Here is a 72,089-nt window from a genome sequence, read left to right as displayed (position 1 = left end):
CTCTGACTGTGTAAGAGTCTAAGAAGACTGAGGGAGTTATTTTGTTCAGGAGGCTCTCGATTTTTCCTTCGTCCTAGGGCCTGGCGCTTTTTGCGCCTCGCTCTGGGATGGCCCTGGAGCCACCGTGCCGAATTTCGGGCCCCTGGGACGTTTCTGAAAAAATCCCACCTGCAATTTATTTGAATGGGTTCGGCCTAGCGGGTTCGTGGACACGCTTCCGAAAGGGACGATTGAGCTGAATTCGAAACCTTCGGCTCGAGGGGACCTCCTCGACCGGTCGGAAAAGTCCTGTGACCGTACGGCCTTTTTTAGGGGTCAAAAGGTCAAAAAAGGGAGCGCGCGTCCACCAAACCTGTACGCGTTTAAATTGGAAGTGGGACGTCCCCCGTTCTGAGACGATGGGTGGTAGGGACCCGAGATTTGAGATTCTGGCATCTCGGGGGCCCCTCGCTCAGGCCCCCGAAGCAAGAAACCATCGGACCGCGGGAAAAAAAACGTGTCGTCCTAGGGCTCCGCGCTTTCGGCGCCTAGCTCGGGGGGCCCCCGAGAGCCACCGTGCCGAGTTTCGTGATCCTGGGACGTTTCTAAAAAAATCCCACCTGCAATTTATTTGAATGGGTTCGGCCTAGCGGGTTCGTGGACACGCTTCCGAAAGGGACGATTGAGCTGAATTCGAAACCTTCGGCTCGAGGGGACCTCCTCGACCGGTCGGAAAAGTCCTGTGACCGTACGGCCTTTTTTAGGGGTCAAAAGGTCAAAAAAGGGAGCGCGCGTCCACCTGCCATTTATTTGAATGGGTTCGGCCTAGCGGGTTCGTGGACGTCTCCCGTTCGGAGACGCTGGGTCGTAGGGCCACGAGATTTGAGATTTGCGCATCTCTGGGGCCCCTCGATCGCACCCCCGAAGCACGAAGCCCTAGGACCTCGGGGAAAAAAATACCCCTTTGACACTTTGAAATCTCTCGAAAGGCTCTGACGGTTTAAGAGTCTAAGAGGACTGAGGGAGATATTTTGTGCAGGAGGCTCTCGATTTTTCCTTCGTCCTAGGGCCTGGCGCTTTTGGCGCCTCGCTCTGGGATGGACCTGGAGCCACCGTGCCGAATTTCGGGCCCCTGGGACGTTTCTGAAAAAATCCCACCTGCAATTTATTTGAATGGGTTCGGCCTAGCGGGTTCGTGGACACGCTTTCGAAAGGGCCGATCGAGCTGAAATCGAAACCTTTGGCTCGAGGGGACCCCCTCAGCCAGTAGCCAAAGTCCTGCGACCGTACGGCCTTCTTTAGGGGTCAAAAGGTCAAAAAAGGGAGCGCGCGTCCACCAAACCTGTACGCGTTTAAATGGGAAGTGGGACGTCCCCCGTTCTGAGACGATGGGCGGTAGGAACTCGAGATTTGAGATTCTGGCATCTCGGGGGCCCCTCGCTCAGGCCCCCAAAGCACGAAACCATCGGACCTCGGGAAAAAAAGCGCGTCGTCCTAGGGCCCCGCGCTTTCGGCGCCTCGCTCGGGGGGCCCCCGAGAGCCGCCGTGCCGAGTTTCGTGCTCCTGGGACGTTTCTGACAAAATCCCACCTGCAATTTATTTGAATGGGTTCGGCCTAGCGGGTTCGTGGACGTCCCCCGTTTGGAGACGCTGGATCGTGGGGCAACGAGATTCGAGATTCTCGCATCTCTGGGGCCCCTCACTGGCGCCCCCAAAGCACAAAGCCCTAGGACCTTGTGTTTTTATCAGCAATACTGGGATGTTTATATACATGACGAAATGTCCATTTCCAATTTATTCAGCGGGCCCTTCATAATGCTCCCGTGGACATTCATTTCTATGCAAATTCTACAGTATTATGAGATAAAACTTACATAAATGTATTCCACTGAGTGTGCTGAGTACAGTAGATTTGTTTTTATCAACAATATTGGTGATGTTTATGTACATGACAAAATGTCCATTTCCAATTTATTCAGCCCACGTCAAATAAATTGGAAATGGACATGCACCATATGTGGTGAAATTACCGAAAATCCACAATTTGAAATCCACAATTTTGTTCATTTGTATGCAAATTCTACAGTATTATGAGATAAAACTTACATAAATGGATTCCACTGAGTGTGCTGAGTACAGTAGATGTGTTTTTATCAACAATATTGGTGATGTTTATGTACATGACGAAATGTCCATTTCCAATTTATTCAGGCCCGTCAAATAAATTGGAAATGGACATGCACCATATGTGGTGAAATACTCGAAAACTCAACGTGAAATCCCCAATTTTGTTCATTTGTATGCAAATTCTACAGTATTATGACATGAAACTCACATAAACGGATTCCAATGAGTGTACTGAGTACAGTAGATGTGTTTTTATCAACAATATTGGTGATGTTTATGTACCTGACGAAATGTCCATTTCCAATTTATTCAGCGGGCCCTTCATAATGCTCCCGTGGACATTCATTTTTATGCAAATTCTACAGTATTTTGAGACAAAACTTACATAAATGGATTCCACTGAGTGTGCTGAGTACAGTAGAGGTGTTTTCATCAACAAAATTGCACATACTTATTAAAAAATACACTTTATTGAAGTGTCCACGGAAGCAGTATGTCAGGCCCGTCAAATAAGTTGAGCGTGGACAAAAAAATTGGGTGTCCGTATCTCCGGCCCCCGGGGGGGGTAGGGACTTGGGGCAGGTGGCATCGGAAAGAGGTCCACGTGGTCTAATAATACCCTGAGATTGGTGGAGTTTGCCCCCGTTTTGGGTGAGTTACAGCCGGTCAAATTTTGGTACTTTTTGTCTTTGGGGATCCGTATCTCAGGCCCCCGGGGGCCTATCGACTCGGGAGTGGTGGCGTCAAACATGGCCCCTCGAGGGCTACAAACGAGCCGAGTTTCAAGTCTCTGGGACATGTCCTTCCGTTTGACCCCCTTAACTCTGGGGGGCCGTATCTCCGGCCCCCGGGGGCCAATCGACTCCGGACAAGTGGCGTTCGGTAGGCCTAGAGACGGTTCAACTTTGACCCAAATTTCTTTAAGATTGCCCCCGTTTTGGGTGAGTTATGGCCGGTCAAAATTTGGGACTTTGCACATAAGGAAACGTCCATTTCCAATTTATTCAGCGGGCCCTCCATAATGCTCCCGTGGACATTAATTTCTATGCAAATTCTACAGTATTTTGAGATAAAACTTACATAAATGGATTCCACTGAGTGTGCTGAGTACAGTAGATGTGTTTTTATCAACAATATTGGTGATGTTTATGTACATGACGAAATGTCCATTTCCAATTTATTCAGGCCCGTCAAATAAATTGGAAATGGACATGCACCATATGTGGTGAAATACTCGAAAACTCAACGTGAAATCCCCAATTTTGTTCATTTGTATGCAAATTCTACAGTATTATGACATGAAACTCACATAAACGGATTCCAATGAGTGTACTGAGTACAGAAGATGTGTTTTTATCAACAATATTGGTGATGCTTATGTACCTGACGAAATGTCCATTTCCAATTTATTCAGCCCCGTCAAATAAATTGGAAATGGACATGCACCATATGTGGTGAAATTACCGAAAATCCACAATTTGAAATCCACAATTTTGTTCATTTTATGCAAATTCTACAGTATTATGAGATAAAACTTACATAAATGGATTCCACTGAGTGTGCTGAGTACAGTAGATGTGTTTTTCTCAACAATATTGGTGATGTTTATGTCCATGACAAAATGTCCATTTCCAATTTATTCAGCCCCGTCAAATAAGTTGTGGGTGGACATGCACCATATGTGGTGAAATACATTCATTTTTATGCAAATTCTACAGTATTATGACATGAAACTGACAGAATTGGCTTCCACTGAGTGTGCTGAGTAGAGTAGAGGTGTTTTCATCAACAATATTGCACGTAGTTATTAAAAAAAAACACACTTTATTGAATTGTCCACAGGGGGAATTTGGGGGTCCCTATCTCCGGCCCCCGGAGGGCTAGGGTCTCGGGGTGGGTGTCGTCGGATAGGGGCCGCGGAGGTCTAGGATCGACCCGAGTTTGGTGCGGTTCGGCATCTATTCGGCCGAGTTATAGCCGGTCAAAGCGTGGGGACTGGGGGTCCCTATCTCCGGCCCCCGGAGGGCTAGGGTCTCGGGGTGGGTGTCGTCGGATAGGGGCCGCGGAGGTCTAGGATCGACCCGAGTTTGGTGCGGTTCGGCGTCTATTCGGTCGAGTTATAGCAGGTCAAAGCATGGGGCCTGGGGGGTCCCTATCTCCGGCCCCCGGAGGGCTAGGGTCTCGCGGTGGGTGTCGTCGGATAGGGGCCGCGGAGGTCTAGGATCGACCCGAGTTTGGTGCGGTTCGGCGTCTACCGGGCCGAGTTATAGCCGGTCAAAGCGTGGGGACTGGGGGTCCCTATCTCCGGCCCCCGGAGGGCTAGGGTCTCGCAGTGGGTGTCGTCGGATAGGGGCCGCGGAGCTCTACGATCGACCTGAGTTTGGTGCGGTTCGGCGTCTATTCGGCCGAGTTATAGCCGGTCAAAGTGTGGGGCCTGGGGGGTCCCTATCTCCGGCCTCCGGGGGGATAGGGTCTCGTGGTGGGTGTCGTCGGATAGGGGCCGTGGAGCTCTACAATCGACCCGAGTTTGGTGCGGATCGGCCCCGGAATTCGCGAGTTATAGCCGTTTGAAAAAAAACGTCCCAAAAAGACGGGTTCAGAACCGGACTGCCCATCCGACGTTCCTCCGGGGACCGGGGCGGCACCCCGTCAGGCAGGGAATGGCGAGCCTCGGGCGGATCGGCCGGCCGCCTCGAGGAGGGTGGAAGTCAGGCACTGGAATCGTTCATCGACTTAGTCATTTTTTCAGGGTTCAGAAGCGTTTAACCCATCCGCCTTTCCTCCGAGGCAGGGCGCAGCTCCCCGTCAGGCCGGGAAAGGTGAGCCCCGGGCGGATCGGCCGGCCGCCTCGGGGAGGGTGGAAGTCAGGCACTGGCATCATTCATCGACTTAGTAATTTTTTCGGGTTTCAGAGCCGTTCAGCCCATCCGCTAGGGCTAGGGGCTCAAGATGGGTGTCGTCGGATAGGGGCGATGGAGGTCTAGGATCGACCCGAGTTTGGTGCGGTTCGGCGTCTATTCGGCCAAGTTATAGCCGGTCAAAGTGTGGGGCCTGGGTGGTCCCTATCTCCGGCCCCCGGAGGGCTAGGGTCTCGCAGTGGGTGTCGTCGGATAGGGGCCGCGGAGCTCTACGATCGACCTGAGTTTGGTGCGGTTCGGCGTCTATTCGGCCGAGTTATAGCCGGTCAAAGTGTGGGGCCTGGGGGGACCCTCCGGCCTCCGGGGGGCTAGGGTCTCGGGGTGGGTTTCGTCGCATAGGGGCCGTGGAGCTCTACAATCAACCCGAGTTTGGTGCGGATCGGCCCCGGAATTCGCGAGTTATAGCCGTTTGAAAAAAAAAACGTCCCAAAAAGACGGGTTCAGAACCGGACTGCCCATCCGACGTTCCTCCGGGGACCGGGGCGGCACCCCGTCAGGCAGGGAATGGCGAGCCTCGGGCGGATCGGCCGGCCGCCTCGAGGAGGGTGGAAGTCAGGCACTGGAATCGTTCATCGACTTAGTCATTTTTTCAGGGTTCAGAAGCGTTTAACCCATCCGCCTTTCCTCCGGGGCAGGGCGCAGCTCCCCGTCAGGCCGGGAAAGGTGAGCCCTGGGCGGATCGGCCGGCCGCCTCGGGGAGGGTGGAAGTCAGGCACTGGCATCATTCATCGACTTAGTAATTTTTTCGGGTTTCAGAGCCGTTCAGCCCATCCGCTAGGGCTAGGGGCTCAAGATTTGGTGTCGTCGGATAGGGGCGATGGAGGTCTAGGATCGACCCGAGTTTGGTGCGGTTCGGCGGTGATTCGGCCGAGTGACAGCCGGTCAAATTGTGGGGTTTGGGGGGGCCCTATCTCCAGGCCCCGGGGGAGTAGGGACTCATGGCCTGCGTCGTCGGAGAGGGCCCAGCGAGGGCTATCGATCGAGTCCGGTCTAATTTTGGGACTGAGTCCGGTCTGATTTTGGGACTTTTTAAAATAAAGAAACGTCCATTTCCAATTTAATCAGCGGGCCCTTCATAGTGCTCCCGTGGACATTCATTTTTATGAAAATTCTACAGTATTATGACATGAAACTCACATAATTGGCTTCCACTGAGTGTTCTGAGTACAGTAGAGGTGTTTTTATCCACAATAGTGGGATGTATATTTACATGACAAAATGTCCATTTCCAATTTATTCAGCCCCGTCGAATAAGTTGAGTGTGGACATGCACCATATGTGGTGAAATACTCGAAAACTCAACGTGAAATTCTCAACGTTGTTGATTTTTAAGCAAAATTGTGCAGTATTATGACATGAAACTCACATAAATGGATTCCAAGGGGTATGCCAAGTACAGTAAAGATGTTTTTATCAACAATATTGGGATTTTAATGTAAATGACGAAATGTCCATTTCCAATTTATTTAGCGGGCCTTTCATAATGCTCCCGTGGACATTCATTTTTATGCAAATTCTACAGTATTATGAGATGAAACTGACAGAATTGGCTTCCACTGAGTGTGCTGAGTACAGTAGAGGTGTTTTCATCAACAATATTGCACATAATTATTAAAAAAATACACTTTATTGAAGTGTCCACGGGAGCAGTATGAAGGGCCTGTCAAATAAGTTGCCGGTGGACATAAAGTTTGGGGGTCCGTATCTCGGGCCCCCGATGGAGCAGCGACTCGTGGCCGGTATGGTCGGTTAGGTCTCCCTTGGGTCTAACGGGGCCCCGAGTTTGGTGTGGTTTGGCCTCAATTCGTCCGAGTTGTGGCCGGTCAAATTTTTAGAGTTTGGGGTTTTGGGGGCTCTATCTCCGGCCCCCGGGGGGGTAGGGACTCGTGGCCTGCGTCGGTGGAGAGGGCCCGACGAGGGCTATCGATCGAATCCGGTCTAATTTTGGGACTTTTTAAAATAAAGAAATGTCCATTTCCAATTTATTCAGCGGGTCCTTCATAGTGCTCCCGTGGACATTCATTTTTATGCAAATTCTACAGTATTATGACATAAAACTCACATAATTGGCTTCCACTGAGTGTTCTGAGTACAGTAGAGGTGTTTTTATCCACAATAGTGGGATGTAAATTTACATGACAAAATGTCCATTTCCAATTTATTCAGCCCCGTCGAATAAGTTGAGGGTGGACATGCACCATATGTGGTGAAATACTCGAAAACTCAATGTGAAATTCACAATGTTGTTGATTTGTAAGCAAAATTGTGCAGTATTATGACATGAAACTCACATAAATGGATTCCAAGGGCTATGCCAAGTACAGTAAAGGTGTTTTTATCAACAATATTGGGATTTTAATGTAAATGACAAAATGTCCATTTCCAATTTATTTAGCGGGCCTTTCATAATGCCCCCGTGGACATTCATTTTTATGCAAATTCTACAGTATTATGAAATGAAACTGAGAGAATTGCCTTCTACTGAGTGTGCTAAGTACAGTAGAGGTGTTTTCATCAACAATATTGCACATAATTATTAAAAAAATACACTTTATAGAAGTGTCCACGGGAGCTGTATGAAGGGCCAGTCAAATAAGTTGCCGGTGGACATAAAGTTTGGAGGTCCGTATCTCGGGCCCCCGGTGGAGCAGCGACTCGTGGCCAGTGTCGTCGGTTAGGTCTCCCTCGGGTCTAACGGGGCCCCGAGTTTGGTGCGGTTCGGCCTCGATTCGGCCAAGTGGTAGCCGGTCAAAGTTTTATAGTTTGGGGCATTGGGGGGATCTATCTCCGGGCCCCGGGGGAGTAGGGACTCGTGGCCTACGTCGTCGGAGAGGGCCCGTTGAGGGCTATCGATCGAGCCCGGTTGGGAGCCTCTAGGCCTCTTCGTTCGATTTGGCCCCCGAAACTACGGGGGTCCATATCTCGGGCCCCCGGTGGAGCAGCGACTCGGGGCGGGTGTCGTCGGTTAGGGCTCCCTCGGGTCTAACCAGACCCCGAGTTTGGGGCAGATCGGCATCTATTCGGCCGAGTTATAGCCGGTCAAAGTTTGGGGATTGGGGGGACCCTATCTCCGGCCCCCGAAGGGGTAGGGCCTCGGGGTGGGTGTCGTCGGATAGGGGCCATGGATGTCTAGAATCGACCCAAGTTTGGTGCGGTTCGGCGGCGATTCGGCCGAGTGACAGCCGGTCAAAGTGTGGGGTTTGGGGGGTCCTATCTCCGGGCCCCGGGGAAGAGGGGACTCGTGTGGCCTGCTTTGTCGTAGAGGGCCCGGCGAGGGCTATCGATCGAGTCCGGTCTGATTTTGGGACTTTTTAAAATAAAGAAACGTCCATTTCCAATTTATTCAGCGGGCCCTTCATAGTGCTTCCGTGGACATTCATTTTTATGCAAATTCTACAGTATTTTGAGATAAAACTTACATAAATGGATTCCACTGAGTGTGCTGAGTACAGTAGAGGTGTTTTTATCAACAATATTGGTTACGTTTATGTACATGACAAAATGTCCATTTCCAATTTATTCAGCCCCGTCAAATAAGTTGTGGGTGGACATGCACCATATGTGGTGAAATACTCGAAAACTCAACATGAAATCCCCAATTTTGTTCATTTGTATGCAAATTCTACAGTATTATGACATGAAACTCACATAAACGGATTCCAATGAGTGTACTGAGTACAGTAGATGTGTTTTTATCCACAATATTGGGATGTATATTGACATGACAAAATGTCCATTTCCAACTTATTCAGCCCCGTCAAATAAATTGGAAATGGACATGCACCATATGTGGTGAAATTACCGAAAATCCACAATTTGAAATCCACAATTTTGTAAATTTGTATGCAAATTCTACAGTATTATGATATAAAACTTACATAAATGGATTCCACTGAGTGTGCTGAGTACAGTAGAGGTGTTTTTATCAACAATATTGGTGACGTTTATGTACATGACAAAATGTCCATTTCCAATTTATTCAGCGGGCCCTTCATAATGCTCCCGTGGACATTCATTTTTATGCAAATTCTACAGTATTTTGAGACAAAACTTACATAAATGGATTCCACTGAGTGTGCTGAGTACAGTAGAGGTGTTTTCATCAACAATATTGCACATACTTATTAAAAAATACACTTTATTGAAGTGTCCACGGAAGCAGTATGTCAGGCCCGTCAAATAAGTTGAGCGTGGACATAAAATTTGGGGGTCCTAATCTCCGGCCCCCGGGAGGGTAGGGACTTGGGGCAGGTGGTATTGGAAAGAGGTCCACGTGGTCTAATAATACCCTGAGTTTGGTGGAGTTTGCCCCCGTTTTGGGTGAGTTACAGCCGGTCAAATTTTGGTACTTTTTGTCTTTGGGGATCCGTATCTCAGGCCCCCGGGGGCCTATCGACTCGGGAGTGGTGGCGTCAAACATGGCCCCTCGAGGGCTACAAACGAGCCGAGTTTCAAGTCTCTGGGACATGTCCTTCCGTTTGACCCCCTTAACTCTGGGGGGCCGTATCTCCGGCCCCCGGGGGCCTATCGACTCGGGACAAGTGGCGTTCGGTAGGCCTAGGGACGGTTCAACTTTGACCCAAATTTCTTTAAGATTGCCCCCGTTTTGGGTGAGTTATGGCCGGTCAAATTTTGGGACTTTTCACATGACGAAACGTCCATTTCCAATTTATTCAGCGGGCCCTCCATAGTGCTTCCGTGGACATTCATTTTTATGCAAATTCTACAGTATTATGACATAAAACTCACATAATTGGCTTCCACTGAGTGTTCTGAGTACAGTAGAGGTGTTTTTATCCACAATGGTGGGATGTAAATTTACATGACAAAATGTCCATTTCCAATTTATTCAGCCCCGTCAAATAAGTTGAGGGTGGACATGCACCATATGTGGTGAAATACTCGAAAACTCAACGTGAAATTCACAATGTTGTTGATTTGTAAGCAAAATTGTACAGTATTATGATATGAAACTCACATAAATGGATTCCAATGAGTATGCTGAGTAGAGTAGAGGTGTTTTTATCAACAATATTGGGATTTTCATGTACATGATGAAATGTCCATTTCCAATTTATTCAGGCCCATCAAATAAGTTGCGGGTGGACATGCACCGTATGTGGTGAAATACTCGAAAACTCAACATGAAATCCTCATATAATACATTAGAAGTGGACAAATGTCCCAATTGCAATGTATGCAATGGGATTGGCTGTTTAATACATTGGAAATGGACAAATATCCCACTTGCAATGTATGCAATGGGATTGGCTGTTTAATACATTGGAAATGGACACAGGTCCCACTTGCAATGTATTCAATGGGATTGGCTGTTTAATACATTGGAAATGGACACAGGTCCCACTTGCAATGTATTCAATGGGATTGGCTGTTTAATACATTGGAAATGGACACAGGTCGCACTTGCAATGTATTCAATGTGATTGGCTGTTTAATACATTGGAAATGGACATACATCCCACTTGCAATGTATTCAATGGGATTGGCTGTTTAATACATTGGAAATGGACACATGTCACACTTGCAATGTATTCAATGGGATTGGCTGTTTAATACATTGAAAATGGACACAGGTCCCACTTGCAATGTATTCAATGGGATTGGCTGTTTAATACATTGGAAATGGACACATGTCCCATTTGCAATGTATTCAATGGGATTGGCTGTTTAATACATTGGAAATGGACACACATCCCACTTGCAATGTATTCAATGGAATAGGCTATTGATTACATTGGAAATGGACACACGTCCCACTTGCAATGTATTAAATGGGAATGGCTGTTTAATACATTGGAAATGGACAGATATCCCACTTGCAATGTATTCAATGGGATTGGCTGTTTAATACATTGGAAATGGACACAGGACCCACTTGCAATGTATTCAATGGGAATGTCTGTTTAATACATTGGAAATGGACATACATCCCACTTGCAATGTATTCAATGGGAATGGCTGTTTAATACATTGGAAATGGACACACGTCCCACTTGCAATGTATTCAATGGGAATGGCTGTTTAATACATTGGAAATGGACACACATCCCACTTGCAATGTATTCAATGGGATTGGCTGTTTAATACATTGGAAATGGACATACATCCCACTTGCAATGTATTAAATGGGATTGGCTGTTTAATACATTGGAAATGGACACTCATCCCACTTGCAATGTATTCAATGGGAATGTCTGTTTAATACATTGGATATGGACACACATCCCACTTGCAATGTAATCAATTGAATTGGCCTATTTATTACATTGGAAATGGACACAGATCCCACTTGTAATGTATGCAATGGGATGGGCTGTTTAATACATTGGAAATGGACACACATCCCACTTGCAATGTATTCAATGTGATTGGCTGTTTAATACATTGGAAATGGACATACATCCCACTTGCAATGTATTCAATGGGATTGGCTGTTTAATACATTGGAAATGGACACATGTCACACTTGCAATGTATTCAATGGGATTGGCTGTTTAATACATTGAAAATGGACACAGGTCCCACTTGCAATGTATTCAATGGGATTGGCTGTTTAATACATTGGAAATGGACACATGTCCCATTTGCAATGTATTCAATGGGATTGGCTGTTTAATACATTGGAAATGGACACACATCCCACTTGCAATGTATTCAATGGAATAGGCTATTGATTACATTGGAAATGGACACACGTCCCACTTGCAATGTATTAAATGGGAATGGCTGTTTAATACATTGGAAATGGACAGATATCCCACTTGCAATGTATTCAATGGGATTGGCTGTTTAATACATTGGAAATGGACACATGTCCCACTTGCAATGTATTCAATGGGATTGGCTGTTTAATACATTGGAAATGGACACAGGTCCCACTTGCAATGTATTCAATGGGAATGTCTGTTTAATACATTGGAAATGGACATACATCCCACTTGCAATGTATTCAATGGGAATGGCTGTTTAATACATTGGAAATGGACACACGTCCCACTTGCAATGTATTCAATGGGAATGGCTGTTTAATACATTGGAAATGGACACACATCCCACTTGCAATGTATTCAATGGGATTGGCTGTTTAATACATTGGAAATGGACATACATCCCACTTGCAATGTATTAAATGGGATTGGCTGTTTAATACATTGGAAATGGACACTCATCCCACTTGCAATGTATTCAATGGGAATGTCTGTTTAATACATTGGATATGGACACACATCCCACTTGCAATGTAATCAATTGAATTGGCCTATTTATTACATTGGAAATGGACACAGATCCCACTTGTAATGTATGCAATGGGATGGGCTGTTTAATACATTGGAAATGGACACACATCCCACTTGCAATGTATTCAATGGGATTGGCTGTTTAATACATTGGAAATGGACACACATCCCACTTGCAATGTATTCAATGGAATTGGCTATTTCTTACATTGGAAATGGACTCAAATCCCACTTGCAATGTATTCAATGGAATTAGCTATTTATTACATTGTAAATGGACACACATCCCACTTGCAATGTATTCTATGGGACTCTGTAGTAGGTTAAAGGGATGAGTGTCCACTAATATATTAAGGGTCAAGATTTAATTCCATCACTACAATGGGCAAATGGACAAATAGTGGGTCTGTGGGCCTGGGGGGCTGTGGAAATGTGCAGGGGAGTTGTTCCGGAGTGTTTCGGGGTCTTTCCGTGACTGTAATGGGCAAATGGACCAATAGTGGGTTCGTGGGACCGGGGGGTTGTGGCAATGTGGAGGGGGAGTTGTTCCGGAGTGTTGCGGGGTCTTTCCGTGACTGTAATGGGCAAATGGACAAATAGTAGGTTCGTGGGACCGGGGGGCTGTGGCAATGTGGAGGGGGATTTGTTCCGGAGTGTTCCGGGGTCTTTCCGTGACCATAATGGGCAAATGGACAAATAGTGGGTTCGTGGGACCGGGGGGCTGTGGCAATGTGGAGGGGGAGTTGTTCCGAAGTGTTCCGGGGTCTTTCCGTGACTGTAATGGGCAAATGGACAAATAGTGGGTTCGTGGGACCTTAGGGGCGGGGCTCGTGGCTGGGGAGGGGGTCCCGGGGAGTTCCACGGACGTTCCGTAACAATAATGGGCAAATGGACAAATAGTGGGTTCGTGGGACCTTGGGGGCGGGGCTCGTGACCGGGGAGGGGGTCCAGGGGGGTTCCGCGGACGTTCCGTAACAATAATGGGCAAATGGACAAATAGTGGGTTCGTGGGACCTTAGGGGCGGGGCCTGTGGCCGGGGAGGGGGTCCCGGGGGGTTCCGCGGACGTTCCGTAACAATAATGGGCAAATGGACAAATAGTGGGTTCGTGGGACCTTGGGGGCGGGGCTCGTGACCGGGGAGGGGGTCCAGGGGGGTTCCGCGGACGTTCCGTAACAATAATGGGCAAATGGACAAATAGTGGGTTCGTGGGACCTTAGGGGCGGGGCTCGTGGCCGGGGAGGGGGTCCCGGGGGGTTCCGCGGACATTCCGTAACAATAATGGGCAAATGGACAAATAGTGGGTTCGTGGGACCTTGGGGGCGGGGCTCGTGACCGGGGAGGGGGTCCCGGGGGGTTCCGCGGACGTTCCGTAACAATAATGGGCAAATGGACAAATAGTGGGTTCGTGGGACCTTGGGGGCGGGGCTCGTGACCGGGGAGGGGGTCCCGGGGGGATCCGCGGACGTTCCGTAACAATAATGGGCAAATGGACAAATAATGGGTTCGTGGGACCTTGGGGGCGGGGCTCCTGACCGGGGAGGGGGTCCCGGGGGGATCCGCGGACGTTCCGTAACAATAATGGCCAAATGGACAAATAGTGGGTTCGTGGGACGGGGGTCCTCCCATCAAACCGGTAGGGCTGTGGACAAATAGAGGGTCGCTGGGACGAAGACCCCCACCGGAGTCATTCACTCAAATGAAAAATGGACAAATAGTAGGTTCGTGGGACCTTGGGGGCGGGGCTCGTGGCCGGGGAGGGGGTCCCGAGGGGTTCCGCAGACGTTCCGTAACAATAATGGGCAAATGGACAAATAGTGGGTTCGTGGGACGGGGGTCCTCCCATCAAACCAGTAGGGCTGTGGACAAATAGAGGGTCGCTGGGATGAAGACCCCCACCGGAGTCATTCACTCAAATGAGAAATGGACAAATAGTAGGTTCGTGGACCTTGGGGGCGGGGCTTGCGCCCGAGAAGGGGGTCCCGGGCGGTCCCGCGGCCGTTCCGCAGAAATAATGGGCAAATGGACAAATAGTGGGTTCGTGGGACCAAAAAAGTGTCCACCACCCCTTTGTTTTAATGGCCATGTAATAAACCTAAAGTGGGATCGGTGGTGCTCCACTCTGTGGCGAAAGACAGAACTGCAATTTTAGGCCCAAAACTTTGGGGGGCCCCCGCGCGGCCCCTAAGGGGGCCAGCCCCCCCCCAGACCTTCCCGTGCTGCCCCGCCGGCCGACCCGGTCAGATTGACACCAGCGGCGCCCCCCTCAAAAATTTTGGGGGGTCGGCGCGCAGGGTCCACAAACCCATGACCACGAACCGTCAAACATGCTCCGAAATGGACGCCTTCCAAAAAAATGTACTTCATAGAGTAATAACCCCTCTGAGTTTCCCCCACTGGAACTCGTCTTATAGCTCTTTTCTCTAGAAGGGAGGATATTTCCGCTTCTAACACCCGAGCTGAATCTCCATTTGCTGCAGACGCTATAACCCCTGGTTACAGTTGTAAGGACCCACGGGTGCGGAGAACACTCTCTCCATGCCTCCTGATGAAGAGCCAGAGGGTTCAGATGAACCGATTCCATAGATGGAGCGCTGGTGCCATCTAGTGGACAGAGAGAAAAACGGCCAGGATCTGTGTGGCTCAGAGACCCGAATTATCTCTTGGTTCTTTGATATTATCATGTTTTTGTCTCCCTGCGCCCTCGGCATTGAGCCTGGATGCGACAGGGGTGTTTTTATTGACTGTGAACCCAGGGGCTGAAGTGCTTTGTGACAATACACTTGAAAACTTGTGCTTGAACTCCGCACACCACATTTGTTTGATGGTTGCGTTCTCCGCACTTGAACATGTGGAATTGCTGTCAGCAATCCACGGAACTTTGTGTGTTGAGGGGAAACTGAACTGGCCTGAACACAACTTAAAACCGTTTCTCCGTCCAAAATCCACATCCTCCGCTTCTTCGCGGGTGGGAGAACAGACGTGGTGGACTCGGGAGAGGACATCGCAGAAAACCCTAGGTGCTGCCCGTCCCTCCCCTGCAGAGCCTGTGTCCTAGGTGTCCCTCTTCTTTTTGCTGGAAGGGTTAACGGACCTGGACTTTGCGGCTGCTGCCGTGAATGACTGCTTTCCCCACGGTTTAGCATTCGGAACAGCAGGGGGGCGGGCTGGCTGCTCTGTGCTCTGGGGATTTGCAGTTCTGGAGGCATTCAAAAACCTCCTGTTCTGTGTCGGAGGAACAGGCCGAGGGGGAACAGGAGGACGGGAAGCTCTTTTACGAGGCAGACAGATGTCGAACGCCTCACCCTCCTTCTTCTGGAGGTCGCACCTCTGTCTCATCGCCGCGACGGCCGGGCCGAACAGCCCATTCGAGTCTACAGGAGCGTCAAGAAAATCCAGTTTTTCCCTGTCACCAATACTCGACAGATTTAACCACAGCAACCTCTCGCCAGTGACAGCGAGAGCCATGGAACGGCCGCTGCTTTGCACCGCACCACGTGAGGTGCGCAGATTGAGATCTGTAATGTTGCAGATCTCCTCCCAGACCGCCGGGTTTGGATTACCGGCATCGAGCTGCGTGCCCAGCTCCTCCAATAATTCAGCTTGGTAGGCCATCAACAAGGACATGACATTCAATGCCCTCACCGCTAACGCAGAAGACTTATAAATCTTTTGGTACATGGAAGCGGTAAAGCGTCCCATTTTCCCAGGGAGGGAGGGGCTGGCCGATGAGAGAGTGGTCCGCCTGTTCGGATGCAGGTGGTGGTCCACTGACTGCTCGACCATGGGAGGGTTAGAGAGCCCAAGCCCCTCCATTTCACTCACATCAAGAGACGAGTAGCCCTTGACGGGCACGCGATGAGAAAAAGGTTTATCCCATGAGCGCTTCATCTCTGCTATGCACGCCGGCAAAGTGGGGAGCAGTTGTTTTGCCGTGGGAAGGCGGGACGGGAGCCTTTTCCCGTCATAGATATCACGTTTAACTCCCGGATCCCCAGGAGTTACGGGCCAAGGGATGTCAAGCTTAGCTGCTGCATGCTTACAGACCTCAACTAAGTCGCAATCCCCCACCGTCGATGCCATATCGCCACTTTGCACACTCACTGGCCTGGATGTTTGGGCTGCCGACAGGATAGCATCATCCTCCTCATCATCCGGCTCGTCTCGGAGGAGGCGAGCTAGCATCTCCTCATCCTCCTCTTCATCTCCCTCAACCTCATCGCCGCCCGCCAGCAGCTGCTGGTCGAAAAGCGGTGCAAACTCCGGAGACTCCGAATCCATTATATCTCCCCACGAAGAAAGATCACGCGGGGGAGAAGGTTGGGCCCCCTTAACGGAATGAGGGACAGCGGAGAGAACCGGATCGTCTTTGGAAGATGCCGCCACTCGAAGCCTTCTTTCTAGAATCCTGGCCGGCATTACCCGACAGTGCGGGCAACTTTCCGCATCCGCCAGCGCAGCCTGAGCATGCTTTACGCCCATGCATGGGATACACATCGGATGCGGATCCCTGCCCGAGATCATAAATCCACATGCTGCCGGACATGAGTGCGAAGGGGCCTCCTATCCCTTCTCCGCAGCGACTTTGGACACCGACATGGTGAGTCAAAATCTCCTAAACTCAGCTCGCCTTAACGCGTTAGCTAGGATAGGAAACACCACTAATAACAGTAATGCAAAGAGCTCAGTGGCGAGCCGAAAATCCGCAACAGATTTTCTAACCAGGCAAATAAAAACTCAGTAACGAGCAGAGAATCCGTAACAGATTTATTTGACTACACTGCGTTCGGCAACGTCGACCTTGACGGCACGTTTAGGAACTGAAGCAGCGCAGCCTAGGTGCTGATGGAAAGTCCTCACGGGGAAGAGAACAAGAATGCCGTTTTTGGGGATCACAGCTGTATATATAGGGAGAGGGGTGGGCTCCTTGTATGAGCTGTGATTGGTCTATCCTCCGGACAGACGTGGTGTAATTGGTGCTTCCATAGTCTATCACGCCTGGGGGCGTTTCCCATAGTGAGATACCAAGCGATTGTTTGAAAGAGAACAGTGGAAAAGTGCACTTTAGATTACAAAAAGGGGAAAAAAGGACATGAACAGGCATCCAATTTGATCCCATAAAAATCCCATAGAAACCATCCGACAGAATATTTATGTCTTGTCAAAAAATCCTACAGGATTCCAATAAGAATTTTGTATAGGATTCTTATTGGAATTTCTATCATATTTTGGAACCATTTCTATAGGAATATTCTTATAAGACATAAATATTCTGTAGGATCAGTCCTAAAGGATTTTTTATGGGATCTAATTGGATGCTTGTTCATGTCTTTATGGAAACTTTTTTATCTGAAGGTGCACTTTTCCACTGTTCTTGTTTTGCTAACAAAAAGTACTTTCAGTTTACTGTTGACATTACCCTGATGTAGACGTTGTTCATTGTATGTTGCTTATCAAAGAATCCTAAAGGATTCTGATAAGAAACTTGTACTGGATTTTTATTGGAATAGGAATTGCCTTATATGATTTTCTTATGGGAAAAGACCTAAATATTCTGTAGGATAATTTCTGCAGGATTTAATGGGATCCTGTTTTCTAAAAAAAAAAAACAAACAAAAAAAAAAAACTTACACTATTCCTGTCACAGGGAGTCAGACTGAGACGTGCGGATCCATTCGCAGCATTTATTTGAAGACGTGGTCAAGCAGACAGGGTCAAACACCAGCAAACAATAACAACGAGGATAATCCAGAGAGTAGTCAAACACAGGCAGAAGGTCAGGGCTGGCAGCAAGAATCAAACACGGGAGGGAGTCCAGGAATCAAAACACAGGGAAAACAAACTCGGGAAGAAACGCTCGGAAATACAGACCATACGGAACAATAAGACTTCGCCGAGTGGCTGTGTGTGTGAGAAGCTTAAATGCAGTCAGTGTGATGAGGTGCAGCTGTGAGCGGTAATCAGTAAAGTGAGAGCAGGTGAATGCAGTGATTAGTGCAGTGGCTTGTGGGGATGAAGTCCATGAAGTGTGGTGCAAGAGTTCATGATGACAGGATAGACCAGATACGTGACAGAGCCCCTCCCCAAGGAGCAGCTTCCAGACGCTCTAACCACCTAATACAACCTGGAGGGTGGTGGAGCGGAGGCAGAACAGGGGGAGGGATGGAGGGCCAGGTCCATGTAGGGTTACTGGAACCACGAACTGCGGCGGAGCCGACGGAGGGAGAAGCCATGGCGGAGGAAGGGTTGGCTCCTGCATGGGGCCGACCGACGGAGGTGGAGCCGGTGGAGCCCGAGGCGGAACCGGAGAGTCGATGGTCCTGGGCGACACAGAGGATCCGGAGGGCCAAGGCGGAACCCAAGGCTCTGGCGACCCCGGCGGAGATGGAGGTCCGGAGGTACGCAGCGGAGCCGGAGTGACAGAGGATCGAGGCTGTGCCCACGGGAGGGAGGAGGTCCACAGAGCCGGCAGGACGGAGTGACGAGGCGCAGCCGGAGGAGTAGAGTCCAGAGGCGAAGGTGGGGCGACGACTGACCGGGGCGGAGCCGGAGAGACGATGGAGCCCGGAGGAGCTGGTGGGCCGACGGCCGACAACGGAGACGAGGGAGCACAGAGCCGGGGTGGAGCCGCAGGGTCGGAGGGCCGAGGTGGAGTCCAGGGGCCAGTTGCATAAAAGGTTTAGACAGACTTAAAAGTTAGTCATTCATTTTTTTTCTTTAAGACTGGTCAAATTTGTGAAAATTTGGTTACATAAAAACTTAGATTAGTCTAAATTGGATCCAAAATATAAGACTGATTACCCCTTAGTTATCTGCTAGCTGGTCAAACGAGTTCTTAAGACACTGTCTTAACATAGAGACTAAGTTTATGCAACTGGCCCCAGGACTCTGAGACTGGAGGTGATGGTGAGGGATCCTTCAGTCTGGACATCGATGGAGACTGGCAATCCCACTGCGAGTCCTCTGCACCGAAGGTGGGATGTGGGTGAGCAGAGGGACTGTCAGGAGACAGAGGTGGCGGGACTGGAGCAGCAGGGAGGGCGGGTGGGAACCCACACAGTCCATACATGGCCTCCGTGGCCAGAACCGGGCAGACAGGAATCTCAGGACGACTGGATGGAACCAGCGGAGGCTCTGGAAGACTGGGCTGAACCAGCGGAGGCTCTGGAAGGCTGGGCGGAACCAGCGGAGGCTCTGGAAGGCTGGGCGGAACCAGCGGAGGCTCTGGAAGGCCGGGCAGAACCAGCGGAGGCTCTGGAAGGCCGGGCGGGACCAGCGGAGACTCTGGAAGGCCGGGCGGGACCAGCGGAGACTCTGGAAGGCCGGGCGGGACCAGCGGAGGCTCTGGAAGGCCGGGCGGGACCAGCGGAGGCTCTGGAAGGCCGGGCGGAACCAGCGGAGGCTCTGGAAGGCTGGGCGGAACCAGCGGAGGCTCTGGAAGGCTGGGCTGAACCAGCGGAGGCTCTGAAAGGCTGGTTGGGAGACCAGCTGCTCGAGCCGACAGCAGCGGTGGGTCCTCCACGCTAGACATTAATCTTTGATAAGTCTTGGGTGCAAATTTGGGCGTGGCGGCAGCCACCTTGGGTGCAGATTCTGGCGTGGCGGCAGCCATCTTGGGTGCAGACTCCGGAAGGGCAGCCATGTTGTGAACAGGCTCTGGAAGGGCAGACATCTTGTGCTGTGGCTCCTCTAAAACACCCACAGTTAACGGTGAGCCACATAGCAACAGCGCATACTGCATACAGTCCTGTAGCGAGCAGTTAAATTCCCCTCCAGGCAGCATTGATTTGGCAGGTTAATTAAGTCCATAACGAAATAGGCCCCTAAGCCACGCTTCATCGTAAAATGGTAGTTCCTTGGACAACTCACAAAACTGGTGAACATATTCATCAATGGGTAGATCTCCCTGTCGCAGATTAAGTAGCTGGTTGACTGGGTCCATGTTTGCGCTGGTGGTGGGATAAGGCTGCTGGATCCTGGTGCGGCGAAGTCTTCTGTCACAGGGAGAGTCAGAGACGTTCGGATCCATTTGCAGCATTTATTCAAACAAACACAAAGGGTCAAGCAGAAATCGTGGTCAAAAAACAGGCAGAAAGGTCGGGGCTGGCAGCGAGAATCAAAACACGGGGAGTAGTCCAGGAATCAAACACAGGGAAAACAAACACGGAAAGAAACGCTCGGAAATACAGACCATACGGAACAATAAGACTTCGCCCAGTGGCTGTGTGTGTGAGAAGCTTAAATGCAGTCAGTGTGATGAGGTGCAGCTGTGAGTGGTAATCAGTAAAGTGAGAGCAGGTGAATGCAGTGATTAGTGCAGTGGCTTGTGGGGAATGAAGTCCATGAAGTGTGGTGCAAGAGTTCATGATGACAGGATAGACCAGATACGTGACAATTCCTATCAAAATCCTATAGGAATGGTTCCAAAATATGATAGAAATTCTAACTGGAATCCTGTAGAGGATTCCTATTGGAATGTACATTGAGGTGACTTAAAGTAAACTGCAAGACACTAAACTATTAGTTAGTGTTATAAAAAATAAAAAAGTGTACAGTTAAAATCTTCAAAATTCTTGAAAGATGCTTTAAAATAAAACCCATTAAAATCCTGTAGAAATTATGCAACAGGATTATTATGTCTTGTATAAGAAAATCCTATAAGACAATTCCTAATGGAATCCTTTAGGAACGGTTCCAAAATATGACAAATTCTAACTGGAATCCTGTAGAGAATTCCTATTGGAATCCTATAGGATTTTTTTTGACAAGGGTTACTATAGTATTACTACAATATAACCGTAGTAAAACCATGGTATCAGAACCATGTTTTAAAAAAAAAAAAAAAAAAAAAAAACGCACCAAAAAACCATGGTTACTACAGTCTGTCACGTGTTGGCCAGGTTCCTCACTCACTTAATCATCAATAATCACGCACACCTGTCCTCAATCAACACCATCACTACAAAAGCAATCCAGTCACTCCACTCTGGGTCCGGGCTCGTCTCGACTACACGGACTCAAACGGATGCTCTGCTTCAAGCGGACACCTCTCTCGTCTACGACTACCTTCTTCAAAGTCTTCGGTAAAAAGTCACTTACCTGTTTCTACTCACCTGTCTTGATCTTCTTCCGAGTCTTCTGTGCAGATCCTCTTATCCAGTTCCAAGCGAACAAAGCGTGGGTGTGTGCCATAAGCTCCTCAGTACATCGCCACACCAGCGTGATCATCACGGCTCGCCATCCAGTCCTCCTGCAAGGAAAATATATCAGTCATCTGTATCCAATCTACGTATCCAATCCATCTGCCTGTGAACCTCTTACTCACCTGATCCACCATCCTGCTCACCATCGCACTGCTGTTTATAAATAAACATACATCACGTAACTTACCTTGTTGTCCGTTTGCTTCCCTGACACAGTCATGGTTAACTACATTTTTGCGGACAAGAGGGCACTGCAATCCCCGGCCCTCGGGCACACGGGAAGACAGTAGGGGCCTCTGCCTGGTAGCCAGCCAGCGCATGAGGCACTCCTCGGCCCTCAGGCAGACGAGGAGTCTTAGTCCTTGGTCTAGGAAAGTCCGGAACCAGAGGGACCGAAATACACTCGGTCTGGTAGCATCCTGCGCCAGAACACGAGGAGAATTAAGCCATTGTCTAGCATTCCGCGGACAAGAGGGCTGTATGGTTCTCGGCCCTTAGGCACACGAGAACGGTAGACCTCTGCCTGGTTCGCCAGCCAGTGCAAGAGGCACCCCTCGGCCCTCGGGCACACGAGGAGTCTTAGTCCTTTGTCTGGGGATTCAGCCAGGACAAGAGGGACTGAAAGCTCGGTCTGGTAACAGCATCAGAGCGCGAGAGTAAGAGCCTTTGTCTAGTTTTCCACGGACAAAAGGCTGAGGATGCAGATCTCTTTTGTGGCGAAAGTGACTTCTCTTCTTTCCGCAGAAAGAATGCGCCTTGAGAAGTCTCCTCCTGGCTAGGGAGGTGGCTGACCCTCTAGACCTGGTTCTAGGTTGAGAGCACAGCGGAGCCTGGAGCGGCTCTGAGGTCAAGTTCATAGTACCTGACGAAAGTCAGTGGCGAGGACCAATCCGCAGCATTGCAGATGTCCTGGATGGGGACACCTGCCGTCAGAGCTCTCGAGGCAGACAGACCTCGAGTGGAGTGAGCCTTGAGTCCCATAGGAGAAGGGAGACCAGAGGACTCGTAAGCAGTAGATATGGCATCGATGATCCATCTACTAATAGTGGGCTTTGAAGCCGGGCTCCCCCTCTTTGGGGGGCCGTAACAGACGAACAGTTGTTCTGTTCTACGCCACATGGCAGCTCTGTGGACGTAGGCGTCTAAAGCTCTGACTGGGCACATGCAGTTTATTGGCTGTGGCACTAGGGAGGGGACCTTTGGGACGTACCCGACTCTAGGGTAAAGAAAGGCCTTGGCCATCCCTGGGGCAAACTCTAAATGAGAAGGGGCCACCGAAAGGGCCTGCAGATCCCCAACTCTCTTTAGAGAGGTGAGTGCTAGCAGAAGCGCTGTCTTGATAGTGAGTATGCGATCTGTAGACTCCTCTATGGGCTCGAATGGAGGCTTGCATAGAGCTTCTAATACCACAGCCAGGTCCCACATGGGAACCCTGGGTGTCACTCGAGGCCTCAACCTGAGCGCACCGCGGAGGAAACGAATGACCAAGGGATCTCGGCCCACTGAGAGACCACCTAGAGGGGCGTGGTAGGCACTTATAGCCGCCATGTAAACCTTCAGGGTGGAGTGAGCTAGCCCTGCGGAAAGGCGAGATTGTAGGAACTCCAGAACTGTACCAACCAGGCAGTTAACTGGGTCTAAGTGGTGCTCGTGGCACCATCTCGCAAACAAGTTCCACTTAAGGCCATAAAGTTTCCTCGTAGAGGGAGCTCTGGATTGGAGAAGGGTCTCAACAACCTCGGTTGGGAGACCCGCTCCTATGAGTTGTGCCCCCTCAGGGGCCACACCCATAACCTCCACTTCTCTGGGTGGGGGTGGCAAATTGCGCCCCCGGCCTGAGATAGGAGGTCCCTCCTGACGGGAATCTCCCATGGAGAGCCGTCGAGGAGAGATATCAGGTCCGAGAACCACACTCGGGCCGGCCAGTACGGGGCTACTAATAACAGCCGTACTTGAAACCGACGGACCCGTTCCAGAACTCCCGGGAGCAGAGCGATCGGGGGAAAGGCGTACAGACGAAGCCTCGGCCACGTCTGTACCATGGCATCCAGCCCCAGTGGAGCTGGAGGAACTAGAGAGTACCAGAGGGGACATTGCGATGTCTCTCGAGTCGCAAAAAGGTCCACCTGTGCCTGGCCAAACACTCTCCAGATCTGCTTCACCACCTCTGGGTGAAGCATCCATTCCCCGGGCCTCGGCCCCTGCCTCGACAGGACGTCTGCTCCCACATTCAGATGTCCAGGAATATGGACTGCTCTCAGGGAGAGGAGTTTTCCTTGTGACCAGAGGAGGATCCGGTACGCCAGCTTGAATAAGGGGCGTGAGCGGACACCTCCTTGATGGTTTATATAATAAACTACCGCAGTGCTGTCTGTACGGACCAGCACGTGACGGTTCCTTAGGTCTGGAAGAAAACTCCTCAGGGCCTGGAACACAGCCAGCATCTCTAGGCGATTTATGTGCCATGAGAGGTGGTGAGTGCTCCACAGGCCTTGGGCTGAGCGGCCACTCATGACCGCTCCCCATCCGGTAAGGGACGCATCTGTCGCTAGCGTGACGCGGCGGCAAGGTGCCCCCAGAACCGGACCCTGAGAGAGAAACCAGGGTTTCTTCCACATGGCCAAGGCACGTAGGCAGCGCCGCGTGACCTTGATCTTGCGGAATGGGTTTCCCCTCGGGGAGAACCCCCTGGTTTTGAGCCACCACTGCAGTGGTCTCATATGCAGCAGTCCAAAAGGTATCACGTTGGAAGCGGCTGCCATAAGACCTAACAGTACTTGGAACTGTTTGACAGTGAGTGACTGGCCTAGCTTGACCGCATTTACTGCAGTAAGTATGGAATCGATCCGAGCAGGAGACAGTTGTGCCTGCATCGTGGATGATTCCCACACCACGCCCAGATAAGTGGTCCTCTGTAATGGAGAGAGCACACTCTTCTTGGCGTTGAGTCTCAACCCCAACTTTTGCATGTGAGCGAGAACAACACCTCGATGTTGAACCGCAAACTGCTCTGAACTGGCTAGGATAAGCCAGTCGTCTATGTAGTTGAGAATGCGGAGCCAGCGCAGCATCCACACACTTCGTGAAAGTTCGGGGTGAGAGAGCTAGGCCGAAAGGAAGTACTCTGTATTGGTACGCTTTGCCCCTGAAAGCGAACCTGAGAAACTTCCTGTGTTGAAGAAGGATGGAGACGTGAAAGTAAGCGTCTTTTAGATCTATCGTGACAAACCAGTCCTCGGACCTGATTTGTGACACGACCTGCTTGACTGTGAGCATTCTGAACTTCAGTTTTCTGACTGAGCGGTTTAGAAGCCTGAGATCTAAGATGGGCCGAAGCCCCCCATCCTTCTTCGGAACAATGAAGTACCGGCTGTAGAACCCGGATTCCCTGTCTTGAGGAGGGACCACCTCGATGGCCTCCTTCCTCAGAAGAGTTTCTACTTCCTGTTCCATTACCAGACCCTGCTCGGGGCTTACTAAAGTTGGAAATACCCCGCTGAAAGGTGGCGGCTTGGTGCCGAACTGAATAGCATAACCTTTCTCTACAGTACGCAGGACCCACATTGAAACATTTGGCAGTAGTTTCCACGCTGCCAGAAAGTTTACTAAGGGAACCAGCCTCTCGAGACTGGTGTCTGGATTTATCTGAGGAACTAATTCGGAAGCCTGTAACAGTGAACTGGCAGGGAGTTCCTGAACTAGCTCCTCTGAAGACCCCCGCGAGGGCTGCGAACTCTCCAGGGCCGCTACGTTTCCGGGCGGCGCTAGAGAATGAAGTTCGCGGGAGGCTGCCGCGCCCTGTAACACTGGTAGGGTTAGCTGACCAATCTCCTGAGGGCCCCGAGGGGGTTTGAAACCCGCACCTAAGGGTACGGTGCAAACCCGCTTGAGAGGGGCTGCCCTCAACGGCCCTGAGCCACAACCGTCAGGGCCGTTTAGCCGAGGACCTCTTCGATTGAAGGACGACCCTCAGGTCGGGCTTCTTCTCAGAGGCCCTCGACTTAGAGCGTCGCCGTCCCCGCCCTCTAGGCTTGGCCGGAGGAGTACGGGTGGCGACACTCTGTTTTTGCGCCTCACGGTACGAGGAGCTCGTACACGGCTGGGGCTGCTCCCGTCCAGCAGCCCCAGAGGAGTAAATCCGGCGAGGGAGGAAGGTCCTGAACGCCGCGGCCTGCTTGCGAGCCTACTAACAACTGTGTCGACCGAGGCACCAAAGAGGCCAGATGGTTGCAGGGGGGCGTCCAGGAGTGTGACCCTGTCCTTCTCTTTTACTTCGGACAGGGTCAGCCAGAGATGCCTCTCCGCGGCCACCAGGGCTGCCATAGACCGTCCCACAGCGTGGGCGGTCTCCTTGGTGGCGCGGAGAGCGAGATCTGCAGTACGTTGCATCTCTGACACGTTCACTTCCTCACCATCGCTCAACTCCTTCAGCAGGTCGGCTTGGTACGCTTGAAGGATTGCCATTGTGTGAAGGCTTGTACCAGCCTGACCTGCCGCCATGTACGCCTTGCCCATCAAGCCTGATGTTACTTTGAGCGGCTTGGTGGGCAAGGGCGGAGCCTTCAGGGACGACGCCGAGCCGGGTGAGAGATAGCCCGCAAGCGTCTGCTCAACCCGTGGCATCGTCCTGTAACCGCACTCCTCCGCGCCCACCACATTTCCATAATTCTCAGCGGGGTTAAACAGGCGGAAGGAGTACGGCTTCTCCCACGATCTGGAAAGCTCTTTATGCAGATCGGGGAAGAAGGGAAGACTCCGCTTAGGGGGTGCTGACTTTGTCCGCAGGAAGCGATCATCTAATGCGCTTCGCTGCGGCTCATAAGATCTTAACTCTTCCGCGGGCCAAGAGATGTTGAGCTTGGCCACTGCGTTAGTCAGCTCCTCCAGTAGCTCCTCGTAGTGAGGCGAACGAGGTGGCGGTTGTGGCTCATCTTCCAGACCCCCGAAGTCAACCTCCTCGGAGGAAGACAGCAGGAGCTCTGGGAGCGTTCCATGACGCGGCTCGAGTTCCCGGAAGGGAACATAGTTTAAATATGGTTATTGTAGTAAAACCATGGTTTACTTTGTAGTTACTTTGGTTTTACAACAAAAAACATAGTTTTAATATGGTTATTGTAGTAAAACCATGGTTTATTTTGTAGTTACTATGGTTTTACAACAAAAAACATAGTTCAAATATGGTTATTGTAGTAAAACCATGGTTTATTTTGTAGTTACTATGGTTTTACAACAAAAAACATAGTTTAACTATGGTTACTATAGTAAAACCATGGTTTATTTTATAGTTACTATGGTTTTACTATAAAAAAACTATAGTTAAACCATGGTTCATTTGTAGTTACTATGGTTTTACTTCAAAAACCATAGTTAAACCATGGTTACTACAAAAAAAACATGGTTAATTTTCGTAAGGGTAGAATGTTCCGATAGATCAGAGATAAATAATAATATAAATACTGTTCAGTTTTTTGCACAGACTGATTTATGTCTTAAAGGGATAGTTCACCCAGAAATGAAAATGTGATGTTTATCAGCTTACCCCCAGGGCATCCAAGATGTAGGTGACTTTGTTTGCAGTCTGTCAGCCATATAATGGCAGTGGATGGGCACCAAACCTTTAAAAGTAAAAAAAAAAAAAAGGCAGATATTTGCCATTTTTTTTATATATCGGCATCAGCTGATTTCCGTGTTTAGTAGCGCCGATATAAAGTCAGGCACATCTGCGGGCTGCCCCGTGTTATTGGTGCGGTGGAGCGCTACTGTGAAGGATCCCAAGCCAAAGCTTTTGTAAGATTCAATAACAGTTCTGAGAGATAAAGGTAAGGCTTAAATTCTAATATTTCAAAGTCCCATGGCCATATATGTACTATATATTACTAGTAAACTATGAAGTGTTGCTTTCACTTAGTGAAAGGAAATCATAGGACCGTTGGGAACTGGCATAATGCCACTGCTGGTTAAAGGTTTGCTTACTTGCAGTTAAGTTTAAAGACTGACGATCAGCAGCTTGTTTGCTAACATATTAGCCTCAGTGTTATAAGTTCTGTTTTATTTTTCCTGTATCCGAGTCGGAGAATTTCACTGTGTGCGTGGCGTCACAAACAATGCAGCGTTACTCCGTCCCGCTCGGAGACAGTGATGCACAGATGGTGGTTATATCCGCGGGTCTGGTAATAAAAAAGTGCATTCTAATTACTTGTGGGTGGGTCGCGCGTGGATGAGATAAATCAATAATGATGTAAACATTAACTACATTTTCTAAAATCTGAACCTAAGTTATGTGGTCAGGACCGTGGCGCGAGCTTCCTTTTAAATATATTTTGATGATTGCACCTGATGCGACCGTCCTCTCCGTCACCTCAGATACTGCGAGTTTATACATATATGGTCACGTTCAGATGTCAGTAAACGTAATTTTTTTTTCAGCACGGATTTGGCTTAAAAGCACATGTGGTTAAGCCCATAAGTGTGCAGCGAGCTGTTAAAATGAACCATCCATTCATCATATTATCATGCAAAACTAAGAATTAGAATAATTGTAATTGGAAGATCGCGTGCGGTTTGCTAAATCAGAGAAAAATATAAGTCCAGGTGGGTGGCAGGTAGATTACACTATTGCCTGATTTTGCTTTATTTCGTCGTCAAAAGTAAGATTTTGCTCTCTTTTGTCGTCAAAATTATTCTGAAACAAGTAACAACTGAACCGCTGTGCATCTATATTTAAACAGTGGTATTTCGTTTATGAATGAACGTGCATTTTTAAACGAATCTAGTGAAATGATTCAATTTCCCATTCATAAAGAGAGTCATTTGCTTTATTCAGGAATGAGTCAGCTGTTCGAACGAATCAAATGAATGATATGATTCAGTAATTAAATCAGTGTATTGCCGCCATCTGCTGGCAGGTCCTCACAGTTATTATAAATCATTTAAAATTTCTGTATTCAAAAATTTATATTTAAAACATTAAAGTTTAACATTAATCTAAGCTCTTAAACTTTTATGTAAATGATTGACAGTTTTTATATTATCTGTTTTATATATGTAATACTTGGTCAGTTTGATTTGTTAACTTTTGGTTAAATCTTTTATAATAATACTGTGCAGTGCACAAAATCAAGATGGTTCATTGTGTTCATTGTTCATGATGTTAAGTTTAGAAATTATGTGCATGCACTTATTATTAGTGTGACATTTTAGCGTGCAAATAAAGGGGAGAACTTCAAGATATTGGCCCTAAAAATCGGCAGCACATATCGGCCATCGGCTGACCCTGACCTCTATATCGGTCGATCTCTACTTGTGATGATAGATTGATGTCCTATGACACGAAACAATCGTTTTTTTATGAGAAAATGAACCGTATTTATTAGGGGTGTAAATCGGAGCCTTCAAGACGATTCGATACGATAACGATTTCTTAAGCCAACGATTCGATTATTTTCGATACTTCAGAATTCCCTGTGATACGATGCGATTCGATCCGATTCAATACTAGATATTTTTACATGATATCTATTAAGTTTCAAATAAATCAACAAAAATAGTAAATAATTTGCCTTTTATTGAGGATACAGAAACAGTATTCTATTCACATAATGTGTATGCTACACTAAAGCAGTTGTGCTCAATGCACTGCAAATAGAACAGCAAATATAAGTTACTGCATCTACAAAGTGCAATCAGATAAATTGTAATAAAAAAAAAACAAAAAAAAAAACAAAAGACTAATGCTTACAGTGCAGGTCTACTATGGCCAATTAGCCTATTCACTGTTTTAAAAAGTTTCATTTATACAAAATTGGTTACATTTTGAAAATACAATTTGCATTTTATTAAGAGGTAATGGTCACACATCCTTTGCAGTAGATGAACTGCAAATAGAATACTACTCCACAAAATTAGTTCAAAATCATCGCTCTTGAAAGTCAGACAACAACGTGAGGTGTGTGAACATGAACAACATCATAGATGGACTGTGAAACGAAAGTAACGCGTGTGAAGTAGAAGACAATAATGAGGTTAGCGCCACCCGCAGCTTAGGAGTAGGTAGTACGCTTACGTCGGAGCCATAGACAGTAAAAGAAAGGTCGGAACGGATTCTAAAAATAGACAAGTGAACAAACAGGCGGCAAAATAAACACATTAATTGATACTCTTGCGGACGAATCGATGCATTGAATCGTCGGCTGCATAATCGATGCATCGATACGAATCGATTAATATTTACACCCCTAGTATTTATATAATTTTTTACCTCTGATACACAGCCACATCCAACTGTCCTGAGCACAAGCTCATCATCCGGCTCGTTACATGTGTACGCACTCTGGCGTAGTATACACAAATGCCGGAACGATCTGTCGTGTGTGTACGACACGAGAGATTGTGGGTATAGCGGCTATTCAAAATGGTAATTACTTGTGCTTATCCTGATTGTTCAAACCGATTTAAAGCTAAAAATTACCTTTGTTTGCGCAAACTCATCCGTGACCGATTTCCCCTTACGGCGTTTGCGTATACTACGCCAGAGCACGTACACAATGTAACGAGCCAGATGCTGAGCTCGCGCTAAGGACAGATGGACATTGCTGTGTATCAAAGGTAAAAAAATATATAAATACTGTTCAGTTTCTCGCAAAAAAAAACGATCGTTTCATGTCTTAGGACATCAATGTATGGCCACAAGCCGCAGCGTGTAATTTTAGATTTGTCTGTGCATGTTTTTTTGTTTGTTTGTTTGTTTGTTTGTTTTTTTGTTTTACTTTTAAAGGTGCCCATCCACTGTTATTATATGGCTGACAGACTGCAATGGTTTGAGTTAAACTTTGAGTTCTACTGAAGAAACAAAGTGACCTACATCTTGGATGCCCTGTGGGTAAGCAGATAAACATCAAATTTTAATTTTTGATGAACTATCCCTTTAAGATCTCCATGTATCGTCATGAGCTGTAGGGTTATTTAATTTGGTTTTGTCTGTGTATGTTTTTTTACTCGTAAAGATTTGGTAACCACTGACTGACCTTAAAAGAGCATCTCTTCAAAGTTATATACCTACTTGTTCAAAATGTAAAAGTTAAAGTTAATACATTTTCAACCTGTATTTGATCTAGTATTTACTGAAAGCTTCGAACATTTGAACAGGAAATAAATTGGAAACAATTAGAAGCAGCAGCAACTATACATTTGTGCTTACAATGCAGACAGTCACTCGTGCATTCTAGACATCCTCTGTACTCCTCCGTCCCAAGTTTTAGAGATCTCCATCAGCTTCTTGCCAATCAGTGATCACATTACAAATAGCACTTTTGTGTTTGACTGAATTAGGGTAATGCTTAAAATGAAAATGAAAATTATTTTGTCAGAAAGATGACATAAAATAAGGAAACTGCCCTCACCAACAGAAAGGAAAACAAAAGAGTAAAAAAACAAGCTGTACAGATTCTATTCCAATAGACAGCTTTTCTAGAATGTGTGTAGTAAATGTTAAAAAAATGTTACTTACATGTTAAAACAACATATTAAAGAAAAACAACTATTACTCAGGATAATACTAAAAATAATAATTATAATTATTCTAAATTGTCATAGAATTGGAGTGTCATTGGAGAGGCATTAGGGAAATGAATAGAGAAATACTCTTTATTCATTCAAACAAATCTATTTTAATTTTTTATTGATAAAGTCACACTGTAACAAATTTCTGTAGTTTTCACAGCATTATTACTGTAAAATGAACAAATCCATACTGTGGAATATGTATACAGCATGTTGCTGTAAATCGGCAATGCATCATGGGAAAAAATACAACCGCGGGAAATTCTACAGTAAAATTATATTTTCCTGTGAATCATAGTACAGTAGTTGTGATCGCCATTTTTCTCTCAGCTGGATTAACCGACGCAATGGGCGTATTTTTTCCAATTTGACCTCAGAAAGGTAAAGTTGCTCTTTATTTTTCCATAATTTTTGTCATTATTGTTATATTTACAGTTTTCACTCGACACGTTATGTGTCTTTAACTTTCAGAGAGCGTGAGAGAGATAGAGAGTCGACGTGAGAGGGAGCAGTTGTGACACTGTCACACAAGAAACATGTTTTACCACTCTATTTATTACAATGATTTTATGTATAGTAGAGTTTTAAGTGTTTTACATGTTTTTTTTTTAGTCCATTTTATTCCTCTTAACATTTTAAGTGTGTATGTCTTTAAGAAATTAATGGTTGGCATGTCATGTGACCAATCAAGTCACATGACAGGAAGCAGGAACTATATAAAGTGAGCAGCATGCCAAACAAACAGCTAATCACATACACAACTGGATTGAGGAGTTTCGTTTCAGTGGACTTACCCTTCCAGACTCACTTACCGCAAATTGGATTATCTCTCATTTTGGATTGTATATACACTGGTGGACACTCAAATTGGGACTCTTTCAGCACACTAGGATTCTTGGACTGTTTTAAGGGTATGGTGAATGGACTGTATGTTTTTAACAGACTGAGTTTTCCTGGTTTTATTGTGTTGTTTTAAAGTCCTGTGAACTTTGTAAATGCACCATTCTTAACCTTATTTCAGTTTTATGTCATTCTTTTAACACCATCTCTCACACAATAAAATCTGACCCCATTTTTAAACTTTGTAATCCAGCCTTTTAGGCTGATCGTTACACGGTGGAACCGGGCGGACATCCACATTAACCGGTAAGGGTTCGCATATTATTGCAAAAAGCACAAAATTTTGATATATTTTTGGCATGACAACATTTTATTGCTAAAGTCATTATTTCGGTAAAGAACTGACATGGCTGTAAAAAAATTTAATCTGGAAGTGCGTCTGTGTGTGTTTTTGTGTTTTTGCTCTTGCTTCCAAAAGCACCTAGCAACAAATTTAGCAATTTTTAAAATTTATTTGGTAACTTTTAGCAACTTTTGATTAAGTGATTCTGACAATAAAAAAGCACACATTTTCCATCTAAATTACACAAAAACAGGAATTTGAAGATGCCTTGCAGTACAAACATCACGTTAAGTTAGCTGCTATTTGCAGTTGTTCAATTTAATAATAATAGTAATTCAATAATTGTTAATTTATCATACACTTTGTTAGTAGCTTGCACCTGCGATTGTTAGTTAGTACTCACTGTGAGTATCAGTTAATACTCTGTAAGAAAAATGTAAAAGATACTAGTAATTTTCCAGGACATTATCCATCACCATGTAACCTGAAAACACAATGTGTAATTTTAAAAAGCAGGTAAAAAACCAATACAGAAAATTCTTTTATATTAACATAGTAGATTGTGCCCTAATTTTACAGACTTTTCTTAGAGTGTAGCATACTAATTAACTACAATACACTGCTTAAAGCATAATTGTTGAGAATGTGTAGTATTAATAGTTTAGTAGCTATTAAAAAACTTAAATTGTAATAATTCAAAAAGTGTTCAATAATTAAATTAATTTAAAATACAGTTATTTATGTTTTAATATTATGTTATGCATATTATTTTATAAACAAAAATATATAAACAAGATAAACAAATCTAAATTAACTTAATACACTGCAGAAAAAAATCATTCTTTAGTATTTTTGTCTCGTTTTCTAGTATAAATATTAAAAAAAATCTTGAATCAGGATGCATTTACTTGACAAGTAAAATGACAAGATATTTTTGTCGTTTTCTGAAAATATTATCCCAATTCTAAGTTTTTTTTTTCTCCATTTTGTCACAGAGAGAGTTTTAGTTTCTTGCTGCTGTCGCCTCTGGCTTGCTCAGTTGGGGACACTTAATTTCTAACGATTATCGTCAATTTGATTTCACAGATACTGTTTAAACTAAACTGAGCTAGACAATGACATCTCTGAATTCAAAAATGAAATGCCTTTAACTGAAAATTGAGTGTTTAATCGTATTATTATACATTACTGACACTCTATCCTCCAATTGTATACTGTTAAGTGCTTTGACACAATCTGTATTGTTAAATAAAGGTGACTTGACTTGACTTAGTTTTTGCTTAAACAAGATGCTTAAAACATCTCCCAGTGGGGTAAGAAAAATCATCTTAATTCATAGGCTAAACAAGATTATTTTTTGCAGTGTAAAATATCGATTTTTGCTGAGATTTGATGTTGTGACAATTATGCGTCGTGATTATACAATGACATCTTCACGCAATGACATCACAACGTCATTTAGGAACATTTAGCAACAAATCAACCTTCCTTTAGCAACTTTCTCTGGAAATTAGTTGGCAACACTGATCGTTCATCATCTGGAAAAAATCTTTCTTAAAAGTGATTCCAAGGATATTGTTTCTCTGTGCTTATCGTTTTAGTTGTGGTGTGGACTCTGCTATATAAAGAGATTTGTTCAGAAGGGTTCATAGAAATTACTGTTGATTGAAGATGAAGAGCAGTGATAAAATAACATAAAGATGAACATTTTAGAACTTTACATCTATAAGAATTGTGAACTTTCATTTTCACATCAACTTTAAATGGCTTTATCTATAAATTAAAAAAATAAAAATAAAATAAAACTTCAGTAATGTTTTTGCAAACATCTGAATCTTTGGATTTTTTTTATAACAGCTCTGGTAAAAATTGTTGCAAAATCTAAATGTATTTGATTGTCAAAGAACAAATAAGAAAACAATTTTGGTGTAGGAACTGGGCACTTTTATTTCACCAGCATTCCAGAAGACCTCAACATTGACATTGATGCACATGGCCTTAAATTAAAATGACTACTACAACTATAACTATTAAAGTCATAGCCGCAAGCTTATTTAGGTCCATACAAATGTAAAAAGGTGACCAAATTTCACCAAAAAATGTGGATGTTTTTGACACAGAAATAAAAAATCTGAAAGTGATAATGTATAATAAAACATACTCTAAACAAACTTGAAAGGTTAGCACTATGTTTTGTCCATTTAATGAAAGTCAACCATAACATGCAGCCATAAGTTCTATTTTGGGATGAACTTGTCCTTTCCTATGATTAATTTAAAGATGTCAAAAAAGACAAAACATTGCAAAGGATGTCTAATCCAAGTCCAACCAAGATTATAGAATCGCCAATAACTAGAGCACTTTCATCAGGTTTCTCAGTGGGTGCTTCACTGAGTGGGGAGAACCTGTTTGATGTTCTGATCGGAACGGAAGACCGGTGTTTTGACCCGTGTTTTGACCCGTGACTATGCCGCCACAGTCACCCAGTTGCCCTGCTGCACAGGTGCTGTAACTACCGGAACCAAACAATTTGCATGGCTCCCTGGGCTAGTCACATCCAAAGCCGTATCTAAGGCCCTCACATTCTTACTATCCTCCATTAAAGTTTGATGTGTGTCTCTAGTTCTAAAATCTTATCTGTCAGCCTATCTATTTCCTTGCATTTATCACATGTATACAGGGACGGATTACGGACCGGGCCAGCGGGGCCGCTGCCCAGGGGCCCTTGGGGTGCAGGGGGCCCATGGGGCCCCTAGCCCAAAACAATTTGCAACTCTTATCAACAACGTATTTTCGTTTGTCTATTTTAGAGGGCCTACATTCTTTAAACCTCTGCCTACAAGGGCCCCTGCCCTGACCCTATAGGGAGGGCGTTTGGCTGCCAAGGGCCCTTGAATTGTGGTGGTTGTGGTGGTGGTGCTGGTGGTGCTGGGGGTCGGTGCTTTCAGGGGGCCCCCGGCCCTGCTATAGAAACTTTAAAGGGAAATGGGTGCATGGGAGACTACTTTTAGAAGGCCCTCTTAGGCCCTCCTATTATGGTCCTGGCTTCTGGCTACCAGGGGGTCCTAGGGAGGATGGGGCTTTGGGGCTTTTAGAGGGCCCTCTGATTATGAGGGCCCTACTAGGAGGCCCTAGGGAGGAGCATGTAGTGTACCTTTAGAGGGCCATCTGATTACAAGGGCCCCTACCATGGGGCCCCTGGTTTCTGGGGGGAGGGGGCCTTACAGAAGGCCCTCTGACTAGGGAGCGGTAGCATGGTGGGATGGAGGCGGTTAACCTGCCCGCTGAATGGCCCCCAGACCAGTGTAGCAGTGTAAGTGTAATCACTCCCAGGGCTGTAGTGGAGGCTAAATGCAAGTAAAAACAGTTTACCCACCTCTGAAATTTCAGAATTAGAGTTTACCCACTTCTCAATTGATCTAAATGCACATCAAAGTATAGTTTATGCACGAAATGTAATCACAGAATTCGTAGTTCACCCACCTCTTATTTTACCACTACACCCCTGATCACTCGGTTCTGTACGGGGATATGGTACACAGGTGGATTCTGGCATGGTTCAGCTGGACATGGTACACATGTAGTGTGATCACTAACCGTGCCCCAACATGGCTTTCACTGTACGTTCACACTAGGAGAGACCAAAGCGAACACGTCGCCAAGGTCGTTAAAGAAGCTTCGTTGTTGAATTTGCTTTACTCACTTTGTTCGCTCATTGGAATGTTTGATTTAGCCTGTTACCATGGGGCGTTGGTAAATCTATATATTAGAATTGGTTTTCACCGAACCACGTCATAACTCATTACAGGGTTAGTGACAGGTGGTTTAACATTTTCATTTTTTTTTTTTACTTCAAAAAATATCTATAATTAGACCTAAATGTTATCCATATTATACAAAATTGTGACTTGGAGTAGGAACAGTAAAATTAAATGTTATTTCTCCCTTTAGCTGCATAAAAAGTCCCCAAAGTTTCACAACTGGTTCATGGTGAATTATTTTCCAAATGTATCAAATCTCCCTCCCTCCCCCTTAAGAACGTGACACATGCTGACTGCCAGTGTAGAGCCCAGCCCACCAGCTGCTGCCAATACACAATCTATGGCTGCTTCGCACAGGTTATGGAATGTTGATAATATTCGGATCAAAGATTCTAGGGTGTTATTCTACTCTAGGAAGTTCTGCATACAATACATTGTTTTAATGCAATTTTAATCCACGTTATAAAAAACGAACTTTCCATGTAAAACATACTGAATAAAAAATCTTTCACAATCATCTACATGTCTGTCTATTTTGAAGTTTAGGCTATATGTAGTGCATTTGTGGGTGTTATTATAGCACAATTCTTAACACCTTACTTCCGATCTCACTAATTTTCAAACCCTGTTTAAGGCCTAGCCTCGGGTATGCATTATTTTCTAAGAATTCTACGGCCCGTCGTCAATTATTCCTTACTTATTGTACCAAATACATACTAGATCATATTGCTTAGTTTATTTTGTTTACCCATGCCAACGGTTGTTAAGGGAAGAAAAGCCATGCTTTTAAACAAGGGTATCATTAATTTCAGCCCAATTGGTCAGTAATAGCAAATGCGCACGGATTTGACAGAAAATTAAGCAAATTAAGGTAGACGTTTCTAGTGGGCATTCCCAAGTTGAAATCATGGGTATGTTTTTCTTGTCGTGGCGCAACGTGCTTTTTTTTTTTTTTTTCAATCTGTATTATAGTATTCTTGCCCTCCTAAATCGCGAACGTTTTGCCCAGGGGCCCACACAACCCATAATCCGTCCCTGCATGTATAACGCTAACTGCCGACAGAGATAGATAAGCTATACATGTGGCAAGAGGTGCAAACAACAATAGTAGGAGAAGAAGTCATTACTCACTGTTATTGTAGAATGGTTCCAACTTACTACTGTTGTTTTGATGAACTCTTGAAGAGAGGAGCGGGATGAGGAACAATGAAGTGAATAGGACGTAAAAGGAATTGAGATTTGCAAGCTAATCGGCTAATGGAATGCTAACATGCTGCAGATCGCGGTTGTGAAAAAAAAAAACGAACGGTCAGCGAGAGAAAAAGGAAAACGGTAGTAGGCGCAAATAGAGAATGTGAATGTAAGATGATAGTGGCAAGCTAAATGGCTAATGGAATGCTAACACGCTGTACTTGCGGTTAACGAGTAAAGTGAGCGATCAGAGCAGTCAGATTAGTGTGATGGATAATTTAGATAATCTGTTGGAAGTAAAGATATGTTTTTATTACTTTAAACAACAGAGAGTAATAGTAAGATAGAGATTTCTAAAGAAAAACAAGCTCCAGAAAGCTACAAACACAGAGAGCTACAAACACAAACCGCTCGGCAAACAGGAAGTGGGCCAGAATGTGACACCAAATTTTGCATGTGTCATTGTCACCTCACACGACCATGCCACATCAATTTAGTAACAGCCCCACCTATTGGTCAAGAGTGATAAACGAAAAACAAGAAACTGGTCTCAAAATATTCCTTGGGTCATGCCAGCAACATACATACCAATTATGCCATAGTTGACCGAACTTTCTGTCCGCCATTTTGATTTATGTTGAAAACCTACTTTTTCTAACTCCTCCAGAACCGTCGGTTCGATTTTCACCAAAATCAAGTCAGATCATCTTCAGACTGTGCTGACACAAAGTTATGGATTTTTTTTATTTTTATTTTTTTGTATAGCAATGCAACAAAATTTGATTTATTGTATATTCCTTCTTTTCATTCTGGAATATTCATCTTCTCATTTGAATTTTGTTCAGGCACATGGCAAAATTATGTAGAATATCAAAGCTCTTATATACACTTGTCACACAATAGAGGAGAACACAGCAAAACAGGTAAGTTTATTCACAGATAAATAATTGGCACAGGATGAAGTGTTGATGCATAAAGCAGAATTTAGCATAATGGACTGACTTGAATTTGTAGCAGTTTTATTGTAAGTAAATACCCACAGCTCACAACTGGATGAAGAAAAAAAGGTAGGTTTGTAGATGAAGACAAAGGTAGGTAGATGCAAAAGATTTAATTATAAAATATGTTCTAAGCTAGCCAGCTAGGTTTATCTGCCAAGCTAGCATATCATGCTCTTATGTACTTTAAGATACAGTAATTCTGTATTTATTGTAATGATATTCAGTTGTCAAAGGCTATATATTTATTGTAATTCAGACAATGTAACGCTTACAATGTTATATGTAACATAGTATTAAAGTAAAATTTATTCAATGCATTTAACTGTCTGATTAATCTACCTAGAATTTTATTTACAGTCAGCATCATCTGAATTAGCAATATTTTTTTTTAATCACGTTTACCTTGCTAACTGTAAATTACCTTTGCACATAAAAGCTGTGACAGTAATTCATTCTGGAGTGTTAATTCTGCATTCCTTCTGTGGAATCAGATATTCACAGTTACCTTCTCATATTTAACTGGAGCCACACACGTTTATGCCATATAATAAGGAATCCTTCCACTTTAACCAGGACATGTTCTTATTTTATTTTAGATGTATTTTCGTCCAGATGCATTTATGCTCCACATGTCTATTACATGTAGACATTATTTATAGCCATTTTTGAACTAAAATACACCTACTCCCTAACAATTCTGGTAATAATTTATAATAAATGCTCAATTTGTTAACCTCTGATAATGCAGCGATCATGAATTAACAATAGGCAGCATTTTACAGCATTAATTAATCTAGGTTGATATTAATTTATGTTAACTGATGTTATTACTATTGTTTATTGTTTACTTATGTCCATTCATAATAGATTCCACCTAATGTTAATTCATAATCAACCCCTTCAGCTCTGCTACATATTTGGGATTTTTTACTTATTTTGGCATATCTGAATTTAAAATAGCACCCTACTCACATACATTGAAGTAAATAGATAAAAATGGTCTCATTTTACAGAAAAACACATGGGTGAAATAATTAATATTTTTTATTGTATTTTTTTCATAATTTTATGATAAACACAAATAAAAAAATCTAATTTAGCTTTTTTTTTTATTAAGTTTTTACTTGAACACCTATTATTTGAGATTTGTAAGGTCTATGATGCTGCAGAAAGTTTCTTTTGATTCCACTATGTGCCAGTAAACTGAAAAAAAAAAGAATTTTCACTATGGTTCACTAGGCTACACAATCATGGGGAAGACTGCTGATCTGACAGTTGTCCAGAAGACAATCATTGACATCCTTTACAAGGAGGGTAAGCCATAAACATTCATTGCCAAAGAAGCTGGCTGTTCACAGAGTGCTGTATCCAAGCATGTTAACAGAAAGTTGAGCAGAAGGAAAAAGTGATCAGAAAGTTTCTTTTGATTCCACTATGTGCCAGTAAACTGGAGAAAAAAAAAAAAAAAGAATTTTCATTGTGCCATTTTTTTTAAGTTACAGAAATTTAACTGAAAGGAAGCATGTCCTCCATTCTGCAATATAAGGCAAATCTGAATTAAAAAGTATTCCATTTCCAAATACACTGGGCTAAATCTCATTTTACACAAAACACCTTCAATTTGATCACATTACGTGTTGACACGTCAACACAAACGTGTTAAGGGAAAACTCTAGAAACTAGATACTGTACCATTCAACTCCATCGCATGTATTGATGTGCGCTTTTGAAATATATTAAGATGCCGTGTCATTTTAAAGATAATAACCTAATCTAAGTGTTGATATGAGGTTTGTGGCCACTTTTAGCACAAAGAAGTAGTAATCGGAGAAGGAATGTGATGTAAATGTTTGTTTGTTTACAAAACTAATTTATATTTTTATATTATTTTGATAATTATTCTCTGTCAATGCAATAAACTACATAATCCCATTTTGGAGAATGAGAGCTTTCATTTGATATATGGCTCATCTATGTTTGGTAAGTTTGAGCGATATGAATATAATTATGAAAATTATTACGCCATCTTCACGAGTGGGGGCTTGTTTGTGGGGGGCAAATTTAGATCCTTTTTATGGTATTTTATGTACCATAAATGCAAAAATGATTGGATGTACAAGGTTCTCAGCTTTCAAATGATACCATATATGTCTAGTTCACTGCTTCGCAAGTGGGGTCCACGGGGGGTGCAGAGCTGAAGAGGTTAAAAATGTGATAGTATATATGACATTAACCAAGATTTATGAATGCTGTAAATGTATTGTTCATTTTTAGTTCCTGATACCTTATGCATTAACTAATGTTCTTCAGTTATTTGAGAAGTGATTTATTTATTGCATTTAAGAAACAAACCAGATTTATGACAGTTTATCCAGTAATACACTAAACAGACTGCACAGATGTGCCTAGAACTAGAATGGACACCAGAAAAAAACTATATATACAGGTGCATCTCAATAAATTACAATGTCGTGGAAAAGTTCATTTATTTCAGTAATTCAACTTAAATTGTAAAACTTGTGTATTAAATAAATTCAATGCACACAGACTGAAGTAGTTTAAGTCCTTGGTTGATTTTGGCTCACAATTAACAAAAACCCACCAATTCACTATCTGAAAAAATTAGAATATGGTGACATGCCAACCAGCTAATCAACTCAAAACACCTGCAAAAGTTCCCTGAGCCTTCAAAATGGTCTCTCAGTTTGGTTCACTAGGCTACACAATCGTGGGGAAGACTGCTGATCTGACAGTTGTCCAGAAGACAATCATTGACACCCTTTACAAGGAGGGTAAGCCATAAACATTCATTGCCAAAGAAGCTGGCTGTTCACAGAGTGCTGTATCCAAGCATGTTAACAGAAAGTTGAGCGGAAGGAAAAAGTGTGGAAGAAAAAGATGGACAACCAACCGAGAGAACCGCAGCCTTGAGAGGCTTGTCAAGCAAAATCGATTCAAGAATTTGGGTGAACTTCACAAGGAATGGACCGAGGCTGGGGTCAAGAGCCACCACACACAGACATGCCAAGGAATTTGGCTACAGTTGTCATACAGCGTCTTATCTGGGCTAAGGAGAAAAAGAAATGGACTGTTGCCCAGTGGTCCAAAGTTCTCTTTTCAGATGAGAGCAAGTTTGGTATTTCATTTGGAAACCAAGGTCCTAGAGTCTGGAGGAAGGGTGGAAAAGCTCATAGCCCAAGTTGCTTGAAGTCCAGTGTTAAGTTTCCATAGTCCGTGAAGATTTGGGTTGCAATGTAACTGCGTTTTTTGAAAACCAAAGTCACTGCACCCGTTTACCAAGAAATTTTTAGAGCACTTCATGCTTCCTTCTGCTGAACAGCTTTTTAAAGATGCTGATTTCATTTTCCAGCAGGATCTGGCACCTGCCCACACTATAAAAAGCACCAAAAGTTGGTTAAATGACCATGTTTTTGGTGTGCTTGTCTGGCCAGCAAACTTACCAGACCTGAACCCTATAGAGAATCTATGGGGTATTGTCAAGAGGAAAATGAGAAACAAGAGACCAAAAAATGCAGATGAGCTGAAGGACACTGTCAAAGAAACCTGGACTTCCATACTACCTCAGCAGTGCCACAGACTGATCACCTCCATGCCACGCCGAATTGAGTCAGTAATTACAGCAAAAGGAGCTCCTAATAAAGTATTGAGTACATGTACAGTAAATTAACATACTTTCCAGAAGGCCAACAATTCACTTAACATTTTTTTTTTATTATTGGTCTTATGAAGTATTCTAAATTGATTAGATAGTGAATTGATGGGTTTTTGTTAAATGCGAGCCAAATCATCACAATTAAAAGAACCAAAGACTTAAACTACTTCAGTCTGTGTGCATTGAATTTATTTAATTTGAAATAAATGAAGTTTTCCATGCCATTCTAATTTATTGAGATGCACCTTGTGGGTCCAGAGGACTAGAGTTGAAAACCACCGTGAACAACACACACACACACACACACACACACACACACACACACACACACACACACACACACACACATATATATATATATATATATATATATATATATATATATATATATATATATATATATATATATATATATATATATATAATATATATAGTTGTTCACAGTGGTTCTCCAGTCCAGACCCACTGCTCTGCACATTATTTTGTATCTCTCCCTCATTTAACACACCTGAGTATAGTATAAAACTAGTATAAAACTTTATAAAAGTATACATTTTTTCTTAGCTTTTCTGCTTTTATTTGTTCATGTGTATATTTAGTTTAACCTTTAATTCATGAAGTCATTCAAGTCATGAAGAGTAGCCACACAAAAAGAAAACATTTTCACATTTATAGTTCATATTAGAAAATGGCACACTGACATACTATGTGTAAAGCAAAATTAGCATGAGAATAAATGGGAAAAAGCAAGAAAAAAAGTATGTCAATTTGTAATTGAAAGAACTTGAAAGTGAAAAAATCAGTTAGTCAAACACTGGGATCCTGGAAAATTTTGGCAGTGTCTGAGAAACAGAGAAAATTGGCATTGATATTAGTATAAGGACAATCAGGGTATCTTCTGTTCACTTGTTTTTTTAATTTAATATTAAAAACTGAAAAATAAGGAAACGATTCCTTTTCAAAAAACGAAAAAGCAAGAATGATGACTTGAATTTTCGATCTGTGCATGTGGGCGGGGAATAAAACGGCCCTTTCCTCAGACTGGTCAACCAAACATTAAACTATATCGTCATCAGTTCCGCTCAGCAGTCCTGCTGCTACCGAAAAGATAATCTCTAATTTTAATTTACATTTTGAAAATTCAGTTTTTGAATATGTTGATTATGATAATTTGAATAACGAAGCTTTTGTTATTAATCTATTTATATTATTATTTAAGTTTCACATTCATAAGTTTACATTTACTAACAAAAAACCCTGTTTCACAGTGTTATATAAAGAATTGGAAAACTATTTTTGTACTATTCTTCATAGTACTAATAGAAAAGCAATCAAAACTGTCTGTTTGTGTTCTGTCTTCAAAATCTTTGAGTAATGTAAAGGTCATACATCTCTTTGATTGTAACTTTTTATTATTATTATTATTTTTTTTTAATATATATTTTTCTTCTATTTATTTTTATTTATCCTTTGTTTCCCTGACTTTATAATATTAAACAACCAGACTAACAAATGGCTAACGAATAACCCATACCAGGGCAGAGCCTATAGGGGTTACTTCTGTGTAGGCATAAATTTGGCAACCTGCGCGAGAAATACAAGTTATTATTTTCTCATAGCCTAAATATTAATTTATTTACATCTGCATTCACGGCTACCCCCTAGTTTACATCTTTGGCACATCGCCTGTTTTATTGAGCTGAGTTTTGGACAAGAGATAAAGTTGACAAAATGTAAGCTATGTAAAGATATGACATTGTTTCACATCAGTGTAGTATGGTCTATTGTTCTATTTTTTCATTGTTAAATTTTAGGTGTAATGTTAAATGGCCACTAGAAAACAGCACATCTCAGTTACAAGACTCGAACCCCTGAAATAACACTTTGAACAATAAAGCCAGAGTATTTATTTATTTAGCAAAATTATAATTATTAGTTTTATTAGTAATCAATAGCCAATTATTACTAGTAGTTTTTTATGTATGTATTGCTATAAGAGGCAGTCAATGTTTTACTTTTATATAGTTTTTTTTATTTATTTATTTTTTCTAATCAAAATGCTGATTCACTCTGGAATAAGAATATTCTGTACTATTGGTCTATTATAAATCAGTCACTCAACCGATGCGTTCAAAGAGTCATTCATTCAGGAATGAAAGAACATTCTGTGCGTTATGCTGGGAGTCAGTTGCAAAGCGGTTCTGTGTCTTTACTTAAGATGTTTATTTGGCAGAAATATAAAACATCATTTTGTGAGACATCAATTAATACTGACTATTAATTAAATAAATTCATCATATTGTTTAAAACAAAGCTATAACTGTTGCTTATTCACACCTAAATCGATAGTGGTCTGCACTTCACTACAGTGAAAAATGCTTTGGCTCCGCGCTGTCCAGTGAGCTGTGCGCACTGATCTATATAATTCTCTATGGTCGCGTGTCTTTGCCACACAGACTTTGATATGTCTGAAAACAGGCAATGTGCCAAAGATGTAGGCTAGGGGGTAGCTGTGAGTCCAGATATGAATAAATTAATATTTGGGCCATGAGAAAATAATAACTTGTAATTCTTGTGCAGGTTGCCAAATTGATGACTACACTGAAGTTAGCCTTGTCTATAGGCTCTGCCCTGGTACGGGCTATTCGTTAGCCATTTGTTAGTCTAGTTGTTTGATGAGAAAGTGATGAAATATAGTTGCAATTAACGTGTTAAGAATGCATACAACTGTAGCAGCAGAACTGTTTTCTAATGCGCGGAACTGGTGATTTTCTAGCGCTGAAATAAAACTGGAAAATCAAGCCACATTCTTGTTTTTTTGTTTTTTTTTTTGTTTTTTTTTTTATTTAAATTTGAAAAATATTAAAAAAAAAAAAATGATAAACGGAAGATACCCTGAGGTTAAGGACAGTACATTGATTACTATATTCATCACTATATTGAGCAGCGAGGTAAAAGTAAACTACAGAGCTGATCTCTTTTCATTCATGTGTCCAGGTTGTCCATTAGATGCCCGTACTCTCACCAGGTGTTTCTGCTGTAGTTTGGTCACTGCTGACTGTAGTCAAATCAGCTTCACCAGCAGATGGCGGCGCTGGGTTGTCCTGGATATCAGTTGAAGCTGCTTTGAAAAAGCCCCTCTGGAAAATCCAGCATATAAATATAATTAATAAATAATAGTGCATGAACAACAGCAGATTTTTGGACAAAAAATGGCAGTAGTTCAAGACGAAGTCTGTGGCACAAGTATCACAAAATACAATTGTAAAAACAAGAAAATTCTTCAAACAGGTTTCTTAGATCACCAACTTCAAACCACTGGCAGAGACTGTTGTTGTGTTGAACTGGTCGGGATGCTTAAATAATGTTTGCTGTGCCATAGAGACATTGTTTAAAACAGGAGTAGTAAGTCAACCCTGCTCCTTGGGGGCTACTAACCCTAAACAAACACACCTGAACCAGCTAATAAATGTGTTTAGGATTAACATTAAATAACAAAAACTTGTGGAGCAGGGTTGGAATTGAAATCTCAAGGAAGATCTGTCTTACAGTTTTGAATATGAATATTAAATAGGCCTATTTTAGCATAGAAAATGACACTCAGCTTCAACATAGCAGCTGTCAGTTGTACATTTTATGTGTTATGAACACTGACTTTATACAGCAGCACAAAGATGATCGTCATAGCGATGAGTCCAAAAATGATAGACATGGAGGCAATCAGCACTGTGAGAGCCTGAGACGGGACCTCCAGCTCTGTCACAATCTGCAGAACACATAGAAAAAGAGCAGATGAAAACTGACTCCCACAAGGTCAAAATGCCCTCCAAAATATCCTTTAAAGATATGAGTGTATGTACATTTTCTATTTTACAACGCCATCAACGCTCATCCAATCCAATTTTAGAGTCAGGACTTTACTTTTTATAACCAGTGTTAGTAGAATGTTTTATTTTTCTTACAGAGAGCTGGTGAGAGTCATCAGAGGGATACTGGATGTACCTCTCAGTGTCAAATGAGAGAAATGCCCAGCTCATGATTCTAACATGCAAACCAGATCCCTGAAAAACAAGATTAGAATCTATGACAGTTACCCTGCATATCAAAATATATAATGCATTTGATATATCATAATGCAATGTTTTACCTGCTTGCCTGAACTAATATTCCCTGTAAACCTGAATCTGATTGCTTGATCAGTCAACAACTGGATGGTGCAAACAATGAGGTGACACGTTGAAGCACTGCAATGCTGCAATGAAGGAGAAAGATACAACTCTAGTTACCTTAGCACAAAAACTCTGATATAGGAGGTAAGGTCTTAAAGATAAGAATAAAAGTTAATATCACATGTGTCAGAATGGAGCTTTTGCCGTTCGTGGAGGAAACTTGGTTTTCACAAGTTGTAATGGTTCCATTCTGGGTCACATAAAAAGGGAAAAATGGCAGTGAGTCTTTCACAACACACATACATTTATTTATTTATTTTTCTTTAAAGACTCATACAGTTTAGATAGCACAGTTTCTACACTTTAAACATCTTAGTTACGTACGGTAACCCTCGTTCCCCTTCAGTCGTTTTACTACGACGTTACATATGGGAACTCCCCTGAGAGACAATCACCTCTCAGCTTTAGAGAAAAGGCCAATGCGAATTGGCGAGTGGAATTTGCATGCCGAGCCACTCCCCCGGACATACGGGTATATAAGAGGGCGGCGTGCAACCACTCATTCAGATTTTCGTTTCGGAGCAGCTCTTTGTTTGCTACGGAGGTCAGCAGAAGGGGAATGCTGTCTCCAAGCACAAGTTGGCCCATTGGGTGGTAGATGCCATGCCGTGCCCCCTAGGAGTTCGAGCTCACTCCACTCGGGGTGTTGCCTCCTCCTATGCGTTGGCGCACGGTGTCTCTCTAGCAGACATCTGCTGAGCTGCGGGCTGGGTGACACCCAATACCTTTGCGAGATTTTACATCTCTGCGTTGAGCCCGTGTCCTCCCGTGTGTTAAGGTAAACATCAGGTCATTTGCGATAGGCCGGCTCGGTTTCGCCTCCCCAACGGCTGCTTCAGGTTTCAGAGATCTGGGCACGGGTGCCAGATTGTGCCCTTCCCCTGAGGTCCTTCCTCAGAGGCATGCGCCAGGGAGTAATGGAAGACAGGAGCACCGGCTCCGAGAACCAGATCCTGTTGGGCCACTAGCAGGAGCTGTTCCCTGTGCTCCCTGACTTTGCGTACTCTGTGTTGTCAGTCCAGACCAACACGTGCTTGCCCTAAACCAAAGGTCTGAACCTCTTCAGGGCCAAAAGCACTGTCAACGACTCTAGGCAATTGATATGCCAGTGCAGCCGAGGGCCTGTCCAGACCCCTGAGGCTGCCTGCCCATTGCACATGGCACCCCAGCCTGTCTTGGAAGCAACTGTTGCCACCAGAATGCGTCAGGAGACCTGTTCTATGGGGTCGTAGAAACGAAATGTCTTCCCAAGGACTGATGGTTTTGTGACATACTGGAGTGATGTTCACACGGTATGTACCTCGGCACCATGCCCATCTCAGGACTTTGGTATGCAGCCACTGCTGTAGCGGTCTCATGTGCATCAAACCTAAAGGCGTGACCGCGACTGAGGATGCCATGTGCCCCAGGAGCCTCTAGAAGGATTTTAGAGGAAACGCTGTTCTGCACTTGAGTCTTCTCACGCATTTTAGGTGCGGTTTGCACAGGACTGAGCACGGCCCTGTGAGTGTAAACCGCAGGAACGGCCTGTGTCTTGGAAGGATCGAGACATGAAAATACGTGTTCTTCAGGTCTATGACCACAAACCAATCCTGTTCTTTGATATGTGATAATATGTTTGAGGGTTAGCATCTTGAACGGGAGCTTTTGCAGAGCCCGATTCAAGACCCTCAAGTCTAAGATTGGTCTGAGTCCGCCATCCTTCTTGAGTACAATGAAGCAGGGGCTGTTAAACCCTTTCTTTATTTTGGCTGAGGAGACTGGATCTATCACAGGGTATATGTCTGGACAAGTTCTGCATTGACACAGCGCCTGGCCATCCCATGGAGGGCCTGACACGCTGTGATAACACCCAGAAAAGAAGGAAATTGCTCCTTTATTGCCTATGTGGTACCGTCTGCCAGGTGGCAGACAGCCGGGACGGAGTCGAATCCACCACTCGCCCCCCTCACTGAGGGTGGATCCAGGCAGGTCAGCAGGTTTCTCTCCTCTGAGCTGCCCATCTTTAAAGCCTGGCAAGGGTTCCTTGTGTCCTGATGACGAGCTGGTGGTGCCACCTTCCTGCGAGAACTGGACCGTTCTGGCAGGGGGCCGTCCTTGGTGCAGAGCAGGCAGAGATTGCTGCTTTGGAGAGGCAGGGCTGGGGCCCGACCCCGGTCGAGGCAGGATGTGCTTTATGGCCTTTGTCTGCTTATTTACTGTGGAGAACTGCTGGGCAAATTCTTCCACAGTATTGCCAAAGAGACCAACCTGGGTAATGGGGTCAAGAAAGCGAACTTTCGCAGAATCCCACATTTCTGCCAGGTTTAGCCACAGGTGGTGCCTGTGGACATTGCCCTCCCCAGAGCCTGCGCCGTGACTTTCGTAGCTCAGAGAGCATAGTCAGTCGCTGAGCACAGCTCCCGCAATAACTCTGGGTCGGGAACACCCTTGTGCAGATATTTCAAAACCTGATACACCTGCAGGATGGCTATGGCGCTCAAGGTGGGTGCAGCTTGTCCAGAAGCCTGTTGCCACGAGAGTGGAAAAAAATGTACAGGCCGTGGACTGGAGTTTTGGGCTGTCCCGCCAGGTGGCAGTGTTTTGCGGGCAGAGGCGCTCTCCATTTGGGAAACCTCCGTATACCCCCTCGCTGGACCCCCATCGAGAGTGGTGCTGCTTCTCACAGAGAGACACTGCATTCACTTCCGAAGAATAGAACGAATGAGCAGATCTCATGCTGGCCTATTTATACCAGGTTATCCAGGGTGTGGCCAGCTATGCAAAATCTGCACACCCAATTTCATTGGCCTTTTCTCAAGATATCAGAGGTGTTTGGGCTCCCAAGAGCGACCCCTAGTGTCGTACATTCGACACAACGTCGAAGTGAATTACAGAAAGGGAACCTAACTTACTTTAGTTATTTTAGAATTAAATGGCCAAAGGAAAGTAAAAAAAAAGTCTGTAAGGGGAAATTGAGGATTTCATCAAGAAGTCATCTGCCACTTGATGTTTGTGGCTGGTTATGAAGGTACTGTAAAGGTTATAACCATATTACCCTACATTTGAGCAATACTGAGCTTTTTTTTATATCAGTGGCTGTCTTTTGAAGTTAAAGAATCTTTTAATCTTTAAGATCCTTGGGTAACACTTACTACAGATCTGGCCATTAAAAATGCGTCTATTTTCACGCGGCAGCCTGCAATTCGGCACGCGTGGTCACGGAAAGACCTGCATGGGCTTTTTCTGATTTTTTTTAAACGTTGTTGCGCTTCATATAATATCCACCAGGTGGCACAAGGAACAACATTCTGTAGCCAAACACAGCTCCGGGCGTTGGTCACAAATACCGTTAACCAGGGATGTACTGGCTATTCCCGGTGGGCCGGTGGAGTAGTGGGCCGATCGCCGAAGAGAGAGACGGCGCTATTTTACATTACAGCGCATTCGAAACTGCAAAAAGCAAACGACCCAAAAGTGTATTTTTTAATAAGTGCCATTTTGCGCTCTCGTGAATCATCTCATGACAAAGTGTAGACACCAAGTAAATTCAAGATTCATTGTGTAGTTTAGAGAGCTTTATTAATTATAACGGAACTTTGTGAGATCTCTATGAACTAAGATTGGTGACGCTTTTAGTCATAATAAAGGGAGCGCGCTTTGCACTTTCCAGGCTATAATCCATTCAGAATTTGTATGAAACTTTTGTTTTTCCGACACATACATGCTACTATGTTTTGGGAATGACATCTGCATATTTATGCTGGGTTCATTCTCGAAATAGCGGTGAAGCAATGGACGGGACAAAAATATATTTTTCCTCCTTTTTTTAACGAACAGCGCCAAGCGGAAGACTGATCATTGTCTGTTTGATCAGTTTGCCTTCTCAAATCATCACGACTTGTCTAAAATAAATTCTATAGATATAAAACAGTTAAAGTATAAAACAATGTTGGTTTAAACGTTAAAGTAAAATGTTTGTGCAGAAATTGGAAGCTAAAGCCGCTTTGCAGGACATCGAGGCGCCAGCGCAACCACTTGCATTTTTTTCAGTGGAAGCAATTTAAAATTATCCATAATTTTTGCTCACAAAGGTACGAGTAATCAAAAAGCGTTACAGCGTTTTTATAAAATAAAGAAAACAAAAATGATGCGCTTTCTTCCGTCTCGTTCTTGAACAGGGGCACTTAACAAAATTAAAGGGAAATGCATGCCTCACAGACATGATAAATATATCTATAGAAAGCTTTAAATTATTACTTAACGAAATAAAACAAATCGAAAACAAAAGCTCTTTCATTATGTAATCCGTAAAGATTAATCTCTCTCTAAAGGCGCGTCCAAAAAAAAAGAGATCTTTGCGACACTGACTCAGAATACACTAGTTTATTAATAAATAATTCAGATTTGTCCTTACTCTTTCCCAGACACATTTATTGTTATTTACTTTTGCCGGTGCTTTGTGGCAAGTTTCAGCCTATTGCTTGTGCTTGAACGCGAATCTTTTCCAGCATAGTTCTAATTAATTTTAATTTAAGTAAAATATTAATTCAATAAGAGCCTGATTAAAGATCAATATCAGTGTCTAAAATAAGGTGTTTGTTTCACTGTTTACAAATATTAAAGTACTGATATTTTACCCCAAAATGAAAATTGTCATAATCTACTCAATATCACTTAATTCTGTGGAACATAAAAGAAGATAATTTGATAAATTCAGTAATGTATGTCTATACAGTAGAAATTATAACCAGATATGTTTGGTTACATTCTACAAAATATATTTTGTGTTTCACAGAAGAATGTAAGTCAAACAGTTTTGGAACGAGAAAATTATTTTTTTATTACAGAAAGTTTTTTTTTACAGAATTTATTAGCAATAAATTTCCTGCATTCTAGCTTAAAATTAGTGCTTTACTGTGTTCATTTCTATGTGACAAAAATGCATTATTAAGTTTTCACTTTCAAAACTTTCACGGGGGAACTCATGGGCCAGATGGGCTGGATTTGTCCAGGGCCGAATTTTAATCCCACCCAGTCCATCCCTGCCGTTAACAATAGTTAAATGATTTTATCTTTCCTAAAAGTATAGTTCAAACGAATAGCAAAAAGCTATTCATAAGCAGGTGCAGTTGTAATATTATTTTCTTTTCTTTTTTTTTTTCCTGATGGACATTTATTAGACTGCATTGGAAATAGAAATGTTAATTTCGGTTATTTTATTTTTCCCAACCGACAACCGACATTGTTAAATTATTATTAACCAACAAGATAATGTTAAATTACAATTAATATTGAATTGATACGTGGCTGTGACTCATTAAAAACAGCTAAATTCGTTTTCAGGGGTTAATTGTACACAAGCAAAAAGCAGTATAAACATCAGAACATCACACACATCACGTGCAGAGCTTGTGCACAGAGAAAAACCTAATAAAGCTATATATAATAATAAATAAATTAGGCCCATATGCGAAATATATTTTTCTGAATTAATAATAAATTAACAAAACGAAAGAAAATAGAATTACCAAATAGCAGCCTATATGCAGAATTTCAGGCAACAAACGAGTAACACAGCACAGATATTTCTTGCGTTTTGGACTTTGACCCCAGGCAATATCTTACGGCTTTCACAACCCTTCAAATTACAACATATAACCTCACAATTGTTAAGGGTCGTTCGTGTCACTTTTAAACTTGCCATTTCACCTTTCACCTTCCCCCAACCTATGAATAAAGGTGTAAAGAGCAGGCTTGGCTCCAGGAGGGGGGGTGGGGGGTTAAAACCGGATGCATTACAAAATAAAATGCTTCAGCAGTGGTCAGCAGTGTTGGGCAAGCTACTTAGAAAATGTAGTGAGCTAAGCTTACAGTTACTCTTCATTAAATGAAGCTTCACTACACTAAGGCTCAATCCCAATTCTACCCCTTACCCCTACACTTTGCCCTTCCCCTCCGTTTGGCGCATTTACGTGAAGGGGTAGGGGTGTCTCATTTCTCGTTTAGTTGGAGGGGTAGGGGGAAGGGGAAGGGCCAGATAGCCCTCCAAACAAAGATTTTTCGGGACCTCACTTCAAACGAAGGGCTAAGAGAAATTTCCATTTTCCAACATGGCTGCTCACTCGAGCAAGCAGACTCATAAATATAAGTAATTTTTGACATTAATAAGGATTTTTATGACAGTTTTTCATTATATGTATATTACCTTCAATCTTGTGTTTGTGTTTATGGTGTTGTTCTGTAAATAAACGTTTGCAAAAAAATCGCTAAAGTTTGCTAGCAGATAGCACTGATTGCACTGATTTATATTACAAAATATATTTTTTATGTCATATACACTTGACTGCATGTTAGAAACATGAAAGACCATGTGGCGCGGGAATTTGCAATGGTGTAGTGGACGGTATACGCAGGTACAGTATACGGCGTATATAAGGCTACTTATATCTGTGTACTTATAACTGCGTACACCCACTTTTTAAATCCCCTCTGATGCGCATTATTCAGTAGTGTCCTGCATTAGCCAAAATCATGGCAGTCCACCACAGCCACTCATATGTGAATAAATCGAAATAATTGCTAAAAACACCCAATAAAGACAGCGATGATGCAGTCAGGACCGTGGTGCCGCCTTGCTTTGAAATGTATTTGATAATTGCACCCGCCTTTTCTCCCACACCCCAGTCATTTAAATCAGTACATAATAATGAAAACAATAGGATCCAGTAAACGAATGCGCTCAAATGTAAAGTTCAAAAGGAAATTCACAAATGAAGCATATACCCACTTCTCAAGGCACCACTACACCACTGATTTGCAATTTGCCGAGCATGTGATAACGCATTGTTTGTTTTGCTTACGGCCATATATGTACATGTGAATGAACGGTGCGTACACCGTACATTTGTACTTTTTTCAACGCGACACCATTTTTTTCAACATCTTGAAATGTGTGATAAACATCGGCGCATGTCCTCTGATGTAACATTAGGAACTAGCGACAACGTATGATGACGTATAACAGTGTTGTAGTGGTTTCCCATTCCTTAGCTAAGCTAAGCTACAGCAACACGGCAAAAGTAGTTTACTACATCTAAGCTATTTTTTAAAATGTAATTTTTCTACATGGTATGAACCAACATACCAAATCTATGCTTTCTCAGTGGTCAATAAAATTGTCAGTCATACAGGCATAAAAGTTCAATTTACTTGTTTATTCAAGAACGCTTCCAAACCAATTTGGCAACAAAAATCAGTGTCATTTACAGGGCTGGATTTATCTCATATTGTGACATAGGCAAACTAAATTTTGGGGGGTTGAATTCTTTCTTTTAAAAAATGTTTTGAAAAACAATGGCACTTGTTTCTGAATATTAAACGAATAAAACAGGGAAAACACAACAATACTGACTAACTGAATAAACTAAGCCATATATAAATGGTTAGATTTACTTCCATTCTTGAACAAAGATAGTAATTGATTTCATGATTTAATGAGAGCCTGATTTTTTTAATTGTCAGAATTTATAGAACAGAACACGGATGTTTGAAGTATCAAGAATATTATATCTCCGCTCCTCGAGTACAATTCCTTTTTGGACGCGCCTTGAGAGAGAAATTTATCTTTACGGATTACATAAACGAGTTTTTGTTTTCAATTTGTTTTATTTCGTTAAGTAATAATTTAAAGCTTCCTATAAATATGATTATCATATCTGTAGAAATGAATACAATATTAAATAATTATATAGGCGATGCTGTGTATGCTAATGATGTCTGTGCGCATTGTAGACAGCATTCACAAGTTTATCATGAATAAACATTACATAAAGTACTTCAAATTTAATAGCCTCACAAGAAACATTTTATGCATCCCAGAGTCTTGTCCATTAACTGACCTTCTTTTTTTCCCGTAATATTTGTATTATTCGTTTATATTCATTATTTTCACCTTTATTTTGATCTCTTTACAAAACATTCTGAATGTTTTTATTTATTGTGAATCACTTAATCTAAATAACGTTCTGTATATATGCTATTTGCCATTTATTTTGCAAATATTGTAAACGACAATTATGCCAATAAAGTTTTGACTTAATAATTGTATTTATGCCTGTGTGTGACCATAAACGATTTACAAATGGAACTAATGATTCACTCGTCAATGAAACTGGCAGGATTGTGCCTGTTCTGTTCAGTGTTTCCTAGTGTTTCCCCCCTCACTTGAACTTCAGTTGGTTTTTCCCTTTGTCTTCCCCTGTTACTCTGTGTCATTTGGTTTGTCCCTATTAGCTTTGATTTTGTTCACCTGTCTGTAATTTGCTACACCCCCTGCCACTCCTATTTAAGTTGTTTGTTTCCTCAGTTTCAAGGTCAGTCGATAACGTCTCATGGTGTTTGTTCTGCTCCTCGGGTTTTGTTTTGTAGTTTTGTCATGGTTTTGTTCCCTGTTTGTTTTGTTTATAGTTTTGTTAATAAATAAGTGTTTATTGGATTTCCTTCTCCTGCGTTCGTTCTCCTGGCTCCTCGTCTTCCCCGCACATCGTGACAGAAACACTATAGGTTATCTATTAATTAGATGAAATAAAATGAATATATATATATATATATATATATATATATATATATATATATATATATATATATATTATATTCAACCTATTAACTGCATTCCAGTAAAAATACCAGCCATATAGCTTAATCAAAGCTTTAATGGCATGTCAGCATTTATCATTTAGATTAAGTAAAGAGATCGAAATGATGGGAAAAATAACGAATATAAACGAATAATACAATTATTATGGAAAAAAGAGTAATAAGACTGAGAAAAAAGAGTGGATAAGACTGTGGGATGCATAAAATGTTTCTTGCTGGGCTATTTAATTTGAAGTACTTTATGTAATATTTATTCATGATAAACTTGTGAATGCTGTCTACATCGCGCACAGACCGCATTCGCATATACAGCATTGCTTATATAATTATTTAATATTGTATTCATTTCTATAACAATTAATATAACAATTTCTTAACTCAAAATAAAATATTAATAAACCTATCTCTGATAATCCTGGGTTACTATGAAATGCATGTTGTTCCCTCAATATAAGAACTCGTTACCTCGACAAAATGATCTCGTGGCCACGACATAATGTGACGTTCCCACGAATTAATATTATGTTCCCACGAATTAATATCTCGTGGCAACGACATAATATGACATTCCCACGAGTTTATATGTCGTGGCCACGACAAACATAAGTGAACCGAAGATGTCCCCTCCAGGTCACTGTACAAACGAGTCTTGTAGCTTGCAGCGATGTTTGCTGCCGCTTCAGTTCAGTGCGTTACATGACTGCCCCCTACTGATCATGTCTTTCCTGTGTCAAAGCATTTTCTAGGATCCCTCACAATACACCGGTGTCACGCGAGACCACTTCCATTCCCGCGCGCATTTTAAATGGCCAGATCTGTATGAAGCCCATATTTATAATACATTATACGGGTATTCTTAAGCCATTATAATGAATTCATAAGGCATTATAAAAAAACTTTTAATATGTTATTTCATATTATGAATAGTCACAAGAACAGGTTTAATGTATTATAATATTTACTTATTAGTGGTTATAGCTTTTAAGAGTATTATGATTTATAACACACAGTGAACACGTTGGATCCATTTATGTTACAATGGATTATATTTCTTACAGTTATAATGTATTATAAGTTCCCTATCAGTCGGTCTCTTTGAGACCGACAAATTGGGATCTCGCTTAGAGAGACCAATGCATTTCATGTAAACTAAATGAGCCAATGCACATTGGTATGCGATTATTGCATCCAGCTGCCGCTAATCACTGCGTGAGTATAAATAGGCAGCTGGTGCAGCACATAGTTAGCTTTTTGCTTTGGAGCCGAGCGGTTCAACATTGTTCTGCTCTCCACTGAAGAAACTGAAACGAGTTCAGCGTGCTCTTAGAGCTCTTATTGTTGGCGGTACGGCGCTTCAGCGGTGGTCATTTTCACGTGTCGAGTGGGTTGCACACATCTTGCTGCACTACTCCCTGTTTGTGTTGCAGGCAGCAATCTCCCCTGTGCGCTTCAGCATGCTAAAAGAGCGATCCTAAAGAGCATTCGCGGGTGGCTGCCTTTTTATAGGTATAGACACTATTGTCACCCGTGCATTTCTGGATGTGGTTGTTACCTGGCGATGGGTAATGGTCACAATCACTGCCTCACGTGTCTGGGCGTTAAAGCGCATTGAGGCAGCTTTTGTGGATGAGTAATGCTCTCATTGCGGGAGTATGAGCATCGCAGAGTTGCGGACCAGGCTCTGTTTCCTGTAAAGGAGCAGGGTTCCAGTGCCTCTGTCCCGATCTACCATTCCCCCTGGCAAACGCCTCTGCCAAAGAGCTGACTGGTCTGACAGTGACTGTGAGGAACTCCCCAGCAACAAGGGGTTCCTCCTTCCACTGACACTTTGCAGCCAGTGGAGCTGCCAAAGGAACGGGCTCCCTGTGAGGTACCACTCGTATTCTTCAGGGCTCCCCCCGACCATCACAGCATTGGAGGGTGAGCCAGACCTCTCTGGGGGGGATGACCTGAGCACACTGCCGTCCACAGGGCGGTCAGCAGTGCCAGATGCGGACCCGGAGATAATGGCTATGCTTGTCTGGGCTGCCGAGAGGGTAGGGCTTGAATGGCTTCTACCTGGCAGGGCAATCCGTTGCTCCCCTCCAAGGCCTGTAGGCATTCATTGGCCCTGATCGGCAGTGCCTATGTGGCCAGCGGAGAAGCTGTCTCCGCCTTAAACGCCATGGCGTTACTGCAGGTTCATCAGGCCACAGCACTGAAGGACCTGCACAAGGGTGGTCACAACCCGGAAGTTCTCACAGAACTCCGCACCTCCTCGGACCTTGCGCTACATGTGACAAAGGTGACCGTGTGGTCTCTGGGTTGTGCGATGTCCACTATGGTGGTCCATGAGCGCCATCTCTGGCTTTGTCTGGTTGACATGAGGGGGACAGACAAAATGCGGTTCCCAACCAGCCTCTTCGGCAATGCGGTGGAGAAACTTCACCCAGCAGTTCTCAGCTGCACAGAAGCAGACTGAGGCCTCAAACACATCCTTCCCCCGGCGTGCAGCTGCTGCATTCACCTCAGCCTGCTCGTCGCCGAGGGCACCCCCTACATCTGCGAAATAGAGCTGGTCCCTCCAGCCAATATGAGGACGGGGTTTTACAGCCCTTACTTCATAGTACTTCACAGGTTACAGTTCAACACGCAGAAGTGTCCGTCCCCAAGATTGGTTTGCAGCGATCGACCTGAAGGACATGTACTTTCATGTTTCAATCCTACCACGCCACAACCATTTCTACGGTTTGCGTTCAAAGGTCGAGCATATCAGTACAAAGTCCTGCCCTTCGCGTTCTCTCTATCGCCCCTTGTCTTTACAAAAGTCACAGAGGCAGCCCTTGCTCCCCTCAGAGAGCAGGGCATCCGCATCCTCAACTACCACGATGACTGGCTTATACTGGCTCAGTCTCAGGACCAGTTGTGCAGTCACAGGGACATGGTGCTAGCGCACCTCAGCTGGATGGGTCTTCAGGCAACTGGGAAAAGAACAAACTCTCCCTGACAAAGAGGATCTTGTAGTGGACCGAACATTCCAGGGCCCAGTTTATGGGGAGGGCCTCTCCCTGGCCACAATAGGGGACAAAGGTTTGCTACATTTTGATTGGATCTTGTTGGACTAACATAAGCAAACTGTCCAACGCCATCAGATAAGGATGCCAGGACAACTGCCATGCACCTCTTAGAGGGCATGAAGAAGACCTTTGGTACAAAACCCAGGAAGGACAGAACCTCCTATTGGCCAAGATGCAGTTTCTGCCCTCCACCCACCTTGAGACTGTTTCCTAAGGTTGGTCCTGATGGAACCAGCCAATCACAGCATGGAAGTGGAGAAGCACCAAATTGCAATCTCCTCCTCATCGGAAAGGTATAAAGGTACCTCTCCAAAAGACACTCCTTGTTCTGAGTCTGCGGCCCGTTACAGGGAAGGCAGCAACAGATAACCGTTCTGAGTCTGTGGCCCGTTACAGGGAAGGCAGCAACAGATAACCGTTCTGAGTCTGTGGCCCGTTACAGGGAAGGCAGCAACAGATAACCGTTCTGAGTCTCCGGCACGTCCAGGGGACAGTAACAGATACACCATCGTTCTGAGTCTGAGCCCTGGCAGGGTAAGACACTAACAGAGCAACAAAGTACTGATACAACTCCATTCTGAGTCTCCGGCACGTCCAGGGGACAGTAACAGATCAAACTTCTTTCTGAGTCTGCGGCCCATTACTGGGAAGGCAGCAACAGATACCTCCATTCTGAGTCTCCAGCTCCACAAGAGAGAGACACTAACAGACACATCCATTCTGAGCCTACTGTCCAGAGAGACAGAAACAGATGCTCCACGCTCCAAGTCTCCAGCTTTGAGGCAGCAAAGGAAAGATATATTTTCCACGTTCAGAGTCTTTGTCCAGCAAGACAACAACAGATGCAGCACGTCCTGAGTCTCCATCCGAGAGAGAGACAAAGCGGATTGACCAAGTTCTGAGTCTCTAGCCCAGAGAGGCAGAAGACCAACAGACATTTGCAACAAGGTTAAGCTCCAGCGAGCAAACCTTCACTTCAGGTACCTTTGCTTGCGTGTTCCAAGCTAAGGGTCTTCAGCACCTACACCAGGGCCACATCTGCGTGTTCCAGATCTTAGGACACTTTGGTGCTCCAGGAGATCAGCATCCTACAGCGCTTCATGCTCAAGGCTGAGAAGAGAATTCACCACCACCGTACTGCTCAATCAACGTAAATATCACTTCCAAACCTCTTCCAGAGACCTTGGCATTGTTGTGTACTATCAGTATATGATCTTTATAATTTACATTAAATATTGTATTGCTGATTACAGCTGATAACAAATAATAGCTCATTTATTTGTTTGATGCATGATGAGGTTCTTCACCTTATTTGTTTCAGAGCAGTTACAGTATCTTTCCATAAGATAACATAGCTCTGACATAGCAACACCCAACTGAATCACTCGCATTTTATGCATCTTATGCATTACTCTTATCTATCGTTTGTTAATAAATTTATTTTATTACACTTGTGTCTTTCTTGTGTTGATAATACAGTGAGAGGTTCTACAAGTTAGATATCCCACCAATCTTTCTCATGTGATGTACTCATAACCGCACATGAAGTGACACGTGATCCAAGAATCATAACGTCATCTGTGATATGAGTACCCATCACTACACTATTTCGCTTTCCTAGTGGGCGAAAGCAGAACTCACTACATAATTGGCGTCCCTATGTGGGCCAAGTTAAATTGAAATGAGTCTCCTGTAAAATTCACTACATAATTGGTGTCCCTGGGTGGGCTAGCTTAGAATGAAATGAGCCTCCTGTTTTATCAACTCAAGTCAATACACTAAAGATAACAATAGAAGTAACTTTAGCAGGCAACTAAATCTTTCACTGAGTCAAAAACCAATTGCATAGCAAGAGTGTTTTCCTCTAAGCCTGATTGATAGTTTCCCTGCTCAACTTTGGTACTATTTATGAATAGGATTGGTTGCAAAGTGTATAGAATTGTGATTTTTATTGCTGCATAGAACTTGCAGATATTTTTCCCAAAATTGTTGTTAGCCCAGTTGTAATTGTTGATTATAACTAATTGCTACTAGAAATATAGTATAGAGTTCCCACCTTGTAAGTCTATTATAGTTTCTAGAATTTTTTTATGTGATCCTGTCAGGTAAGGGTAACGCCCTCTGACAATTTATAGATGCATGCTAGAATTCGCACCCCTTGTCTGTGTCTGACATTCGTTGTCCTAATAGCTCAGAGCTGCTCACACTTGTGGTGAACTTTAAGAGCTAACTAATACAGGTGGTGTATTTATTTATTATATACATACACACAAGTATTTATATACTAAATAAATATGGCTGACTTGACCACTGAAGCAGTGAACCAGGCCTTAAAGGGTGCTTCACTATTAAAGCTTCTATCCAGCCTAGCACTAAACTGGCCTATCCAACCAAACCAGGCCATAGACAAATTAACCCTTGCCCATGACCAGGATAAAGATAGGGATTTAAGGTTTCAGGAACTCAAAAACGAGTTGGCTGATTTGTGTAAGGATAATTTGAAGTTAAGAGCTAAAGTATGCAGATTGTCTTCAGATACTAAATTCTTACAGTCTTTTACTGATAGTCAGGAAGCAGAGCTGAAAAAGCTAAAAACTGACGTGGCCACTCTGCAAACAGAGTTGACCCATTCCCATAAAGACATGTCAGTACAGACAGAGAGATTAAGTGCAGTAAGTACTAATCTGAATGAGACCAAAGCTGAGTTAAGGTCAGCATTGCTTGAAATTTCTGAGCTGAAAAGGCAACAAGAAATTAGATGCAAGACTTGTGATCTGCTCATGCAACAACCTTCTAACTCAAACGTTACCCAAATCCAGCATAGGGAACAGTTGAGTAGAGTACGAGCTGAAGCTTCAGCTAGAACATCTGTGATGGCTAATAAAGATGGCATTACAGAACAGAGATGTGAAGTAATAGGAACAAGGATGAGTGAATTGGATATAGGCAGGCACCTCCCCCATAAGCAACCTGAACCACAGAGGGTGCATACCCACTCCACCAGTTCAGCTGTGAGGGAACCCCTGGTGAATAATCTTTCACAGGGACAGTCTTACCAGGAAAATGGTAACTTTTCAGCCTCTAACAGCCTCACCATGAGTGCTGGCTTCACCCACTCCTATAATGCAGCTTCTAACTCCACCCTAGGTAGAAAAGCTAGCTATTCCTTACCTGAGTCTCCTAGCACACAGCCATCTATAGACAGCCGCCTGCATATTCTCAGAGAATTATCACGTGACATAGATGTGTTTAACCCCGAGACTTCTGATAACAACATAGAGTTGTATTTAAAGGATGTTAATGCAGTGTTGACTTACTTCCCTGAGGCAAGTATGGCTGACAAAGTCTTTCTTCTGAGAAAGACCACCACACGAACCGTCCGTGGTTTAATAGATAGACAGAGCCCAGCTATTGCTAACAATTATGACGAATTGTGTAAAGCCCTTCTGTCAGAATATACTCTGTATCAGAACCCATCTGCCTCGCGTTTCTCAGCTTTCCGAATCAAGCAAGGCCGTCATGAATCTCCCAGAGAGTACTATGAGCGCTGGAGGAAAATGTATTTTGCTGGCAGAGATGACCCCAGGGCAGAGGAGGATGTCATGTTTAAGAGTTTGTTTGTGAGTAATCTATACCCAACTGTTAGAAAACCACTCATACTTCTGGTAGATGTTGATCGTATGTCTGCAGGAGAACTGAGGCAGCTTGCAGTGCGAGCATGGGACAGTGAGAGGGTAGGCACAAACAGGAAAGACAGAGAGCCAGATACATCTGTGCTTGAACCAGGAAATGACTGTAAGGCTCCCCTGCAAATGGAAGTGTCAGAACTTCCCCAGAACAGGTTTGTCCATTCCAGCAATCTCCAGCAGAACAGCCAGAGCCCTAGGTTCTCAGGTTACAGGGGACATAACAGTCAAAGACATTCCCCCAGGAAGGAGAGCAGACAGTGGGAGGACAGAGAGCAAAGACAGAAGAAGGGTAGAGATGGCTATGAGAATGGCCACAAACACTGTAGTAATTACAGAAGTAGGAAATCTAGAGGAACTGAGAGTAAGGATGCTGAGAACTTAGCAGAGATCCAGCACCTACTTCAAAAAGCCCTCAAGGATCTCAAGTCAGGGGAGAACACCTTCACTGACAGAGACCTGGTCTTCTCAGCATAACCAGGTTGGGGCCCCTCCCCCTCCACCTAACATCAGAGTGTGGACAAGAGACATGGGGAAAGGGGGGTACCCCATAATTGAACAAGGTCTATCCGTGTCAACAGACAGAGAACACCTTCACTGACAGAGACCTGGTCTTCTCAGCATAACCAGGTTGGGGCCCCTCCCCCTCCACCTAACATCAGAGTGTGGACAAGAGACATGGGGAAAGGGGGGTACCCCATAATTGAACAAGGTCTATCCGTGTCAACAGACACCCGGTCCTTGTATTACATAAGACATAACTTTCAACCAAAAAAGTGTTCTTTACTTTACACTCCAGTTTTGTTTCCAGTTTAGACTTTTCAGTCAGTGTTATAACCTACAAGGTTATAATTTTATATGCCCATGACAATCCTTGTGGATGTCAGGTAAAGGGGGGTCAAGCCCCTATGAGACTACTGATCAACTAGTTTACTTCCCACATGTAAAGTAAAACATTGCAGATCACAGTCAGTGTTGTTCTAATTTGTTGTTGTCAGTTCTAACCAATCTCCCTTCCAAAGCATCCTTCCAAAGAGAGGTGTAGCTGATTGGACCTGTTAGGCAGCCCTCTAGAGGCAGCTGCAGATTTTAGACAGGACACTCAAATTTACAACCTCCACTGCTGGTCAATATACAGCCACTTGAGTCGCACCATTCACCGGGTAGCCAGGGTAATGAATGTCATACAACATGATCACTCTCATTAATTGGTCTGTATATTAATGCAATATATACTTATGATTTGAGTGAGCTTTGCTCCCGATAATTAGACAATATAAACAATCTTGTCATATGTGGTACCAAGCAAACAAGCTGAGGATTCTCTATTCAAGCATTGCAAGGAACTATGTAAACTTTGCAGGTGCACGTAGCTTACAGCTTCAATAGTGCCATACCAAATTATGTCAATCCAGACATTTAAGGAAATGGTTTCCTGCTAAATCTGCTCAAACAGTTTTGATGTTTACTCTTACCTTGATACTTTCTTTAGAGATCGTAAACATAGCCTTAAAATTATCTTTAGGACAACTTTTGGTAACACTTTATAATAATGTTCAGTTGTAAGTCATTTATAAGTGGTTAGTTAATGATAAAATAATGATTTGCAAAACATTCATAAATGTTTAAAAAGTGATATGGTAACAATTTGTGTATGTTTTGTTAATTAATTTACAAGTAATTAGTTAATTATGAACTAATCATTTACAAAACATGATTATACATTTACAAATGATTATTAAGTAATATGCTAACAATTTACAAATCTGTCATAATTTATCTTAAAAAATAGCATATCATGAAATAATCAAACAGATCCTTAGTAGGTGGTTAATACGTTACTAGTTAATATATTATTTGTCACTTAAAATTAATTAAAATATCAATCATTTACATTTTTATCCTTCACTGAAGATCGCATCATGAATAAATAATTTACAAATCTTTCTGCATCCCCTAATGTAAAGTGTAAACTTCTCATCAGTTGTAAATGTTGTACTCATTATTCAAAGGTCTTTCCCCCAGTGTGTATACCCACCTGATGCCCACACAACCTGGAACCGGCAGGTTTGTAAAACATTTAAAACTGATGAGTAGTTTACACTTTAGATTAGGGGATGCAGAAAGTGTTGTAAATGCCTTGTATACACCAGATCTTGTAACATGTAAGAAAGATCTACAAATGATGTGTAACACATTTACAAATAATGAATTGTTTACACTTTAGATTAGGGGATGCAGAAAGATTTGTAAATGATTTATTCATGCATTTACACAACAGCTTTTGAAAACTTGAATACTGGGCTGACTGGTGAGGGTAAAGATGTCTTCTCTGGCAAACATGAGCTCCAAATTATGCAATATGCACTCTGCACTTATTCACTATGTACTTATGCACTATGCACCATGTAGTGTATGAATTATATAAGGTTATTTTGTATTTTATAACACCCTAAACAAACTTTCACAGGAACCTCAATTTTTTTTTTCATATCAACTTCAAATTTGGAATAACTTATTTTAAATGTAAGACTTCAAATTGACATCAAATTTAGGATAAAAACTATTATGTAAAATATGTATTTTATATAAAATATAATAAAAATTGCACAGTGTATTTTCTTTACAGTAAATTTAAACTTCTGTAATTTGTTAATACCTTTTTTTTAATTCCGCTTCTGCAATAATCTGCTGATTGTTTTCTTTAAAAAGAGACCTACCTTACATCTGTACTATAGTCATGTTTTATAAATAATTAGTTCATCATTAACTAATTACTTGTAAATTAACTTGTAACTGACTTGTAAATTAATTAACAAAACATACACAAATTGTTAGCATATCACTTATTAATCATTTGTGAATGTTTTGTAAATGATTATTTCATCATTAACTAATCACTTATAAAAGACTTACAACTGAACGTTATTATAAAGTGTTACCCTTATTTAGTTAATTTAGCTCTATATAGAACATATTGAGCCAAATTTGTACTTGAATGCCAATGGTCAGACGGAGGAGGTGAGGTGTGTGTGTTTTGTTCCTGCTGTTCCTTTTAGTGCATCGCCCAGATCAACGACTTTGGGTCCTCGATCAAGCCGATCAGGGGGGATGTAGTGGACCACGCATTCCAGGGCCCAGTTTATGGTGAGGGCCCCTCCCTGGCCACAATAAGGGACAAAGGTTTGCTACATTTTGATTGGATCTTGGTGGACTAACATAACCAAACTGTCCAACGCCATCAGATAAGGATGCCAGGACAACTGCCAGACACCTCTTAGAGGGCATGAAGAAGACCTTTGGTACAAAACCCAGGAAGGACAGAACCTCCTATTGGCCAAGATGCAGTTTCTGCCCTCCACCCACCTTGAGACTGTTTCCTAAGGTTGGACCTGTGACGGTCATAAAAATTCCTTAGGATCTCCAGACGCAGCAGCAATGGGTGAAACAAAGAGAGATCACAAAGATCCATCCAAATCCATTCATAACTATGTTTTCAAACCTTGAACTGATGTGAACCATAACACACACATCTTATACTTATTCAGAGAAATAAGTATTCTCACTGACAGCGATGTGTAGTGCAACATCTTACACAAACTCAGCTGTTAATGGACAAATGAATGCATGCATGACAGTTCAATCTTTTCCCATCATGTTTGGACTTAATGTGTTCATTACATGACCAAATGTTTTCTGATTGTGTTTTGGAAAATGAGAAATGCACCAGTAAAACATTATTGACACTTTTCTAACTTTGTGTTTGGACTATGCAAATGACTTCCACAAGAGGAAAGAAGGGTGGGCTACCCCATGTCCCCCCGCTCTGATGGAACCAGCCAATCACAGCATGGAAGTGGAGAAGCGCCAAATTGCAATCTCCTCCTCATCGGAAAGGTATAAATGTACCTCTCCAAAAGACACTCCTTGTTCTGAGTCTGCGGCCCGTTACAGGGAAGGCAGCAACAGATAACCGTTCTGAGTCTCCGGCACATCCAGGGGACAGTAACAGATACACCATTGTTCTGAGTCTGAGCCCTGGCAGGGTAAGACACTAACAGAGCAACAAAGTACTGATACACCTCCATTCTGAGTCTCCGGTACGTCAAGGGGACAGTAACAGATCAAACTTCTTTCTGAGTCTGCGGCCCATTACTGGGAAGGCAGCAACAGATACCTCCATTCTGAGTCTCCAGCTCCACAAGAGAGAGACACTAACAGACACAACCATTTTGAGCCTACTGTCCAGAGAGACAGAAACAGACGTTCCACGCTCCAAGTCTCCAGCTTTGAGGCAGCAAAGGAAAGAGATATTTTCCACGTTCAGAGTCTTCGCCCAGCAAGACAACAACAGATACAGCATGTACTGAGTCTCCATCCAAGAGAGAGACAAAGCGGATTGACCAAGTTCTGAGTCTCTAGCCCAGAGAGGCAGAAGACCAACAGACATTTGCAACAAGGTTAAGCTCCAGTGAGCAAACCTTCACTTCAGGTACCTTTGCTTGCGTGTTCCAATCTAAGGGTCTTCAGCATCTACACCAGGGCCACATCTGCGTGTTCCAGATCTTAGGACCCTTTGGTGCTCCAGGAGATCAGCATCCTACAGCGCTTCATGCTCAAGGCTGTCGAAACGGATTCCTGCTCCTTTTCCCACTGACTGCTCCCAGCACAACCAGTGGAAGAATTCACCGCCACCGGACTGCTCAATCAACCACAGAGAACGTAAATATCACTTCCAAACCTCTTCCAGAGACCTTGGCATTGTTGTGTACTATCAGTATATGATCTTTCTAATTTACATTCGATATTGTATAGCTGATTACAGCTGATAACAAATAATAGCTCATTTATTTGTTTGATGCATGATGAGGTTCTTCACCTTATTTGTTTCAGAGTAGTAACAGTATCTTTCCATAAGATAACATAGCTCTGACATAGCAACACCCAACTGAATCACTCGCATTTTATGCATCTTATGCACTTTATTCCTTTTGCATTTATTGTATTCATTTAATAGTTGATTACTCTTGTCTATCATTTGTTAATACATTTATTTTATTACACTTGTGTCTTCCTTGTGTTGATAATACAATGAGAGGTTCTACAAGTTAGATATCCCACCAATCTTTCTTATGTGATGTACTCATAACCGCACATGAAGTGACACGTGATCCAAGAATTATAACGTCATCTGTGATACGAGTACCCATCACTACACTATTTAGCCTTCCTAGTGGGCGAAAGCAGAACTCACTACATAATTGGCGTCCCTATGTGGGCCAAGTTAAAATGAAATGAGTCTCCTGTAAAATTCACTACAATCTCTTTTCTCAGTATGGAGTTGGACAAACAGACGGCATGGAACGTGCCCAGTCAGTGTAAAACTGCTTGAATACGTTTAAGAGCAGGACAGTAGTCCCACTGAAACAATTTCAGAGGCTCCTGGGGCATATGGCAGCAGCAACGGCAGTTACCCCACTGTGGCTGCTCCATATGAGACCGCTTTAACACTGGCTCCATGGCTGAGTCCCGAGGTGGGCATGGCAGCGCGGCACACACCAGTTCAAAGTAACACCGGCCTGCCGCCAAACCTTCACCCCGTGGTCAGACCTCACATTTCTTCAGACAGGAGTGCCCATGGAACAGGTCTCCAGGCATGCTGTGATACACATGGATGCCTCCACCACCGGCTGGGGGGCCATGTATGACGGGAAGGCAGTGTCGGGGGTTTGGATGGGCATCAACTGCCTGGAGTTGCTAGCAGTGTGCCTTACCTTGAACCGTCTCAAACAGCACTTACAAGGCAAGCACGTGCTGGTCGGCACGGACAACACTGCGACTGTTGCGTACATCAATCGATAAGGTGGTCTATGCTCCTGTCGCATGTCGCAACTCACCCGTCACCTCCTCCTTTGGAGTCAGAAGCATCTGAGGTCACTTTGTGCCATTCACATTCCGGGCTTGCTCAACCGTGCAGTCGACAAGCTGTCATGAGCTGCGCTTCCCGGAGAGTAGAGACTTCATCCCCAGATGGTCCAATTATGCGTTTCCCCCAGTGAGCCTTCTCGCACAGACACTGTGCAAAATCAGGGAGAACGAGGAGCGGGTTCTGCTAGTGGCGCCCTACTGGCCCATTGGGACCTGGTTCCCGGAACTAATGCTCCTTGTGAGCCCAGTCCACAAGACACGCTTACGCCTTTAAGTGGAACCTGTCTCATCGAGAGGACCCCCAAAGATGACAGACCTGCATGCATTTTTGGTCTATGAATTGTATAGAGTTCGGGCTGGTAGATTCCCAGGTAACCCTGAGGCCCTGGCCTGCCTATGTGCCCAAGGTTCCCACTACTCCCTTCAGGGACCAGGGGGTGAGCCTGCAAGCGCTGCCCTCAGAGGAGGCAGACCCAGCCCTAGCTTTGTCCCATCCGAGCCATAAGATGGTATGTTGACCAGACGCAAAGCTTCAGGACCTCAGACCAGCTCTTTGTCTGTCACGGAGACCGGCAGAAGGGGAATGCCATCTTCAAGCAGAGGACGGCCCACTGGATAATGGATGCCATCATCCTGGCTTATCAGGCACAGGGTGTGCCCTGCCCGCTCAGATTGCGAGCTCACTCAACTAGTAATGTTGCATCCTCCTGGGCACTATCAGTTTAATTATTTTGATGGTACCTCTTTAGACAGCTTTTGATAAGCAACTACATGTCAACTAGCAGTCAATGGAACATTAGTAATATGTCTGCTAAATATATGCTAACACTTTATTTTGATAGTTCCCCAGCAGACAAACTGACTATCAGTAACTTTGCAAGTACGTCAACATTCTACCTACCGTAACCTAACCTAAGCCTACTAATACTCTAATGAGATTTTGGTAACACTTTCTATGAAGCCCCTATTTATAATACATTATGAGGGTATTTCTAAGGCATTATAATGAATGCATAATGCATTATAATAAACCTTATAATATGTTATATTATCTCATAAATACTCATAACAACAATTATAATACATTATAATACTTGGGTATTTGAGGTTATAACTTTTAAGATTATGATTATTTATAACACACATATTTATTCTACCTAATTTACAATGGACTATATCATATTACATTTATTTTTTTCATTTATATTATATTTTATTTTGATGGTCTATTGACTATACGCAACTTTTCAACTACATGTCAACTAACACTCCTTAGAGTATTAGTAGACTTAGGTTAAGGTTAGGCTAGGTAGTAGAAGGTTTACATGCTTGCAAAGTTACTTATAATCAGTTGTTATAGTATATACAGTGTTAGCATATATTTTGCATACTAATTTAAAAATTATTACATAAAAATTACTGTTAGCTGACATGCAGTTGCAGAGTTACTTATAAACAGCTGTCTAAAGGGTACCATCAAAATAATCAAACTGATAATACTAATGTGTCATATTACACATTTATCTCATCTAATACCTGATCTTATGGTTTCTTTGAAAAATATTATTATAATTACTTATAAGTGGTCTTTGTATGCTTTAAGTAAAGTGACATGAGAAACATGGCAAGATATGAGACTTATAACATGTTATAACTATGGAGGAGGTAATCATACTGTTAAAAGCTATAACCACAAATAAGTAAAACATTATAATACATTAAGACTGTTCTTATGAATACTCATAAGATGATACAACATATTATAAGTTTTTTTATAATGTATTATTAATGTATTATAATGCCTTAAGAATACCCTTATAATGTATTATAAATACAGGCTTCATAGAAAGTGTTACCGAGATTTTTTTAGTAAGTAGACATGTAGTTTCAAAGTTGCTTATATTCAATAGATGACGGGGAGCATAAAAAAAAATGTAACCTAACGTATAAACATTGCATTTTTTTCAAAAATGAAATTAACTAGCTGACATCCAAACTAACATTAGCCTCACAGGGAACAATCAAATAACACTTCTAACACCTAACCACTTACAAGATGTAGTAAGAAACTGTGCAGATCTTAAATAAACAATGTTAAGATTATAAATGTCCATTATAAATGTAAAAGTAGATTTAATATGGTGTTCATTGTGTGTTATAAATAATCATAATCTTAAAAGTTAAAACCACAAATGCGTAAGCATTATGATGTATTATAATTGTTGTTATTATTATTTATAAGATTATATGGTTTTATAATACATTATGCATTCATTATAATGACTTAAGAATAACCATAATAATGTACTATAAATATTAGCTTCATGGAAATGTTACTGATTCTTGTTTTTCCACAGACACTTTATGTAATTAAACAAAGACACATTAGTGTTTACTTCAAATTAGATAAATGAATCACCCTATTCATCCCTGACCACCTCTGAAGATAGTGTATGTGTGTATGAAATTTTATTGTGTTTTTGAGGTTGCAAATGAGTCTATTTAAAGTTCAATCAAATCAATAGAGACAGATTTTAATAGGTGCAAATTGAGTAAAATGTCTGTAAATGACCTGTCATAAACTCACTATTTCAGGAAGAGACACACTCCATGAGAAACCTGAAGCCATCTTTACTGGAAACACAAAGGAAATATTCAAAGGTACAAAAAGTTTTCCTGTGTTCTCCACCTAGATTTATTTTTTGAGGATAGAGAGAGAAAAAGGTTACCAGTTATGAATAGACATTAACTGGCTATATGGAAAAAGGAACAATTAAATGAGCTTAAATTTGAAAGTCAATATAAAACAACATTTGACCCCCATTTTGTTCTATAGTGGGGCATATTTTGCAGAGTGAAACAAGAAAAAAATGGACTTCAATTTATTTGATAGCGAATGTAAATTTGCAGTGAATTGTGGAGCAATGCCCCTAACACATCATTACCTGTACCAACCAAATCCTAAAACCAAGTCAATGATGTGGCTTTGGTTAACATTATAAACAAGATAGCATAAACAGGAAACAGAAAAACTTACAGCTTATATTCGGAAGATTAAAAAGACAAGAATTAGTGGTAACACTTTATAATAACGTTCAGTTGTAAGTCTTTTATAAGTGATTAGTTAATGATGAAATAATAATCATTTAATAATCATAAATTTGATATCAATTTGAAGCCTTACATCTAAATAAGTTTTTCCAAATTTGAAGCTGATATGAAAAAAAAATTGAGGTTCCTGTGAACGTTTGTTTAGGGTATTATAAAATACAAAATAACCTTATATAATTCATACACTACATCAGGGGTCATCAAACTTGATCCTGGAGGGCCGGTGTCCTGCAGAGTTTAGCTCCAACTTGCCTCAACACACCTGCCAAGAAGTTTCAAGTATACCTATTAAGACCTTGATAAGCTGGTTCAGGTGTGTTTGATTAGGGTTGGAGCTAAACTCTGTAGGACACCGGCCCTCCAGGACTGAGTGTGGTGACCCCTGCACTACATGGTGCATAGTGCATAAATACATAGTGAATAAGTGCAGAGTGTATAGTGCGTCATTTGGGGCGCAGCTCATGTTTGCCAGAGAAGACATCTACCCTCACCAGTCAGCCCTTACATTGCAGTACACACTTCAAAGTATTCAAAAGCTGTTGTGTAAATTCATGAATAAATCATTAACAACACTTCCTGCATCCCCTAATCTAAAGTGTAAACTACTCATCAGTTGTCAATGTTTTACAAACCTGCCGGTTACAGGTTGTGTGGGTATCAGGTGGGTATACACACTGGGTGAAAGACCTTTGAATAATGAGTAAAACATTTATAACTGATGAATTGTTTACACTTTAGATTAGGGGATGCAGAAAGATTTGTAAAAGGTTTATACATGATGCGATCTTCAGTCAAGGATAAACATTTAAATGATTGATATTTTAATTATTTTTAAGTGACAAATATATTAACTAGTAACATATTAACTACTTACTAAGGATCTGTTTGATTATTTCATGATTCAAACAGACTATTTTTTAAGATAACTTATGACAGATTTGTAAATTGTTAACATATTACTTAATAATCATTTGTGAATGTATAGTCATGTTCTGTAAATTATTAGTTCATCATTATCTAATCACTTGTAAATGATTTATAACTTAATCTACAAAACATATATATAAAATACTAACATATCACTTATTAATAATATATGAATGCATTATCATGTTTTGTAAATGATTCGTTCATCATTAACTAATTACTTGTAAATTAATTAACAATACATACACAAATTGTTAGCATATCACTTATTAAACATTTATGAATGTTTTGCAAATCATTATTTATCATTAACTAACCACTTATAAATGACTTACAACTGAACGTTATTATAAAGTGTTACCGAATTAGTTTCTTTGGAATTATGTGCACTGATAAATAATACACAATAAGCCTAAACAGGGTACTTTTTCATTGTGTTTCACTTTAAAAAAGCACATATTGCGGAATTATTGTTTTTACCGTATACACATGCTCAATCTGTGCACTGTTAGGATATTCAACAAACCGAGTTGACCCTCCACTGAAACATCAAATAAGTGACATTATTAAGAAATATTAAGAACATGCACACTAAACCAAAATCTCAAGTAAATACACTAAACTTTAAATAACTGGAAAATGTTAACTAAGAATCACTTGCTG

General features: G+C 42.8%; 1 long non-coding RNA gene across 1 annotated transcript; it reads right to left on the bottom strand.

The window, feature by feature from the left end:
* Positions 1-45,814: 45,814 nt before the first annotated feature.
* LOC141334558 (uncharacterized) lies at positions 45,815-70,140 on the bottom strand. Its single transcript, XR_012355575.1, has 4 exons — positions 69,976-70,140; positions 46,203-46,271; positions 46,000-46,104; positions 45,815-45,913 (listed from the first exon to the last, which is right to left on the bottom strand). It is a non-coding gene; the product is annotated as an uncharacterized lncRNA (long non-coding RNA).
* Positions 70,141-72,089: the final 1,949 nt, after the last annotated feature.

Source organism: Garra rufa, chromosome 5 (assembly GCF_049309525.1).
Source record: "Garra rufa chromosome 5, GarRuf1.0, whole genome shotgun sequence".
NCBI classification, from domain to species: Eukaryota; Metazoa; Chordata; class Actinopteri; order Cypriniformes; family Cyprinidae; genus Garra; species Garra rufa.
The sequence above is the reverse complement of the archived record's forward strand: the minus strand, read 5'-3'. Positions and strand labels throughout refer to the sequence as shown.